Here is a 70,446-nt window from a genome sequence, read left to right as displayed (position 1 = left end):
GCTCTGCGGCTTCGTTCTTCGCCCTCGTACAAGCTACCGCTCTGTCCGGCTCCCGGAGCAGGAGAAGCGGCTGCTTCGCGCACACAAGAGCGGAGCGGCAGCCGTACGCTCCGAAGCGCAGCTTCAGCCGAAAGACGCCGGCCACCGGCGCTTGGCTTCGGACAGCTCCGGAGAGCCGGAGTGTGCGTCTGCACTAGACTGCATGATAGCGAAAAGCTTTGGCAGTGTGTCTCGCAGGGAGATAGCTTAGGAGCGCAGCGCACTTATGCCTCCCTTGTCCAGAAACACGGATTTGCTGTACTCTCCAAAAACACTGCAGTTTCCAGGACAAGATGCCAGATGCTCTCTGATGACCGTACTCTCTTCCTCCTCTTGCCCACCTTGTTTTTTTAGCGTGCACATGTCTCGGCAATCAGTGCACAGTGAAGGCAATCGCAAAAGTGCAGCAGCTGCTGACTCCCAGACACTTAGGCGCTGGCTATGTTCTTGCTTCTCGACAACTCAACGCAGCCCTTCATTTCTGCAGCTGCCATCGATGTTTCTGCATCTCGGAGCCTCAGAGGACGAGCACGAGTTTCCCAGGAGGGGCTGTATCAGGACGAACCCATAAGCAATGAAAGTTGTCCTGGACCAGCTCCAAAGAGCATGCCAGCTGTGAATTGATAGGTTAGGGAGGTGCAGCCACCTTCCTCTAGCAGCCCGTAGGCTGTGCACACAAGTCCGGTGCTCTGCGGCTTCGTTCTTCGCCCTCGTACAAGCTACCGCTCTCTCCGACTCCCGGAGCAGGAGAAGCGGCTGCTTCGCGCACACAACAGCCGTACGCTCCGAAGCGCTGCTTCAGCCGAAAGACGCCGGCGACTGGCGCTTGGCTTCGGACAGCAGCCGATAGCCGTAGTGTGCGTCTGCACTAGACTGCATGATAGCGAAAAGCTTTGGCAGTATGTCTCGCAGGGAGATAGCTTAGGAGCGCAGCGCACTTATGCCTCCCTTGTCCAGAAACACGATTTTACTGCACACTCCTAAAACACTGCTCTTTCCAGGGCAATATATAAGCTGCTTTCTGACGGCCGTGATCTTTCGGGGACTCTTGCTCAGCTCGTTGTTTTAACGTGCCCATGCCGTCGTGGCATTCAGTGCACAGTGAAGGCAATCGCAAAAGTGCAGCAGCTGCTGACTCCCAGACACTTAGGCGCTGGCTATGTTCTTGCTTCTCGACAATTCAACGCAGCCCTTCATTTCTGCAGCTGCCATCGATGTTTCTGCATCTCGGAGCCTCAGAGGACGAGCACGAGTTTTCCAGGAGGGGCTGTATCAGGACGAACCCATAAGCAATGAAAGTTGTCCTGGACCAGCTCCAAAGAGCATGCCAGCTGTGAATTGATAGGTTAGGGAGGTGCAGCCACCTTCCTCTAGCAGCCCGTAGGCTGTGCACACAAGTCCGGTGCTCTGCGGCTTCGTTCTTCGCCCTCGTACAAGCTACCGCTCTCTCCGACTCCCGGAGCAGGAGAAGCGGCTGCTTCGCGCACACAACAGCCGTACGCTCCGAAGCGCTGCTTCAGCCGAAAGACGCCGGCGACTGGCGCTTCGCTTCGGACAGCAGCCGATAGCCGTAGTGTGCGTCTGCACTAGACTGCAGGATAACGAAAAGCTTTGGCAGTGTGTCTCGCAGGGAGATAGCTTAGGAGCGCAGCGCACTTATGCCTCCCTTGTCCAGAAACACGATTTTACTGCACACTCCAAAAACAATGCTCTTTCCAGGGCAATATATAAGCTGCTTTCTGACGGCCGTGATCTTTCGGGGACTCTTGCTCAGCGCGTTGTTTTAACGTGCCCATGCCGTCGTGGCATTCAGTGCACAGTGAAGGCAATCGCAAAAGTGCAGCAGCTGCTGACTCCCAAACACAAGGCGCTGGCTATGTTCTTGCTTCTCGACAACTCAACGGAGTGCTTCATTTCTGCAGTTGCCATCGAGGTCTCTGCACTCGGAGCCTCAGAGGACGAGCACGAGTTTCCCAGGAGGGGCTGCATCAGGACGAATTCAAAACTCAGGAAAATTGTCCTGGAACACCTTCCATAAGGATGCTAGAATGGAATTGAAGACGCAGGCGAGTGTCCACCACGGTCCTCTAGCAGTCCTTAGGGTGCGCGCAGAAGCCCGGTGCTCTGCGGCTTCGTTCTTCGCCCTCGTACAAGCTACCGCTCTGTCCGGCTCCCGGAGCAGGAGAAGCGGCTGCTTCGCGCACACAACAGCGGAGCGGCAGCCGTACGCTCCGAAGCGCAGCTTCAGCCGAAAGACGCCGGCCACCGGCGCTTGGCTTCGGACAGCTCCGGAGAGCCGGAGTGTGCGTCTGCACTAGACTGCATGATAGCGAAAAGCTTTGGCAGTGTGTCTCGCAGGGAGATAGCTTAGGAGCGCAGCGCACTTATGCCTCCCTTGTCCAGAAACACGATTTTACTGCACACTCCAAAAACACTGCTCTTTCCAGGGCAATATATAAGCTGCTTTCTGACGGCCGTGATCTTTCGGGGACTCTTGCTCAGCTCGTTGTTTTAACGTGCCCATGCCGTCGTGGCATTCAGTGCACAGTGAAGGCAATCGCAAAAGTGCAGCAGCTGCTGACTCCCAGACACTTAGGCGCTGGCTATGTTCTTGCTTCTCGACAACTCAACGCAGCCCTTCATTTCTGCAGCTGCCATCGATGTTTCTGCATCTCGGAGCCTCAGAGGACGAGCACGAGTTTTCCAGGAGGGGCTGTATCAGGACGAACCCATAAGCAATGAAAGTTGTCCTGGACCAGCTCCAAAGAGCATGCCAGCTGTGAATTGATAGGTTAGGGAGGTGCAGCCACCTTCCTCTAGCAGCCCGTAGGCTGTGCACACAAGTCCGGTGCTCTGCGGCTTCGTTCTTCGCCCTCGTACAAGCTACCGCTCTGTCCGACTCCCGGAGCAGGAGAAGCGGCTGCTTCGCGCACACAACAGCCGTACGCTCCGAAGCGCTGCTTCAGCCGAAAGACGCCGGCGACTGGCGCTTGGCTTCGGACAGCAGCCGATAGCCGTAGTGTGCGTCTGCACTAGACTGCAGGATAACGAAAAGCTTTGGCAGTGTGTCTCGCAGGGAGATAGCTTAGGAGCGCAGCGCACTTATTCCTCCCTTGTCCAGAAACACGATTTTACTGCACACTCCAAAAACAATGCTCTTTCCAGGGCAATATATAAGCTGCTTTCTGACGGCCGTGATCTTTCGGGGACTCTTGCTCAGCTCGTTGTTTTAACGTGCCCATGCCGTCGTGGCATTCAGTGCACAGTGAAGGCAATCGCAAAAGTGCAGCAGCTGCTGACTCCCAAACACAAGGCGCTGGCTATGTTCTTGCTTCTCGACAACTCAACGGAGTGCTTCATTTCTGCAGTTGCCATCGAGGTCTCTGCACTCGGAGCCTCAGAGGACGAGCACGAGTTTCCCAGGAGGGGCTGCATCAGGACGAATTCAAAACTCAGGAAAATTGTCCTGGAACACCTTCCATAAGGATGCTAGAATGGAATTGAAGACGCAGGCGAGTGTCCACCACGGTCCTCTAGCAGTCCTTAGGGTGCGCGCAGAAGCCCGGTGCTCTGCGGCTTCGTTCTTCGCCCTCGTACAAGCTACCGCTCTGTCCGGCTCCCGGAGCAGGAGAAGCGGCTGCTTCGCGCACACAACAGCGGAGCGGCAGCCGTACGCTCCGAAGCGCAGCTTCAGCCGAAAGACGCCGGCCACCGGCGCTTGGCTTCGGACAGCTCCGGAGAGCCGGAGTGTGCGTCTGCACTAGACTGCATGATAGCGAAAAGCTTTGGCAGTGTGTCTCGCAGGGAGATAGCTTAGGAGCGCAGCGCACTTATGCCTCCCTTGTCCAGAAACACGATTTTACTGCACACTCCAAAAACACTGCTCTTTCCAGGGCAATATATAAGCTGCTTTCTGACGGCCGTGATCTTTCGGGGACTCTTGCTCAGCTCGTTGTTTTAACGTGCCCATGCCGTCGTGGCATTCAGTGCACAGTGAAGGCAATCGCAAAAGTGCAGCAGCTGCTGACTCCCAGACACTTAGGCGCTGGCTATGTTCTTGCTTCTCGACAATTCAACGCAGCCCTTCATTTCTGCAGCTGCCATCGATGTTTCTGCATCTCGGAGCCTCAGAGGACGAGCACGAGTTTTCCAGGAGGGGCTGTATCAGGACGAACCCATAAGCAATGAAAGTTGTCCTGGACCAGCTCCAAAGAGCATGCCAGCTGTGAATTGATAGGTTAGGGAGGTGCAGCCACCTTCCTCTAGCAGCCCGTAGGCTGTGCACACAAGTCCGGTGCTCTGCGGCTTCGTTCTTCGCCCTCGTACAAGCTACCGCTCTCTCCGACTCCCGGAGCAGGAGAAGCGGCTGCTTCGCGCACACAACAGCCGTACGCTCCGAAGCGCTGCTTCAGCCGAAAGACGCCGGCGACTGGCGCTTCGCTTCGGACAGCAGCCGATAGCCGTAGTGTGCGTCTGCACTAGACTGCATGATAGCGAAAAGCTTTGGCAGTGTGTCTCGCAGGGAGATAGCTTAGGAGCGCAGCGCACTTATGCCTCCCTTGTCCAGAAACACGATTTTACTGCACACTCCTAAAACACTGCTCTTTCCAGGGCAATATATAAGCTGCTTTCTGACGGCCGTGATCTTTCGGGGACTCTTGCTCAGCTCGTTGTTTTAACGTGCCCATGCCGTCGTGGCATTCAGTGCACAGTGAAGGCAATCGCAAAAGTCCAGCAGCTGCTGACTCCCAAACACAAGGCGCTGGCTATGTTCTTGCTTCTCGACAACTCAACGGAGTGCTTCATTTCTGCAGTTGCCATCGAGGTCTCTGCACTCGGAGCCTCAGAGGACGAGCACGAGTTTCCCAGGAGGGGCTGCATCAGGACGAATTCAAAATTCAGGAAAATTGTCCTGGAACACCTTCCATAAGGATGCTAGAATGGAATTGAAGACGCAGGCGAGTGTCCACCACGGTCCTCTAGCAGTCCTTAGGGTGCGCGCAGAAGCCCGGTGCTCTGCGGCTTCGTTCTTCGCCCTCGTACAAGCTACCGCTCTGTCCGGCTCCCGGAGCAGGAGAAGCGGCTGCTTCGCGCACACAGCAGCGGAGCGGCAGCCGTACGCTCCGAAGCGCTGCTTCAGCCGAAAGACGCCGGCGACCGGCGCTTGGCTTCGGACAGCAGCCCAGAGCCGTAGTGTGCGTCTGCACTAGACTGCAGGATAACGAAAAGCTTTGGCAGTGTGTCTCGCAGGGAGATAGCTTAGGAGCGCAGCGCACTTATGCCTCCCTTGTCCAGAAACACGATTTTACTGCACACTCCAAAAACAATGCTCTTTCCAGGGCAATATATAAGCTGCTTTCTGACGGCCGTGATCTTTCGGGGACTCTTGCTCAGCGCGTTGTTTTAACGTGCCCATGCCGTCGTGGCATTCAGTGCACAGTGAAGGTAATCGCAAAAGTGCAGCAGCTGCTGACTCCCAAACACAAGGCGCTGGCTATGTTCTTGCTTCTCGACAACTCAACGGAGTGCTTCATTTCTGCAGTTGCCATCGAGGTCTCTGCACTCGGAGCCTCAGAGGACGAGCAGGAGTTTCCCAGGAGGGGCTGCATCAGGACGAATTCAAAACTCAGGAAAATTGTCCTGGAACACCTTCCATAAGGATGCTAGAATGGAATTGAAGACGCAGGCGAGTGTCCACCACGGTCCTCTAGCAGTCCTTAGGGTGCGCGCAGAAGCCCGGTGCTCTGCGGCTTCGTTCTTCGCCCTCGTACAAGCTACCGCTCTGTCCGGCTCCCGGAGCAGGAGAAGCGGCTGCTTCGCGCACACAGCAGCGGAGCGGCAGCCGTACGCTCCGAAGCGCTGCTTCAGCCGAAAGACGCCGGCGACCGGCGCTTGGCTTCGGACAGCAGCCCAGAGCCGTAGTGTGCGTCTGCACTAGACTGCAGGATAACGAAAAGCTTTGGCAGTGTGTCTCGCAGGGAGATAGCTTAGGAGCGCAGCGCACTTATGCCTCCCTTGTCCAGAAACACGATTTTACTGCACACTCCAAAAACAATGCTCTTTCCAGGGCAATATATAAGCTGCTTTCTGACGGCCGTGATCTTTCGGGGACTCTTGCTCAGCGCGTTGTTTTAACGTGCCCATGCCGTCGTGGCATTCAGTGCACAGTGAAGGCAATCGCAAAAGTGCAGCAGCTGCTGACTCCCAAACACAAGGCGCTGGCTATGTTCTTGCTTCTCGACAACTCAACGGAGTGCTTCATTTCTGCAGTTGCCATCGAGGTCTCTGCACTCGGAGCCTCAGAGGACGAGCAGGAGTTTCCCAGGAGGGGCTGCATCAGGACGAATTCAAAACTCAGGAAAATTGTCCTGGAACACCTTCCATAAGGATGCTAGAATGGAATTGAAGACGCAGGCGAGTGTCCACCACGGTCCTCTAGCAGTCCTTAGGGTGCGCGCAGAAGCCCGGTGCTCTGCGGCTTCGTTCTTCGCCCTCGTACAAGCTACCGCTCTGTCCGGCTCCCGGAGCAGGAGAAGCGGCTGCTTCGCGCACACAACAGCGGAGCGGCAGCCGTACGCTCCGAAGCGCAGCTTCAGCCGAAAGACGCCGGCCACCGGCGCTTGGCTTCGGACAGCTCCGGAGAGCCGGAGTGTGCGTCTGCACTAGACTGCATGATAGCGAAAAGCTTTGGCAGTGTGTCTCGCAGGGAGATAGCTTAGGAGCGCAGCGCACTTATGCCTCCCTTGTCCAGAAACACGGATTTGCTGTACTCTCCAAAAACACTGCAGTTTCCAGGACAAGATGCCAGATGCTCTCTGATGACCGTACTCTCTTCCTCCTCTTGCCCACCTTGTTTTTTTAGCGTGCACATGTCTCGGCAATCAGTGCACAGTGAAGGCAATCGCAAAAGTGCAGCAGCTGCTGACTCCCAGACACTTAGGCGCTGGCTATGTTCTTGCTTCTCGACAACTCAACGCAGCCCTTCATTTCTGCAGCTGCCATCGATGTTTCTGCATCTCGGAGCCTCAGAGGACGAGCACGAGTTTCCCAGGAGGGGCTGTATCAGGACGAACCCATAAGCAATGAAAGTTGTCCTGGACCAGCTCCAAAGAGCATGCCAGCTGTGAATTGATAGGTTAGGGAGGTGCAGCCACCTTCCTCTAGCAGCCCGTAGGCTGTGCACACAAGTCCGGTGCTCTGCGGCTTCGTTCTTCGCCCTCGTACAAGCTACCGCTCTGTCCGACTCCCGGAGCAGGAGAAGCGGCTGCTTCGCGCACACAACAGCCGTACGCTCCGAAGCGCTGCTTCAGCCGAAAGACGCCGGCGACTGGCGCTTCGCTTCGGACAGCAGCCGATAGCCGTAGTGTGCGTCTGCACTAGACTGCATGATAGCGAAAAGCTTTGGCAGTATGTCTCGCAGGGAGATAGCTTAGGAGCGCAGCGCACTTATGCCTCCCTTGTCCAGAAACACGATTTTACTGCACACTCCTAAAACACTGCTCTTTCCAGGGCAATATATAAGCTGCTTTCTGACGGCCGTGATCTTTCGGGGACTCTTGCTCAGCTCGTTGTTTTAACGTGCCCATGCCGTCGTGGCATTCAGTGCACAGTGAAGGCAATCGCAAAAGTCCAGCAGCTGCTGACTCCCAAACACAAGGCGCTGGCTATGTTCCTGCTTCTCGACAACTCAACGGAGTGCTTCATTTCTGCAGTTGCCATCGAGGTCTCTGCACTCGGAGCCTCAGAGGACGAGCACGAGTTTCCCAGGAGGGGCTGCATCAGGACGAATTCAAAACTCAGGAAAATTGTCCTGGAACACCTTCCATAAGGATGCTAGAATGGAATTGAAGACGCAGGCGAGTGTCCACCACGGTCCTCTAGCAGTCCTTAGGGTGCGCGCAGAAGCCCGGTGCTCTGCGGCTTCGTTCTTCGCCCTCGTACAAGCTACCGCTCTGTCCGGCTCCCGGAGCAGGAGAAGCGGCTGCTTCGCGCACACAACAGCGGAGCGGCAGCCGTACGCTCCGAAGCGCTGCTTCAGCCGAAAGACGCCGGCGACCGGCGCTTCGCTTCGGACAGCAGCCCAGAGCCGTAGTGTGCGTCTGCACTAGACTGCAGGATAACGAAAAGCTTTGGCAGTGTGTCTCGCAGGGAGATAGCTTAGGAGCGCAGCGCACTTATGCCTCCCTTGTCCAGAAACACGATTTTACTGCACACTCCAAAAACAATGCTCTTTCCAGGGCAATATATAAGCTGCTTTCTGACGGCCGTGATCTTTCGGGGACTCTTGCTCAGCGCGTTGTTTTAACGTGCCCATGCCGTCGTGGCATTCAGTGCACAGTGAAGGCAATCGCAAAAGTGCAGCAGCTGCTGACTCCCAAACACAAGGCGCTGGCTATGTTCTTGCTTCTCGACAACTCAACGGAGTGCTTCATTTCTGCAGTTGCCATCGAGGTCTCTGCACTCGGAGCCTCAGAGGACGAGCACGAGTTTCCCAGGAGGGGCTGCATCAGGACGAATTCAAAACTCAGGAAAATTGTCCTGGAACACCTTCCATAAGGATGCTAGAATGGAATTGAAGACGCAGGCGAGTGTCCACCACGGTCCTCTAGCAGTCCTTAGGGTGCGCGCAGAAGCCCGGTGCTCTGCGGCTTCGTTCTTCGCCCTCGTACAAGCTACCGCTCTGTCCGGCTCCCGGAGCAGGAGAAGCGGCTGCTTCGCGCACACAACAGCGGAGCGGCAGCCGTACGCTCCGAAGCGCAGCTTCAGCCGAAAGACGCCGGCCACCGGCGCTTGGCTTCGGACAGCTCCGGAGAGCCGGAGTGTGCGTCTGCACTAGACTGCATGATAGCGAAAAGCTTTGGCAGTGTGTCTCGCAGGGAGATAGCTTAGGAGCGCAGCGCACTTATGCCTCCCTTGTCCAGAAACACGATTTTACTGCACACTCCAAAAACACTGCTCTTTCCAGGGCAATATATAAGCTGCTTTCTGACGGCCGTGATCTTTCGGGGACTCTTGCTCAGCTCGTTGTTTTAACGTGCCCATGCCGTCGTGGCATTCAGTGCACAGTGAAGGCAATCGCAAAAGTGCAGCAGCTGCTGACTCCCAGACACTTAGGCGCTGGCTATGTTCTTGCTTCTCGACAATTCAACGCAGCCCTTCATTTCTGCAGCTGCCATCGATGTTTCTGCATCTCGGAGCCTCAGAGGACGAGCACGAGTTTTCCAGGAGGGGCTGTATCAGGACGAACCCATAAGCAATGAAAGTTGTCCTGGACCAGCTCCAAAGAGCATGCCAGCTGTGAATTGATAGGTTAGGGAGGTGCAGCCACCTTCCTCTAGCAGCCCGTAGGCTGTGCACACAAGTCCGGTGCTCTGCGGCTTCGTTCTTCGCCCTCGTACAAGCTACCGCTCTCTCCGACTCCCGGAGCAGGAGAAGCGGCTGCTTCGCGCACACAACAGCCGTACGCTCCGAAGCGCTGCTTCAGCCGAAAGACGCCGGCGACTGGCGCTTCGCTTCGGACAGCAGCCGATAGCCGTAGTGTGCGTCTGCACTAGACTGCATGATAGCGAAAAGCTTTGGCAGTGTGTCTCGCAGGGAGATAGCTTAGGAGCGCAGCGCACTTATGCCTCCCTTGTCCAGAAACACGATTTTACTGCACACTCCTAAAACACTGCTCTTTCCAGGGCAATATATAAGCTGCTTTCTGACGGCCGTGATCTTTCGGGGACTCTTGCTCAGCTCGTTGTTTTAACGTGCCCATGCCGTCGTGGCATTCAGTGCACAGTGAAGGCAATCGCAAAAGTGCAGCAGCTGCTGACTCCCAGACACTTAGGCGCTGGCTATGTTCTTGCTTCTCGACAATTCAACGCAGCCCTTCATTTCTGCAGCTGCCATCGATGTTTCTGCATCTCGGAGCCTCAGAGGACGAGCACGAGTTTTCCAGGAGGGGCTGTATCAGGACGAACCCATAAGCAATGAAAGTTGTCCTGGACCAGCTCCAAAGAGCATGCCAGCTGTGAATTGATAGGTTAGGGAGGTGCAGCCACCTTCCTCTAGCAGCCCGTAGGCTGTGCACACAAGTCCGGTGCTCTGCGGCTTCGTTCTTCGCCCTCGTACAAGCTACCGCTCTCTCCGACTCCCGGAGCAGGAGAAGCGGCTGCTTCGCGCACACAACAGCCGTACGCTCCGAAGCGCTGCTTCAGCCGAAAGACGCCGGCGACTGGCGCTTCGCTTCGGACAGCAGCCGATAGCCGTAGTGTGCGTCTGCACTAGACTGCAGGATAACGAAAAGCTTTGGCAGTGTGTCTCGCAGGGAGATAGCTTAGGAGCGCAGCGCACTTATGCCTCCCTTGTCCAGAAACACGATTTTACTGCACACTCCAAAAACAATGCTCTTTCCAGGGCAATATATAAGCTGCTTTCTGACGGCCGTGATCTTTCGGGGACTCTTGCTCAGCGCGTTGTTTTAACGTGCCCATGCCGTCGTGGCATTCAGTGCACAGTGAAGGCAATCGCAAAAGTGCAGCAGCTGCTGACTCCCAAACACAAGGCGCTGGCTATGTTCTTGCTTCTCGACAACTCAACGGAGTGCTTCATTTCTGCAGTTGCCATCGAGGTCTCTGCACTCGGAGCCTCAGAGGACGAGCACGAGTTTCCCAGGAGGGGCTGCATCAGGACGAATTCAAAACTCAGGAAAATTGTCCTGGAACACCTTCCATAAGGATGCTAGAATGGAATTGAAGACGCAGGCGAGTGTCCACCACGGTCCTCTAGCAGTCCTTAGGGTGCGCGCAGAAGCCCGGTGCTCTGCGGCTTCGTTCTTCGCCCTCGTACAAGCTACCGCTCTGTCCGGCTCCCGGAGCAGGAGAAGCGGCTGCTTCGCGCACACAACAGCGGAGCGGCAGCCGTACGCTCCGAAGCGCAGCTTCAGCCGAAAGACGCCGGCCACCGGCGCTTGGCTTCGGACAGCTCCGGAGAGCCGGAGTGTGCGTCTGCACTAGACTGCATGATAGCGAAAAGCTTTGGCAGTATGTCTCGCAGGGAGATAGCTTAGGAGCGCAGCGCACTTATGCCTCCCTTGTCCAGAAACACGATTTTACTGCACACTCCAAAAACACTGCTCTTTCCAGGGCAATATATAAGCTGCTTTCTGACGGCCGTGATCTTTCGGGGACTCTTGCTCAGCTCGTTGTTTTAACGTGCCCATGCCGTCGTGGCATTCAGTGCACAGTGAAGGCAATCGCAAAAGTGCAGCAGCTGCTGACTCCCAGACACTTAGGCGCTGGCTATGTTCTTGCTTCTCGACAACTCAACGCAGCCCTTCATTTCTGCAGCTGCCATCGATGTTTCTGCATCTCGGAGCCTCAGAGGACGAGCACGAGTTTTCCAGGAGGGGCTGTATCAGGACGAACCCATAAGCAATGAAAGTTGTCCTGGACCAGCTCCAAAGAGCATGCCAGCTGTGAATTGATAGGTTAGGGAGGTGCAGCCACCTTCCTCTAGCAGCCCGTAGGCTGTGCACACAAGTCCGGTGCTCTGCGGCTTCGTTCTTCGCCCTCGTACAAGCTACCGCTCTCTCCGACTCCCGGAGCAGGAGAAGCGGCTGCTTCGCGCACACAACAGCCGTACGCTCCGAAGCGCTGCTTCAGCCGAAAGACGCCGGCGACTGGCGCTTCGCTTCGGACAGCAGCCGATAGCCGTAGTGTGCGTCTGCACTAGACTGCATGATAGCGAAAAGCTTTGGCAGTGTGTCTCGCAGGGAGATAGCTTAGGAGCGCAGCGCACTTATGCCTCCCTTGTCCAGAAACACGATTTTACTGCACACTCCTAAAACACTGCTCTTTCCAGGGCAATATATAAGCTGCTTTCTGACGGCCGTGATCTTTCGGGGACTCTTGCTCAGCTCGTTGTTTTAACGTGCCCATGCCGTCGTGGCATTCAGTGCACAGTGAAGGCAATCGCAAAAGTCCAGCAGCTGCTGACTCCCAAACACAAGGCGCTGGCTATGTTCTTGCTTCTCGACAACTCAACGGAGTGCTTCATTTCTGCAGTTGCCATCGAGGTCTCTGCACTCGGAGCCTCAGAGGACGAGCACGAGTTTCCCAGGAGGGGCTGCATCAGGACGAATTCAAAATTCAGGAAAATTGTCCTGGAACACCTTCCATAAGGATGCTAGAATGGAATTGAAGACGCAGGCGAGTGTCCACCACGGTCCTCTAGCAGTCCTTAGGGTGCGCGCAGAAGCCCGGTGCTCTGCGGCTTCGTTCTTCGCCCTCGTACAAGCTACCGCTCTGTCCGGCTCCCGGAGCAGGAGAAGCGGCTGCTTCGCGCACACAGCAGCGGAGCGGCAGCCGTACGCTCCGAAGCGCTGCTTCAGCCGAAAGACGCCGGCGACCGGCGCTTGGCTTCGGACAGCAGCCCAGAGCCGTAGTGTGCGTCTGCACTAGACTGCAGGATAACGAAAAGCTTTGGCAGTGTGTCTCGCAGGGAGATAGCTTAGGAGCGCAGCGCACTTATGCCTCCCTTGTCCAGAAACACGATTTTACTGCACACTCCAAAAACAATGCTCTTTCCAGGGCAATATATAAGCTGCTTTCTGACGGCCGTGATCTTTCGGGGACTCTTGCTCAGCGCGTTGTTTTAACGTGCCCATGCCGTCGTGGCATTCAGTGCACAGTGAAGGCAATCGCAAAAGTGCAGCAGCTGCTGACTCCCAAACACAAGGCGCTGGCTATGTTCTTGCTTCTCGACAACTCAACGGAGTGCTTCATTTCTGCAGTTGCCATCGAGGTCTCTGCACTCGGAGCCTCAGAGGACGAGCACGAGTTTCCCAGGAGGGGCTGCATCAGGACGAATTCAAAACTCAGGAAAATTGTCCTGGAACACCTTCCATAAGGATGCTAGAATGGAATTGAAGACGCAGGCGAGTGTCCACCACGGTCCTCTAGCAGTCCTTAGGGTGCGCGCAGAAGCCCGGTGCTCTGCGGCTTCGTTCTTCGCCCTCGTACAAGCTACCGCTCTGTCCGGCTCCCGGAGCAGGAGAAGCGGCTGCTTCGCGCACACAACAGCGGAGCGGCAGCCGTACGCTCCGAAGCGCAGCTTCAGCCGAAAGACGCCGGCCACCGGCGCTTGGCTTCGGACAGCTCCGGAGAGCCGGAGTGTGCGTCTGCACTAGACTGCATGATAGCGAAAAGCTTTGGCAGTGTGTCTCGCAGGGAGATAGCTTAGGAGCGCAGCGCACTTATGCCTCCCTTGTCCAGAAACACGGATTTGCTGTACTCTCCAAAAACACTGCAGTTTCCAGGACAAGATGCCAGATGCTCTCTGATGACCGTACTCTCTTCCTCCTCTTGCCCACCTTGTTTTTTTAGCGTGCACATGTCTCGGCAATCAGTGCACAGTGAAGGCAATCGCAAAAGTGCAGCAGCTGCTGACTCCCAGACACTTAGGCGCTGGCTATGTTCTTGCTTCTCGACAACTCAACGCAGCCCTTCATTTCTGCAGCTGCCATCGATGTTTCTGCATCTCGGAGCCTCAGAGGACGAGCACGAGTTTCCCAGGAGGGGCTGTATCAGGACGAACCCATAAGCAATGAAAGTTGTCCTGGACCAGCTCCAAAGAGCATGCCAGCTGTGAATTGATAGGTTAGGGAGGTGCAGCCACCTTCCTCTAGCAGCCCGTAGGCTGTGCACACAAGTCCGGTGCTCTGCGGCTTCGTTCTTCGCCCTCGTACAAGCTACCGCTCTCTCCGACTCCCGGAGCAGGAGAAGCGGCTGCTTCGCGCACACAACAGCCGTACGCTCCGAAGCGCTGCTTCAGCCGAAAGACGCCGGCGACTGGCGCTTGGCTTCGGACAGCAGCCGATAGCCGTAGTGTGCGTCTGCACTAGACTGCATGATAGCGAAAAGCTTTGGCAGTATGTCTCGCAGGGAGATAGCTTAGGAGCGCAGCGCACTTATGCCTCCCTTGTCCAGAAACACGATTTTACTGCACACTCCTAAAACACTGCTCTTTCCAGGGCAATATATAAGCTGCTTTCTGACGGCCGTGATCTTTCGGGGACTCTTGCTCAGCTCGTTGTTTTAACGTGCCCATGCCGTCGTGGCATTCAGTGCACAGTGAAGGCAATCGCAAAAGTCCAGCAGCTGCTGACTCCCAGACACTTAGGCGCTGGCTATGTTCTTGCTTCTCGACAATTCAACGCAGCCCTTCATTTCTGCAGCTGCCATCGATGTTTCTGCATCTCGGAGCCTCAGAGGACGAGCACGAGTTTTCCAGGAGGGGCTGTATCAGGACGAACCCATAAGCAATGAAAGTTGTCCTGGACCAGCTCCAAAGAGCATGCCAGCTGTGAATTGATAGGTTAGGGAGGTGCAGCCACCTTCCTCTAGCAGCCCGTAGGCTGTGCACACAAGTCCGGTGCTCTGCGGCTTCGTTCTTCGCCCTCGTACAAGCTACCGCTCTCTCCGACTCCCGGAGCAGGAGAAGCGGCTGCTTCGCGCACACAACAGCCGTACGCTCCGAAGCGCTGCTTCAGCCGAAAGACGCCGGCGACTGGCGCTTCGCTTCGGACAGCAGCCGATAGCCGTAGTGTGCGTCTGCACTAGACTGCAGGATAACGAAAAGCTTTGGCAGTGTGTCTCGCAGGGAGATAGCTTAGGAGCGCAGCGCACTTATGCCTCCCTTGTCCAGAAACACGATTTTACTGCACACTCCAAAAACAATGCTCTTTCCAGGGCAATATATAAGCTGCTTTCTGACGGCCGTGATCTTTCGGGGACTCTTGCTCAGCGCGTTGTTTTAACGTGCCCATGCCGTCGTGGCATTCAGTGCACAGTGAAGGCAATCGCAAAAGTGCAGCAGCTGCTGACTCCCAAACACAAGGCGCTGGCTATGTTCTTGCTTCTCGACAACTCAACGGAGTGCTTCATTTCTGCAGTTGCCATCGAGGTCTCTGCACTCGGAGCCTCAGAGGACGAGCACGAGTTTCCCAGGAGGGGCTGCATCAGGACGAATTCAAAACTCAGGAAAATTGTCCTGGAACACCTTCCATAAGGATGCTAGAATGGAATTGAAGACGCAGGCGAGTGTCCACCACGGTCCTCTAGCAGTCCTTAGGGTGCGCGCAGAAGCCCGGTGCTCTGCGGCTTCGTTCTTCGCCCTCGTACAAGCTACCGCTCTGTCCGGCTCCCGGAGCAGGAGAAGCGGCTGCTTCGCGCACACAACAGCGGAGCGGCAGCCGTACGCTCCGAAGCGCAGCTTCAGCCGAAAGACGCCGGCCACCGGCGCTTGGCTTCGGACAGCTCCGGAGAGCCGGAGTGTGCGTCTGCACTAGACTGCATGATAGCGAAAAGCTTTGGCAGTGTGTCTCGCAGGGAGATAGCTTAGGAGCGCAGCGCACTTATGCCTCCCTTGTCCAGAAACACGATTTTACTGCACACTCCAAAAACACTGCTCTTTCCAGGGCAATATATAAGCTGCTTTCTGACGGCCGTGATCTTTCGGGGACTCTTGCTCAGCTCGTTGTTTTAACGTGCCCATGCCGTCGTGGCATTCAGTGCACAGTGAAGGCAATCGCAAAAGTGCAGCAGCTGCTGACTCCCAGACACTTAGGCGCTGGCTATGTTCTTGCTTCTCGACAACTCAACGCAGCCCTTCATTTCTGCAGCTGCCATCGATGTTTCTGCATCTCGGAGCCTCAGAGGACGAGCACGAGTTTTCCAGGAGGGGCTGTATCAGGACGAACCCATAAGCAATGAAAGTTGTCCTGGACCAGCTCCAAAGAGCATGCCAGCTGTGAATTGATAGGTTAGGGAGGTGCAGCCACCTTCCTCTAGCAGCCCGTAGGCTGTGCACACAAGTCCGGTGCTCTGCGGCTTCGTTCTTCGCCCTCGTACAAGCTACCGCTCTGTCCGACTCCCGGAGCAGGAGAAGCGGCTGCTTCGCGCACACAACAGCCGTACGCTCCGAAGCGCTGCTTCAGCCGAAAGACGCCGGCGACTGGCGCTTCGCTTCGGACAGCAGCCGATAGCCGTAGTGTGCGTCTGCACTAGACTGCAGGATAACGAAAAGCTTTGGCAGTGTGTCTCGCAGGGAGATAGCTTAGGAGCGCAGCGCACTTATTCCTCCCTTGTCCAGAAACACGATTTTACTGCACACTCCAAAAACAATGCTCTTTCCAGGGCAATATATAAGCTGCTTTCTGACGGCCGTGATCTTTCGGGGACTCTTGCTCAGCGCGTTGTTTTAACGTGCCCATGCCGTCGTGGCATTCAGTGCACAGTGAAGGCAATCGCAAAAGTGCAGCAGCTGCTGACTCCCAAACACAAGGCGCTGGCTATGTTCTTGCTTCTCGACAACTCAACGGAGTGCTTCATTTCTGCAGTTGCCATCGAGGTCTCTGCACTCGGAGCCTCAGAGGACGAGCACGAGTTTCCCAGGAGGGGCTGCATCAGGACGAATTCAAAACTCAGGAAAATTGTCCTGGAACACCTTCCATAAGGATGCTAGAATGGAATTGAAGACGCAGGCGAGTGTCCACCACGGTCCTCTAGCAGTCCTTAGGGTGCGCGCAGAAGCCCGGTGCTCTGCGGCTTCGTTCTTCGCCCTCGTACAAGCTACCGCTCTGTCCGGCTCCCGGAGCAGGAGAAGCGGCTGCTTCGCGCACACAAGAGCGGAGCGGCAGCCGTACGCTCCGAAGCGCAGCTTCAGCCGAAAGACGCCGGCCACCGGCGCTTGGCTTCGGACAGCTCCGGAGAGCCGGAGTGTGCGTCTGCACTAGACTGCATGATAGCGAAAAGCTTTGGCAGTGTGTCTCGCAGGGAGATAGCTTAGGAGCGCAGCGCACTTATGCCTCCCTTGTCCAGAAACACGATTTTACTGCACACTCCAAAAACACTGCTCTTTCCAGGGCAATATATAAGCTGCTTTCTGACGGCCGTGATCTTTCGGGGACTCTTGCTCAGCTCGTTGTTTTAACGTGCCCATGCCGTCGTGGCATTCAGTGCACAGTGAAGGCAATCGCAAAAGTGCAGCAGCTGCTGACTCCCAGACACTTAGGCGCTGGCTATGTTCTTGCTTCTCGACAATTCAACGCAGCCCTTCATTTCTGCAGCTGCCATCGATGTTTCTGCATCTCGGAGCCTCAGAGGACGAGCACGAGTTTTCCAGGAGGGGCTGTATCAGGACGAACCCATAAGCAATGAAAGTTGTCCTGGACCAGCTCCAAAGAGCATGCCAGCTGTGAATTGATAGGTTAGGGAGGTGCAGCCACCTTCCTCTAGCAGCCCGTAGGCTGTGCACACAAGTCCGGTGCTCTGCGGCTTCGTTCTTCGCCCTCGTACAAGCTACCGCTCTCTCCGACTCCCGGAGCAGGAGAAGCGGCTGCTTCGCGCACACAACAGCCGTACGCTCCGAAGCGCTGCTTCAGCCGAAAGACGCCGGCGACTGGCGCTTCGCTTCGGACAGCAGCCGATAGCCGTAGTGTGCGTCTGCACTAGACTGCATGATAGCGAAAAGCTTTGGCAGTGTGTCTCGCAGGGAGATAGCTTAGGAGCGCAGCGCACTTATGCCTCCCTTGTCCAGAAACACGATTTTACTGCACACTCCTAAAACACTGCTCTTTCCAGGGCAATATATAAGCTGCTTTCTGACGGCCGTGATCTTTCGGGGACTCTTGCTCAGCTCGTTGTTTTAACGTGCCCATGCCGTCGTGGCATTCAGTGCACAGTGAAGGCAATCGCAAAAGTCCAGCAGCTGCTGACTCCCAAACACAAGGCGCTGGCTATGTTCCTGCTTCTCGACAACTCAACGGAGTGCTTCATTTCTGCAGTTGCCATCGAGGTCTCTGCACTCGGAGCCTCAGAGGACGAGCACGAGTTTCCCAGGAGGGGCTGCATCAGGACGAATTCAAAATTCAGGAAAATTGTCCTGGAACACCTTCCATAAGGATGCTAGAATGGAATTGAAGACGCAGGCGAGTGTCCACCACGGTCCTCTAGCAGTCCTTAGGGTGCGCGCAGAAGCCCGGTGCTCTGCGGCTTCGTTCTTCGCCCTCGTACAAGCTACCGCTCTGTCCGGCTCCCGGAGCAGGAGAAGCGGCTGCTTCGCGCACACAGCAGCGGAGCGGCAGCCGTACGCTCCGAAGCGCTGCTTCAGCCGAAAGACGCCGGCGACCGGCGCTTGGCTTCGGACAGCAGCCCAGAGCCGTAGTGTGCGTCTGCACTAGACTGCAGGATAACGAAAAGCTTTGGCAGTGTGTCTCGCAGGGAGATAGCTTAGGAGCGCAGCGCACTTATGCCTCCCTTGTCCAGAAACACGATTTTACTGCACACTCCAAAAACAATGCTCTTTCCAGGGCAATATATAAGCTGCTTTCTGACGGCCGTGATCTTTCGGGGACTCTTGCTCAGCGCGTTGTTTTAACGTGCCCATGCCGTCGTGGCATTCAGTGCACAGTGAAGGCAATCGCAAAAGTGCAGCAGCTGCTGACTCCCAAACACAAGGCGCTGGCTATGTTCTTGCTTCTCGACAACTCAACGGAGTGCTTCATTTCTGCAGTTGCCATCGAGGTCTCTGCACTCGGAGCCTCAGAGGACGAGCACGAGTTTCCCAGGAGGGGCTGCATCAGGACGAATTCAAAACTCAGGAAAATTGTCCTGGAACACCTTCCATAAGGATGCTAGAATGGAATTGAAGACGCAGGCGAGTGTCCACCACGGTCCTCTAGCAGTCCTTAGGGTGCGCGCAGAAGCCCGGTGCTCTGCGGCTTCGTTCTTCGCCCTCGTACAAGCTACCGCTCTGTCCGGCTCCCGGAGCAGGAGAAGCGGCTGCTTCGCGCACACAACAGCGGAGCGGCAGCCGTACGCTCCGAAGCGCAGCTTCAGCCGAAAGACGCCGGCCACCGGCGCTTGGCTTCGGACAGCTCCGGAGAGCCGGAGTGTGCGTCTGCACTAGACTGCATGATAGCGAAAAGCTTTGGCAGTGTGTCTCGCAGGGAGATAGCTTAGGAGCGCAGCGCACTTATGCCTCCCTTGTCCAGAAACACGGATTTGCTGTACTCTCCAAAAACACTGCAGTTTCCAGGACAAGATGCCAGATGCTCTCTGATGACCGTACTCTCTTCCTCCTCTTGCCCACCTTGTTTTTTTAGCGTGCACATGTCTCGGCAATCAGTGCACAGTGAAGGCAATCGCAAAAGTGCAGCAGCTGCTGACTCCCAGACACTTAGGCGCTGGCTATGTTCTTGCTTCTCGACAACTCAACGCAGCCCTTCATTTCTGCAGCTGCCATCGATGTTTCTGCATCTCGGAGCCTCAGAGGACGAGCACGAGTTTCCCAGGAGGGGCTGTATCAGGACGAACCCATAAGCAATGAAAGTTGTCCTGGACCAGCTCCAAAGAGCATGCCAGCTGTGAATTGATAGGTTAGGGAGGTGCAGCCACCTTCCTCTAGCAGCCCGTAGGCTGTGCACACAAGTCCGGTGCTCTGCGGCTTCGTTCTTCGCCCTCGTACAAGCTACCGCTCTCTCCGACTCCCGGAGCAGGAGAAGCGGCTGCTTCGCGCACACAACAGCCGTACGCTCCGAAGCGCTGCTTCAGCCGAAAGACGCCGGCGACTGGCGCTTGGCTTCGGACAGCAGCCGATAGCCGTAGTGTGCGTCTGCACTAGACTGCATGATAGCGAAAAGCTTTGGCAGTATGTCTCGCAGGGAGATAGCTTAGGAGCGCAGCGCACTTATGCCTCCCTTGTCCAGAAACACGATTTTACTGCACACTCCTAAAACACTGCTCTTTCCAGGGCAATATATAAGCTGCTTTCTGACGGCCGTGATCTTTCGGGGACTCTTGCTCAGCTCGTTGTTTTAACGTGCCCATGCCGTCGTGGCATTCAGTGCACAGTGAAGGCAATCGCAAAAGTGCAGCAGCTGCTGACTCCCAGACACTTAGGCGCTGGCTATGTTCTTGCTTCTCGACAATTCAACGCAGCCCTTCATTTCTGCAGCTGCCATCGATGTTTCTGCATCTCGGAGCCTCAGAGGACGAGCACGAGTTTTCCAGGAGGGGCTGTATCAGGACGAACCCATAAGCAATGAAAGTTGTCCTGGACCAGCTCCAAAGAGCATGCCAGCTGTGAATTGATAGGTTAGGGAGGTGCAGCCACCTTCCTCTAGCAGCCCGTAGGCTGTGCACACAAGTCCGGTGCTCTGCGGCTTCGTTCTTCGCCCTCGTACAAGCTACCGCTCTCTCCGACTCCCGGAGCAGGAGAAGCGGCTGCTTCGCGCACACAACAGCCGTACGCTCCGAAGCGCTGCTTCAGCCGAAAGACGCCGGCGACTGGCGCTTCGCTTCGGACAGCAGCCGATAGCCGTAGTGTGCGTCTGCACTAGACTGCAGGATAACGAAAAGCTTTGGCAGTGTGTCTCGCAGGGAGATAGCTTAGGAGCGCAGCGCACTTATGCCTCCCTTGTCCAGAAACACGATTTTACTGCACACTCCAAAAACAATGCTCTTTCCAGGGCAATATATAAGCTGCTTTCTGACGGCCGTGATCTTTCGGGGACTCTTGCTCAGCGCGTTGTTTTAACGTGCCCATGCCGTCGTGGCATTCAGTGCACAGTGAAGGCAATCGCAAAAGTGCAGCAGCTGCTGACTCCCAAACACAAGGCGCTGGCTATGTTCTTGCTTCTCGACAACTCAACGGAGTGCTTCATTTCTGCAGTTGCCATCGAGGTCTCTGCACTCGGAGCCTCAGAGGACGAGCACGAGTTTCCCAGGAGGGGCTGCATCAGGACGAATTCAAAACTCAGGAAAATTGTCCTGGAACACCTTCCATAAGGATGCTACAATGGAATTGAAGACGCAGGCGAGTGTCCACCACGGTCCTCTAGCAGTCCTTAGGGTGCGCGCAGAAGCCCGGTGCTCTGCGGCTTCGTTCTTCGCCCTCGTACAAGCTACCGCTCTGTCCGGCTCCCGGAGCAGGAGAAGCGGCTGCTTCGCGCACACAACAGCGGAGCGGCAGCCGTACGCTCCGAAGCGCAGCTTCAGCCGAAAGACGCCGGCCACCGGCGCTTGGCTTCGGACAGCTCCGGAGAGCCGGAGTGTGCGTCTGCACTAGACTGCATGATAGCGAAAAGCTTTGGCAGTGTGTCTCGCAGGGAGATAGCTTAGGAGCGCAGCGCACTTATGCCTCCCTTGTCCAGAAACACGATTTTACTGCACACTCCAAAAACACTGCTCTTTCCAGGGCAATATATAAGCTGCTTTCTGACGGCCGTGATCTTTCGGGGACTCTTGCTCAGCTCGTTGTTTTAACGTGCCCATGCCGTCGTGGCATTCAGTGCACAGTGAAGGCAATCGCAAAAGTGCAGCAGCTGCTGACTCCCAGACACTTAGGCGCTGGCTATGTTCTTGCTTCTCGACAACTCAACGCAGCCCTTCATTTCTGCAGCTGCCATCGATGTTTCTGCATCTCGGAGCCTCAGAGGACGAGCACGAGTTTTCCAGGAGGGGCTGTATCAGGACGAACCCATAAGCAATGAAAGTTGTCCTGGACCAGCTCCAAAGAGCATGCCAGCTGTGAATTGATAGGTTAGGGAGGTGCAGCCACCTTCCTCTAGCAGCCCGTAGGCTGTGCACACAAGTCCGGTGCTCTGCGGCTTCGTTCTTCGCCCTCGTACAAGCTACCGCTCTGTCCGACTCCCGGAGCAGGAGAAGCGGCTGCTTCGCGCACACAACAGCCGTACGCTCCGAAGCGCTGCTTCAGCCGAAAGACGCCGGCGACTGGCGCTTCGCTTCGGACAGCAGCCGATAGCCGTAGTGTGCGTCTGCACTAGACTGCAGGATAACGAAAAGCTTTGGCAGTGTGTCTCGCAGGGAGATAGCTTAGGAGCGCAGCGCACTTATTCCTCCCTTGTCCAGAAACACGATTTTACTGCACACTCCAAAAACAATGCTCTGTCCAGGGCAATATATAAGCTGCTTTCTGACGGCCGTGATCTTTCGGGGACTCTTGCTCAGCTCGTTGTTTTAACGTGCCCATGCCGTCGTGGCATTCAGTGCACAGTGAAGGCAATCGCAAAAGTGCAGCAGCTGCTGACTCCCAAACACAAGGCGCTGGCTATGTTCTTGCTTCTCGACAACTCAACGGAGTGCTTCATTTCTGCAGTTGCCATCGAGGTCTCTGCACTCGGAGCCTCAGAGGACGAGCACGAGTTTCCCAGGAGGGGCTGCATCAGGACGAATTCAAAACTCAGGAAAATTGTCCTGGAACACCTTCCATAAGGATGCTAGAATGGAATTGAAGACGCAGGCGAGTGTCCACCACGGTCCTCTAGCAGTCCTTAGGGTGCGCGCAGAAGCCCGGTGCTCTGCGGCTTCGTTCTTCGCCCTCGTACAAGCTACCGCTCTGTCCGGCTCCCGGAGCAGGAGAAGCGGCTGCTTCGCGCACACAACAGCGGAGCGGCAGCCGTACGCTCCGAAGCGCAGCTTCAGCCGAAAGACGCCGGCCACCGGCGCTTGGCTTCGGACAGCTCCGGAGAGCCGGAGTGTGCGTCTGCACTAGACTGCATGATAGCGAAAAGCTTTGGCAGTGTGTCTCGCAGGGAGATAGCTTAGGAGCGCAGCGCACTTATGCCTCCCTTGTCCAGAAACACGATTTTACTGCACACTCCAAAAACACTGCTCTTTCCAGGGCAATATATAAGCTGCTTTCTGACGGCCGTGATCTTTCGGGGACTCTTGCTCAGCTCGTTGTTTTAACGTGCCCATGCCGTCGTGGCATTCAGTGCACAGTGAAGGCAATCGCAAAAGTGCAGCAGCTGCTGACTCCCAGACACTTAGGCGCTGGCTATGTTCTTGCTTCTCGACAATTCAACGCAGCCCTTCATTTCTGCAGCTGCCATCGATGTTTCTGCATCTCGGAGCCTCAGAGGACGAGCACGAGTTTTCCAGGAGGGGCTGTATCAGGACGAACCCATAAGCAATGAAAGTTGTCCTGGACCAGCTCCAAAGAGCATGCCAGCTGTGAATTGATAGGTTAGGGAGGTGCAGCCACCTTCCTTTAGCAGCCCGTAGGCTGTGCACACAAGTCCGGTGCTCTGCGGCTTCGTTCTTCGCCCTCGTACAAGCTACCGCTCTCTCCGACTCCCGGAGCAGGAGAAGCGGCTGCTTCGCGCACACAACAGCCGTACGCTCCGAAGCGCTGCTTCAGCCGAAAGACGCCGGCGACTGGCGCTTCGCTTCGGACAGCAGCCGATAGCCGTAGTGTGCGTCTGCACTAGACTGCAGGATAGCGAAAAGCTTTGGCAGTGTGTCTCGCAGGGAGATAGCTTAGGAGCGCAGCGCACTTATGCCTCCCTTGTCCAGAAACACGATTTTACTGCACACTCCTAAAACACTGCTCTTTCCAGGGCAATATATAAGCTGCTTTCTGACGGCCGTGATCTTTCGGGGACTCTTGCTCAGCTCGTTGTTTTAACGTGCCCATGCCGTCGTGGCATTCAGTGCACAGTGAAGGCAATCGCAAAAGTCCAGCAGCTGCTGACTCCCAAACACAAGGCGCTGGCTATGTTCTTGCTTCTCGACAACTCAACGGAGTGCTTCATTTCTGCAGTTGCCATCGAGGTCTCTGCACTCGGAGCCTCAGAGGACGAGCAGGAGTTTCCCAGGAGGGGCTGCATCAGGACGAATTCAAAATTCAGGAAAATTGTCCTGGAACACCTTCCATAAGGATGCTAGAATGGAATTGAAGACGCAGGCGAGTGTCCACCACGGTCCTCTAGCAGTCCTTAGGGTGCGCGCAGAAGCCCGGTGCTCTGCGGCTTCGTTCTTCGCCCTCGTACAAGCTACCGCTCTGTCCGGCTCCCGGAGCAGGAGAAGCGGCTGCTTCGCGCACACAGCAGCGGAGCGGCAGCCGTACGCTCCGAAGCGCTGCTTCAGCCGAAAGACGCCGGCGACCGGCGCTTGGCTTCGGACAGCAGCCCAGAGCCGTAGTGTGCGTCTGCACTAGACTGCAGGATAACGAAAAGCTTTGGCAGTGTGTCTCGCAGGGAGATAGCTTAGGAGCGCAGCGCACTTATGCCTCCCTTGTCCAGAAACACGATTTTACTGCACACTCCAAAAACAATGCTCTTTCCAGGGCAATATATAAGCTGCTTTCTGACGGCCGTGATCTTTCGGGGACTCTTGCTCAGCGCGTTGTTTTAACGTGCCCATGCCGTCGTGGCATTCAGTGCACAGTGAAGGCAATCGCAAAAGTGCAGCAGCTGCTGACTCCCAAACACAAGGCGCTGGCTATGTTCTTGCTTCTCGACAACTCAACGGAGTGCTTCATTTCTGCAGTTGCCATCGAGGTCTCTGCACTCGGAGCCTCAGAGGACGAGCAGGAGTTTCCCAGGAGGGGCTGCATCAGGACGAATTCAAAACTCAGGAAAATTGTCCTGGAACACCTTCCATAAGGATGCTAGAATGGAATTGAAGACGCAGGCGAGTGTCCACCACGGTCCTCTAGCAGTCCTTAGGGTGCGCGCAGAAGCCCGGTGCTCTGCGGCTTCGTTCTTCGCCCTCGTACAAGCTACCGCTCTGTCCGGCTCCCGGAGCAGGAGAAGCGGCTGCTTCGCGCACACAACAGCGGAGCGGCAGCCGTACGCTCCGAAGCGCAGCTTCAGCCGAAAGACGCCGGCCACCGGCGCTTGGCTTCGGACAGCTCCGGAGAGCCGGAGTGTGCGTCTGCACTAGACTGCATGATAGCGAAAAGCTTTGGCAGTGTGTCTCGCAGGGAGATAGCTTAGGAGCGCAGCGCACTTATGCCTCCCTTGTCCAGAAACACGGATTTGCTGTACTCTCCAAAAACACTGCAGTTTCCAGGACAAGATGCCAGATGCTCTCTGATGACCGTACTCTCTTCCTCCTCTTGCCCACCTTGTTTTTTTAGCGTGCACATGTCTCGGCAATCAGTGCACAGTGAAGGCAATCGCAAAAGTGCAGCAGCTGCTGACTCCCAGACACTTAGGCGCTGGCTATGTTCTTGCTTCTCGACAACTCAACGCAGCCCTTCATTTCTGCAGCTGCCATCGATGTTTCTGCATCTCGGAGCCTCAGAGGACGAGCACGAGTTTCCCAGGAGGGGCTGTATCAGGACGAACCCATAAGCAATGAAAGTTGTCCTGGACCAGCTCCAAAGAGCATGCCAGCTGTGAATTGATAGGTTAGGGAGGTGCAGCCACCTTCCTCTAGCAGCCCGTAGGCTGTGCACACAAGTCCGGTGCTCTGCGGCTTCGTTCTTCGCCCTCGTACAAGCTACCGCTCTCTCCGACTCCCGGAGCAGGAGAAGCGGCTGCTTCGCGCACACAACAGCCGTACGCTCCGAAGCGCTGCTTCAGCCGAAAGACGCCGGCGACTGGCGCTTCGCTTCGGACAGCAGCCGATAGCCGTAGTGTGCGTCTGCACTAGACTGCATGATAGCGAAAAGCTTTGGCAGTATGTCTCGCAGGGAGATAGCTTAGGAGCGCAGCGCACTTATGCCTCCCTTGTCCAGAAACACGATTTTACTGCACACTCCTAAAACACTGCTCTTTCCAGGGCAATATATAAGCTGCTTTCTGACGGCCGTGATCTTTCGGGGACTCTTGCTCAGCTCGTTGTTTTAACGTGCCCATGCCGTCGTGGCATTCAGTGCACAGTGAAGGCAATCGCAAAAGTCCAGCAGCTGCTGACTCCCAAACACAAGGCGCTGGCTATGTTCCTGCTTCTCGACAACTCAACGGAGTGCTTCATTTCTGCAGTTGCCATCGAGGTCTCTGCACTCGGAGCCTCAGAGGACGAGCACGAGTTTCCCAGGAGGGGCTGCATCAGGACGAATTCAAAACTCAGGAAAATTGTCCTGGAACACCTTCCATAAGGATGCTAGAATGGAATTGAAGACGCAGGCGAGTGTCCACCACGGTCCTCTAGCAGTCCTTAGGGTGCGCGCAGAAGCCCGGTGCTCTGCGGCTTCGTTCTTCGCCCTCGTACAAGCTACCGCTCTGTCCGGCTCCCGGAGCAGGAGAAGCGGCTGCTTCGCGCACACAGCAGCGGAGCGGCAGCCGTACGCTCCGAAGCGCTGCTTCAGCCGAAAGACGCCGGCGACCGGCGCTTGGCTTCGGACAGCAGCCCAGAGCCGTAGTGTGCGTCTGCACTAGACTGCAGGATAACGAAAAGCTTTGGCAGTGTGTCTCGCAGGGAGATAGCTTAGGAGCGCAGCGCACTTATGCCTCCCTTGTCCAGAAACACGATTTTACTGCACACTCCAAAAACAATGCTCTTTCCAGGGCAATATATAAGCTGCTTTCTGACGGCCGTGATCTTTCGGGGACTCTTGCTCAGCGCGTTGTTTTAACGTGCCCATGCCGTCGTGGCATTCAGTGCACAGTGAAGGCAATCGCAAAAGTGCAGCAGCTGCTGACTCCCAAACACAAGGCGCTGGCTATGTTCTTGCTTCTCGACAACTCAACGGAGTGCTTCATTTCTGCAGTTGCCATCGAGGTCTCTGCACTCGGAGCCTCAGAGGACGAGCAGGAGTTTCCCAGGAGGGGCTGCATCAGGACGAATTCAAAACTCAGGAAAATTGTCCTGGAACACCTTCCATAAGGATGCTAGAATGGAATTGAAGACGCAGGCGAGTGTCCACCACGGTCCTCTAGCAGTCCTTAGGGTGCGCGCAGAAGCCCGGTGCTCTGCGGCTTCGTTCTTCGCCCTCGTACAAGCTACCGCTCTGTCCGGCTCCCGGAGCAGGAGAAGCGGCTGCTTCGCGCACACAACAGCGGAGCGGCAGCCGTACGCTCCGAAGCGCAGCTTCAGCCGAAAGACGCCGGCCACCGGCGCTTGGCTTCGGACAGCTCCGGAGAGCCGGAGTGTGCGTCTGCACTAGACTGCATGATAGCGAAAAGCTTTGGCAGTGTGTCTCGCAGGGAGATAGCTTAGGAGCGCAGCGCACTTATGCCTCCCTTGTCCAGAAACACGGATTTGCTGTACTCTCCAAAAACACTGCAGTTTCCAGGACAAGATGCCAGATGCTCTCTGATGACCGTACTCTCTTCCTCCTCTTGCCCACCTTGTTTTTTTAGCGTGCACATGTCTCGGCAATCAGTGCACAGTGAAGGCAATCGCAAAAGTGCAGCAGCTGCTGACTCCCAGACACTTAGGCGCTGGCTATGTTCTTGCTTCTCGACAACTCAACGCAGCCCTTCATTTCTGCAGCTGCCATCGATGTTTCTGCATCTCGGAGCCTCAGAGGACGAGCACGAGTTTCCCAGGAGGGGCTGTATCAGGACGAACCCATAAGCAATGAAAGTTGTCCTGGACCAGCTCCAAAGAGCATGCCAGCTGTGAATTGATAGGTTAGGGAGGTGCAGCCACCTTCCTCTAGCAGCCCGTAGGCTGTGCACACAAGTCCGGTGCTCTGCGGCTTCGTTCTTCGCCCTCGTACAAGCTACCGCTCTCTCCGACTCCCGGAGCAGGAGAAGCGGCTGCTTCGCGCACACAACAGCCGTACGCTCCGAAGCGCTGCTTCAGCCGAAAGACGCCGGCGACTGGCGCTTCGCTTCGGACAGCAGCCGATAGCCGTAGTGTGCGTCTGCACTAGACTGCATGATAGCGAAAAGCTTTGGCAGTGTGTCTCGCAGGGAGATAGCTTAGGAGCGCAGCGCACTTATGCCTCCCTTGTCCAGAAACACGATTTTACTGCACACTCCAAAAACACTGCTCTTTCCAGGGCAATATATAAGCTGCTTTCTGACGGCCGTGATCTTTCGGGGACTCTTGCTCAGCTCGTTGTTTTAACGTGCCCATGCCGTCGTGGCATTCAGTGCACAGTGAAGGCAATCGCAAAAGTCCAGCAGCTGCTGACTCCCAAACACAAGGCGCTGGCTATGTTCCTGCTTCTCGACAACTCAACGGAGTGCTTCATTTCTGCAGTTGCCATCGAGGTCTCTGCACTCGGAGCCTCAGAGGACGAGCACGAGTTTCCCAGGAGGGGCTGCATCAGGACGAATTCAAAACTCAGGAAAATTGTCCTGGAACACCTTCCATAAGGATGCTAGAATGGAATTGAAGACGCAGGCGAGTGTCCACCACGGTCCTCTAGCAGTCCTTAGGGTGCGCGCAGAAGCCCGGTGCTCTGCGGCTTCGTTCTTCGCCCTCGTACAAGCTACCGCTCTGTCCGGCTCCCGGAGCAGGAGAAGCGGCTGCTTCGCGCACACAACAGCGGAGCGGCAGCCGTACGCTCCGAAGCGCAGCTTCAGCCGAAAGACGCCGGCCACCGGCGCTTGGCTTCGGACAGCTCCGGAGAGCCGGAGTGTGCGTCTGCACTAGACTGCATGATAGCGAAAAGCTTTGGCAGTGTGTCTCGCAGGGAGATAGCTTAGGAGCGCAGCGCACTTATGCCTCCCTTGTCCAGAAACACGATTTTACTGCACACTCCAAAAACACTGCTCTTTCCAGGGCAATATATAAGCTGCTTTCTGACGGCCGTGATCTTTCGGGGACTCTTGCTCAGCTCGTTGTTTTAACGTGCCCATGCCGTCGTGGCATTCAGTGCACAGTGAAGGCAATCGCAAAAGTGCAGCAGCTGCTGACTCCCAGACACTTAGGCGCTGGCTATGTTCTTGCTTCTCGACAATTCAACGCAGCCCTTCATTTCTGCAGCTGCCATCGATGTTTCTGCATCTCGGAGCCTCAGAGGACGAGCACGAGTTTTCCAGGAGGGGCTGTATCAGGACGAACCCATAAGCAATGAAAGTTGTCCTGGACCAGCTCCAAAGAGCATGCCAGCTGTGAATTGATAGGTTAGGGAGGTGCAGCCACCTTCCTCTAGCAGCCCGTAGGCTGTGCACACAAGTCCGGTGCTCTGCGGCTTCGTTCTTCGCCCTCGTACAAGCTACCGCTCTCTCCGACTCCCGGAGCAGGAGAAGCGGCTGCTTCGCGCACACAACAGCCGTACGCTCCGAAGCGCTGCTTCAGCCGAAAGACGCCGGCGACTGGCGCTTCGCTTCGGACAGCAGCCGATAGCCGTAGTGTGCGTCTGCACTAGACTGCATGATAGCGAAAAGCTTTGGCAGTGTGTCTCGCAGGGAGATAGCTTAGGAGCGCAGCGCACTTATGCCTCCCTTGTCCAGAAACACGATTTTACTGCACACTCCTAAAACACTGCTCTTTCCAGGGCAATATATAAGCTGCTTTCTGACGGCCGTGATCTTTCGGGGACTCTTGCTCAGCTCGTTGTTTTAACGTGCCCATGCCGTCGTGGCATTCAGTGCACAGTGAAGGCAATCGCAAAAGTCCAGCAGCTGCTGACTCCCAAACACAAGGCGCTGGCTATGTTCTTGCTTCTCGACAACTCAACGGAGTGCTTCATTTCTGCAGTTGCCATCGAGGTCTCTGCACTCGGAGCCTCAGAGGACGAGCACGAGTTTCCCAGGAGGGGCTGCATCAGGACGAATTCAAAATTCAGGAAAATTGTCCTGGAACACCTTCCATAAGGATGCTAGAATGGAATTGAAGACGCAGGCGAGTGTCCACCACGGTCCTCTAGCAGTCCTTAGGGTGCGCGCAGAAGCCCGGTGCTCTGCGGCTTCGTTCTTCGCCCTCGTACAAGCTACCGCTCTGTCCGGCTCCCGGAGCAGGAGAAGCGGCTGCTTCGCGCACACAGCAGCGGAGCGGCAGCCGTACGCTCCGAAGCGCTGCTTCAGCCGAAAGACGCCGGCGACCGGCGCTTGGCTTCGGACAGCAGCCCAGAGCCGTAGTGTGCGTCTGCACTAGACTGCAGGATAACGAAAAGCTTTGGCAGTGTGTCTCGCAGGGAGATAGCTTAGGAGCGCAGCGCACTTATGCCTCCCTTGTCCAGAAACACGATTTTACTGCACACTCCAAAAACAATGCTCTTTCCAGGGCAATATATAAGCTGCTTTCTGACGGCCGTGATCTTTCGGGGACTCTTGCTCAGCGCGTTGTTTTAACGTGCCCATGCCGTCGTGGCATTCAGTGCACAGTGAAGGCAATCGCAAAAGTGCAGCAGCTGCTGACTCCCAAACACAAGGCGCTGGCTATGTTCTTGCTTCTCGACAACTCAACGGAGTGCTTCATTTCTGCAGTTGCCATCGAGGTCTCTGCACTCGGAGCCTCAGAGGACGAGCAGGAGTTTCCCAGGAGGGGCTGCATCAGGACGAATTCAAAACTCAGGAAAATTGTCCTGGAACACCTTCCATAAGGATGCTAGAATGGAATTGAAGACGCAGGCGAGTGTCCACCACGGTCCTCTAGCAGTCCTTAGGGTGCGCGCAGAAGCCCGGTGCTCTGCGGCTTCGTTCTTCGCCCTCGTACAAGCTACCGCTCTGTCCGGCTCCCGGAGCAGGAGAAGCGGCTGCTTCGCGCACACAACAGCGGAGCGGCAGCCGTACGCTCCGAAGCGCAGCTTCAGCCGAAAGACGCCGGCCACCGGCGCTTGGCTTCGGACAGCTCCGGAGAGCCGGAGTGTGCGTCTGCACTAGACTGCATGATAGCGAAAAGCTTTGGCAGTGTGTCTCGCAGGGAGATAGCTTAGGAGCGCAGCGCACTTATGCCTCCCTTGTCCAGAAACACGGATTTGCTGTACTCTCCAAAAACACTGCAGTTTCCAGGACAAGATGCCAGATGCTCTCTGATGACCGTACTCTCTTCCTCCTCTTGCCCACCTTGTTTTTTTAGCGTGCACATGTCTCGGCAATCAGTGCACAGTGAAGGCAATCGCAAAAGTGCAGCAGCTGCTGACTCCCAGACACTTAGGCGCTGGCTATGTTCTTGCTTCTCGACAACTCAACGCAGCCCTTCATTTCTGCAGCTGCCATCGATGTTTCTGCATCTCGGAGCCTCAGAGGACGAGCACGAGTTTCCCAGGAGGGGCTGTATCAGGACGAACCCATAAGCAATGAAAGTTGTCCTGGACCAGCTCCAAAGAGCATGCCAGCTGTGAATTGATAGGTTAGGGAGGTGCAGCCACCTTCCTCTAGCAGCCCGTAGGCTGTGCACACAAGTCCGGTGCTCTGCGGCTTCGTTCTTCGCCCTCGTACAAGCTACCGCTCTGTCCGACTCCCGGAGCAGGAGAAGCGGCTGCTTCGCGCACACAACAGCCGTACGCTCCGAAGCGCTGCTTCAGCCGAAAGACGCCGGCGACTGGCGCTTCGCTTCGGACAGCAGCCGATAGCCGTAGTGTGCGTCTGCACTAGACTGCATGATAGCGAAAAGCTTTGGCAGTATGTCTCGCAGGGAGATAGCTTAGGAGCGCAGCGCACTTATGCCTCCCTTGTCCAGAAACACGATTTTACTGCACACTCCTAAAACACTGCTCTTTCCAGGGCAATATATAAGCTGCTTTCTGACGGCCGTGATCTTTCGGGGACTCTTGCTCAGCTCGTTGTTTTAACGTGCCCATGCCGTCGTGGCATTCAGTGCACAGTGAAGGCAATCGCAAAAGTCCAGCAGCTGCTGACTCCCAAACACAAGGCGCTGGCTATGTTCCTGCTTCTCGACAACTCAACGGAGTGCTTCATTTCTGCAGTTGCCATCGAGGTCTCTGCACTCGGAGCCTCAGAGGACGAGCACGAGTTTCCCAGGAGGGGCTGCATCAGGACGAATTCAAAACTCAGGAAAATTGTCCTGGAACACCTTCCATAAGGATGCTAGAATGGAATTGAAGACGCAGGCGAGTGTCCACCACGGTCCTCTAGCAGTCCTTAGGGTGCGCGCAGAAGCCCGGTGCTCTGCGGCTTCGTTCTTCGCCCTCGTACAAGCTACCGCTCTGTCCGGCTCCCGGAGCAGGAGAAGCGGCTGCTTCGCGCACACAACAGCGGAGCGGCAGCCGTACGCTCCGAAGCGCTGCTTCAGCCGAAAGACGCCGGCGACCGGCGCTTGGCTTCGGACAGCAGCCCAGAGCCGTAGTGTGCGTCTGCACTAGACTGCAGGATAACGAAAAGCTTTGGCAGTGTGTCTCGCAGGGAGATAGCTTAGGAGCGCAGCGCACTTATGCCTCCCTTGTCCAGAAACACGATTTTACTGCACACTCCAAAAACAATGCTCTTTCCAGGGCAATATATAAGCTGCTTTCTGACGGCCGTGATCTTTCGGGGACTCTTGCTCAGCGCGTTGTTTTAACGTGCCCATGCCGTCGTGGCATTCAGTGCACAGTGAAGGCAATCGCAAAAGTGCAGCAGCTGCTGACTCCCAAACACAAGGCGCTGGCTATGTTCTTGCTTCTCGACAACTCAACGGAGTGCTTCATTTCTGCAGTTGCCATCGAGGTCTCTGCACTCGGAGCCTCAGAGGACGAGCACGAGTTTCCCAGGAGGGGCTGCATCAGGACGAATTCAAAACTCAGGAAAATTGTCCTGGAACACCTTCCATAAGGATGCTAGAATGGAATTGAAGACGCAGGCGAGTGTCCACCACGGTCCTCTAGCAGTCCTTAGGGTGCGCGCAGAAGCCCGGTGCTCTGCGGCTTCGTTCTTCGCCCTCGTACAAGCTACCGCTCTGTCCGGCTCCCGGAGCAGGAGAAGCGGCTGCTTCGCGCACACAACAGCGGAGCGGCAGCCGTACGCTCCGAAGCGCAGCTTCAGCCGAAAGACGCCGGCCACCGGCGCTTGGCTTCGGACAGCTCCGGAGAGCCGGAGTGTGCGTCTGCACTAGACTGCATGATAGCGAAAAGCTTTGGCAGTGTGTCTCGCAGGGAGATAGCTTAGGAGCGCAGCGCACTTATGCCTCCCTTGTCCAGAAACACGATTTTACTGCACACTCCAAAAACACTGCTCTTTCCAGGGCAATATATAAGCTGCTTTCTGACGGCCGTGATCTTTCGGGGACTCTTGCTCAGCTCGTTGTTTTAACGTGCCCATGCCGTCGTGGCATTCAGTGCACAGTGAAGGCAATCGCAAAAGTGCAGCAGCTGCTGACTCCCAGACACTTAGGCGCTGGCTATGTTCTTGCTTCTCGACAATTCAACGCAGCCCTTCATTTCTGCAGCTGCCATCGATGTTTCTGCATCTCGGAGCCTCAGAGGACGAGCACGAGTTTTCCAGGAGGGGCTGTATCAGGACGAACCCATAAGCAATGAAAGTTGTCCTGGACCAGCTCCAAAGAGCATGCCAGCTGTGAATTGATAGGTTAGGGAGGTGCAGCCACCTTCCTCTAGCAGCCCGTAGGCTGTGCACACAAGTCCGGTGCTCTGCGGCTTCGTTCTTCGCCCTCGTACAAGCTACCGCTCTCTCCGACTCCCGGAGCAGGAGAAGCGGCTGCTTCGCGCACACAACAGCCGTACGCTCCGAAGCGCTGCTTCAGCCGAAAGACGCCGGCGACTGGCGCTTCGCTTCGGACAGCAGCCGATAGCCGTAGTGTGCGTCTGCACTAGACTGCATGATAGCGAAAAGCTTTGGCAGTGTGTCTCGCAGGGAGATAGCTTAGGAGCGCAGCGCACTTATGCCTCCCTTGTCCAGAAACACGATTTTACTGCACACTCCTAAAACACTGCTCTTTCCAGGGCAATATATAAGCTGCTTTCTGACGGCCGTGATCTTTCGGGGACTCTTGCTCAGCTCGTTGTTTTAACGTGCCCATGCCGTCGTGGCATTCAGTGCACAGTGAAGGCAATCGCAAAAGTGCAGCAGCTGCTGACTCCCAGACACTTAGGCGCTGGCTATGTTCTTGCTTCTCGACAATTCAACGCAGCCCTTCATTTCTGCAGCTGCCATCGATGTTTCTGCATCTCGGAGCCTCAGAGGACGAGCACGAGTTTTCCAGGAGGGGCTGTATCAGGACGAACCCATAAGCAATGAAAGTTGTCCTGGACCAGCTCCAAAGAGCATGCCAGCTGTGAATTGATAGGTTAGGGAGGTGCAGCCACCTTCCTCTAGCAGCCCGTAGGCTGTGCACACAAGTCCGGTGCTCTGCGGCTTCGTTCTTCGCCCTCGTACAAGCTACCGCTCTCTCCGACTCCCGGAGCAGGAGAAGCGGCTGCTTCGCGCACACAACAGCCGTACGCTCCGAAGCGCTGCTTCAGCCGAAAGACGCCGGCGACTGGCGCTTCGCTTCGGACAGCAGCCGATAGCCGTAGTGTGCGTCTGCACTAGACTGCAGGATAACGAAAAGCTTTGGCAGTGTGTCTCGCAGGGAGATAGCTTAGGAGCGCAGCGCACTTATGCCTCCCTTGTCCAGAAACACGATTTTACTGCACACTCCAAAAACAATGCTCTTTCCAGGGCAATATATAAGCTGCTTTCTGACGGCCGTGATCTTTCGGGGACTCTTGCTCAGCGCGTTGTTTTAACGTGCCCATGCCGTCGTGGCATTCAGTGCACAGTGAAGGCAATCGCAAAAGTGCAGCAGCTGCTGACTCCCAAACACAAGGCGCTGGCTATGTTCTTGCTTCTCGACAACTCAACGGAGTGCTTCATTTCTGCAGTTGCCATCGAGGTCTCTGCACTCGGAGCCTCAGAGGACGAGCACGAGTTTCCCAGGAGGGGCTGCATCAGGACGAATTCAAAACTCAGGAAAATTGTCCTGGAACACCTTCCATAAGGATGCTAGAATGGAATTGAAGACGCAGGCGAGTGTCCACCACGGTCCTCTAGCAGTCCTTAGGGTGCGCGCAGAAGCCCGGTGCTCTGCGGCTTCGTTCTTCGCCCTCGTACAAGCTACCGCTCTGTCCGGCTCCCGGAGCAGGAGAAGCGGCTGCTTCGCGCACACAACAGCGGAGCGGCAGCCGTACGCTCCGAAGCGCAGCTTCAGCCGAAAGACGCCGGCCACCGGCGCTTGGCTTCGGACAGCTCCGGAGAGCCGGAGTGTGCGTCTGCACTAGACTGCATGATAGCGAAAAGCTTTGGCAGTATGTCTCGCAGGGAGATAGCTTAGGAGCGCAGCGCACTTATGCCTCCCTTGTCCAGAAACACGATTTTACTGCACACTCCAAAAACACTGCTCTTTCCAGGGCAATATATAAGCTGCTTTCTGACGGCCGTGATCTTTCGGGGACTCTTGCTCAGCTCGTTGTTTTAACGTGCCCATGCCGTCGTGGCATTCAGTGCACAGTGAAGGCAATCGCAAAAGTGCAGCAGCTGCTGACTCCCAGACACTTAGGCGCTGGCTATGTTCTTGCTTCTCGACAACTCAACGCAGCCCTTCATTTCTGCAGCTGCCATCGATGTTTCTGCATCTCGGAGCCTCAGAGGACGAGCACGAGTTTTCCAGGAGGGGCTGTATCAGGACGAACCCATAAGCAATGAAAGTTGTCCTGGACCAGCTCCAAAGAGCATGCCAGCTGTGAATTGATAGGTTAGGGAGGTGCAGCCACCTTCCTCTAGCAGCCCGTAGGCTGTGCACACAAGTCCGGTGCTCTGCGGCTTCGTTCTTCGCCCTCGTACAAGCTACCGCTCTCTCCGACTCCCGGAGCAGGAGAAGCGGCTGCTTCGCGCACACAACAGCCGTACGCTCCGAAGCGCTGCTTCAGCCGAAAGACGCCGGCGACTGGCGCTTCGCTTCGGACAGCAGCCGATAGCCGTAGTGTGCGTCTGCACTAGACTGCATGATAGCGAAAAGCTTTGGCAGTGTGTCTCGCAGGGAGATAGCTTAGGAGCGCAGCGCACTTATGCCTCCCTTGTCCAGAAACACGATTTTACTGCACACTCCTAAAACACTGCTCTTTCCAGGGCAATATATAAGCTGCTTTCTGACGGCCGTGATCTTTCGGGGACTCTTGCTCAGCTCGTTGTTTTAACGTGCCCATGCCGTCGTGGCATTCAGTGCACAGTGAAGGCAATCGCAAAAGTCCAGCAGCTGCTGACTCCCAAACACAAGGCGCTGGCTATGTTCTTGCTTCTCGACAACTCAACGGAGTGCTTCATTTCTGCAGTTGCCATCGAGGTCTCTGCACTCGGAGCCTCAGAGGACGAGCACGAGTTTCCCAGGAGGGGCTGCATCAGGACGAATTCAAAATTCAGGAAAATTGTCCTGGAACACCTTCCATAAGGATGCTAGAATGGAATTGAAGACGCAGGCGAGTGTCCACCACGGTCCTCTAGCAGTCCTTAGGGTGCGCGCAGAAGCCCGGTGCTCTGCGGCTTCGTTCTTCGCCCTCGTACAAGCTACCGCTCTGTCCGGCTCCCGGAGCAGGAGAAGCGGCTGCTTCGCGCACACAGCAGCGGAGCGGCAGCCGTACGCTCCGAAGCGCTGCTTCAGCCGAAAGACGCCGGCGACCGGCGCTTGGCTTCGGACAGCAGCCCAGAGCCGTAGTGTGCGTCTGCACTAGACTGCAGGATAACGAAAAGCTTTGGCAGTGTGTCTCGCAGGGAGATAGCTTAGGAGCGCAGCGCACTTATGCCTCCCTTGTCCAGAAACACGATTTTACTGCACACTCCAAAAACAATGCTCTTTCCAGGGCAATATATAAGCTGCTTTCTGACGGCCGTGATCTTTCGGGGACTCTTGCTCAGCGCGTTGTTTTAACGTGCCCATGCCGTCGTGGCATTCAGTGCACAGTGAAGGCAATCGCAAAAGTGCAGCAGCTGCTGACTCCCAAACACAAGGCGCTGGCTATGTTCTTGCTTCTCGACAACTCAACGGAGTGCTTCATTTCTGCAGTTGCCATCGAGGTCTCTGCACTCGGAGCCTCAGAGGACGAGCACGAGTTTCCCAGGAGGGGCTGCATCAGGACGAATTCAAAACTCAGGAAAATTGTCCTGGAACACCTTCCATAAGGATGCTAGAATGGAATTGAAGACGCAGGCGAGTGTCCACCACGGTCCTCTAGCAGTCCTTAGGGTGCGCGCAGAAGCCCGGTGCTCTGCGGCTTCGTTCTTCGCCCTCGTACAAGCTACCGCTCTGTCCGGCTCCCGGAGCAGGAGAAGCGGCTGCTTCGCGCACACAACAGCGGAGCGGCAGCCGTACGCTCCGAAGCGCAGCTTCAGCCGAAAGACGCCGGCCACCGGCGCTTGGCTTCGGACAGCTCCGGAGAGCCGGAGTGTGCGTCTGCACTAGACTGCATGATAGCGAAAAGCTTTGGCAGTGTGTCTCGCAGGGAGATAGCTTAGGAGCGCAGCGCACTTATGCCTCCCTTGTCCAGAAACACGGATTTGCTGTACTCTCCAAAAACACTGCAGTTTCCAGGACAAGATGCCAGATGCTCTCTGATGACCGTACTCTCTTCCTCCTCTTGCCCACCTTGTTTTTTTAGCGTGCACATGTCTCGGCAATCAGTGCACAGTGAAGGCAATCGCAAAAGTGCAGCAGCTGCTGACTCCCAGACACTTAGGCGCTGGCTATGTTCTTGCTTCTCGACAACTCAACGCAGCCCTTCATTTCTGCAGCTGCCATCGATGTTTCTGCATCTCGGAGCCTCAGAGGACGAGCACGAGTTTCCCAGGAGGGGCTGTATCAGGACGAACCCATAAGCAATGAAAGTTGTCCTGGACCAGCTCCAAAGAGCATGCCAGCTGTGAATTGATAGGTTAGGGAGGTGCAGCCACCTTCCTCTAGCAGCCCGTAGGCTGTGCACACAAGTCCGGTGCTCTGCGGCTTCGTTCTTCGCCCTCGTACAAGCTACCGCTCTCTCCGACTCCCGGAGCAGGAGAAGCGGCTGCTTCGCGCACACAACAGCCGTACGCTCCGAAGCGCTGCTTCAGCCGAAAGACGCCGGCGACTGGCGCTTGGCTTCGGACAGCAGCCGATAGCCGTAGTGTGCGTCTGCACTAGACTGCATGATAGCGAAAAGCTTTGGCAGTATGTCTCGCAGGGAGATAGCTTAGGAGCGCAGCGCACTTATGCCTCCCTTGTCCAGAAACACGATTTTACTGCACACTCCTAAAACACTGCTCTTTCCAGGGCAATATATAAGCTGCTTTCTGACGGCCGTGATCTTTCGGGGACTCTTGCTCAGCTCGTTGTTTTAACGTGCCCATGCCGTCGTGGCATTCAGTGCACAGTGAAGGCAATCGCAAAAGTGCAGCAGCTGCTGACTCCCAGACACTTAGGCGCTGGCTATGTTCTTGCTTCTCGACAATTCAACGCAGCCCTTCATTTCTGCAGCTGCCATCGATGTTTCTGCATCTCGGAGCCTCAGAGGACGAGCACGAGTTTTCCAGGAGGGGCTGTATCAGGACGAACCCATAAGCAATGAAAGTTGTCCTGGACCAGCTCCAAAGAGCATGCCAGCTGTGAATTGATAGGTTAGGGAGGTGCAGCCACCTTCCTCTAGCAGCCCGTAGGCTGTGCACACAAGTCCGGTGCTCTGCGGCTTCGTTCTTCGCCCTCGTACAAGCTACCGCTCTCTCCGACTCCCGGAGCAGGAGAAGCGGCTGCTTCGCGCACACAACAGCCGTACGCTCCGAAGCGCTGCTTCAGCCGAAAGACGCCGGCGACTGGCGCTTCGCTTCGGACAGCAGCCGATAGCCGTAGTGTGCGTCTGCACTAGACTGCAGGATAACGAAAAGCTTTGGCAGTGTGTCTCGCAGGGAGATAGCTTAGGAGCGCAGCGCACTTATGCCTCCCTTGTCCAGAAACACGATTTTACTGCACACTCCAAAAACAATGCTCTTTCCAGGGCAATATATAAGCTGCTTTCTGACGGCCGTGATCTTTCGGGGACTCTTGCTCAGCGCGTTGTTTTAACGTGCCCATGCCGTCGTGGCATTCAGTGCACAGTGAAGGCAATCGCAAAAGTGCAGCAGCTGCTGACTCCCAAACACAAGGCGCTGGCTATGTTCTTGCTTCTCGACAACTCAACGGAGTGCTTCATTTCTGCAGTTGCCATCGAGGTCTCTGCACTCGGAGCCTCAGAGGACGAGCACGAGTTTCCCAGGAGGGGCTGCATCAGGACGAATTCAAAACTCAGGAAAATTGTCCTGGAACACCTTCCATAAGGATGCTAGAATGGAATTGAAGACGCAGGCGAGTGTCCACCACGGTCCTCTAGCAGTCCTTAGGGTGCGCGCAGAAGCCCGGTGCTCTGCGGCTTCGTTCTTCGCCCTCGTACAAGCTACCGCTCTGTCCGGCTCCCGGAGCAGGAGAAGCGGCTGCTTCGCGCACACAACAGCGGAGCGGCAGCCGTACGCTCCGAAGCGCAGCTTCAGCCGAAAGACGCCGGCCACCGGCGCTTGGCTTCGGACAGCTCCGGAGAGCCGGAGTGTGCGTCTGCACTAGACTGCATGATAGCGAAAAGCTTTGGCAGTGTGTCTCGCAGGGAGATAGCTTAGGAGCGCAGCGCACTTATGCCTCCCTTGTCCAGAAACACGATTTTACTGCACACTCCAAAAACACTGCTCTTTCCAGGGCAATATATAAGCTGCTTTCTGACGGCCGTGATCTTTCGGGGACTCTTGCTCAGCTCGTTGTTTTAACGTGCCCATGCCGTCGTGGCATTCAGTGCACAGTGAAGGCAATCGCAAAAGTGCAGCAGCTGCTGACTCCCAGACACTTAGGCGCTGGCTATGTTCTTGCTTCTCGACAACTCAACGCAGCCCTTCATTTCTGCAGCTGCCATCGATGTTTCTGCATCTCGGAGCCTCAGAGGACGAGCACGAGTTTTCCAGGAGGGGCTGTATCAGGACGAACCCATAAGCAATGAAAGTTGTCCTGGACCAGCTCCAAAGAGCATGCCAGCTGTGAATTGATAGGTTAGGGAGGTGCAGCCACCTTCCTCTAGCAGCCCGTAGGCTGTGCACACAAGTCCGGTGCTCTGCGGCTTCGTTCTTCGCCCTCGTACAAGCTACCGCTCTGTCCGACTCCCGGAGCAGGAGAAGCGGCTGCTTCGCGCACACAACAGCCGTACGCTCCGAAGCGCTGCTTCAGCCGAAAGACGCCGGCGACTGGCGCTTCGCTTCGGACAGCAGCCGATAGCCGTAGTGTGCGTCTGCACTAGACTGCAGGATAACGAAAAGCTTTGGCAGTGTGTCTCGCAGGGAGATAGCTTAGGAGCGCAGCGCACTTATTCCTCCCTTGTCCAGAAACACGATTTTACTGCACACTCCAAAAACAATGCTCTTTCCAGGGCAATATATAAGCTGCTTTCTGACGGCCGTGATCTTTCGGGGACTCTTGCTCAGCGCGTTGTTTTAACGTGCCCATGCCGTCGTGGCATTCAGTGCACAGTGAAGGCAATCGCAAAAGTGCAGCAGCTGCTGACTCCCAAACACAAGGCGCTGGCTATGTTCTTGCTTCTCGACAACTCAACGGAGTGCTTCATTTCTGCAGTTGCCATCGAGGTCTCTGCACTCGGAGCCTCAGAGGACGAGCACGAGTTTCCCAGGAGGGGCTGCATCAGGACGAATTCAAAACTCAGGAAAATTGTCCTGGAACACCTTCCATAAGGATGCTAGAATGGAATTGAAGACGCAGGCGAGTGTCCACCACGGTCCTCTAGCAGTCCTTAGGGTGCGCGCAGAAGCCCGGTGCTCTGCGGCTTCGTTCTTCGCCCTCGTACAAGCTACCGCTCTGTCCGGCTCCCGGAGCAGGAGAAGCGGCTGCTTCGCGCACACAAGAGCGGAGCGGCAGCCGTACGCTCCGAAGCGCAGCTTCAGCCGAAAGACGCCGGCCACCGGCGCTTGGCTTCGGACAGCTCCGGAGAGCCGGAGTGTGCGTCTGCACTAGACTGCATGATAGCGAAAAGCTTTGGCAGTGTGTCTCGCAGGGAGATAGCTTAGGAGCGCAGCGCACTTATGCCTCCCTTGTCCAGAAACACGATTTTACTGCACACTCCAAAAACACTGCTCTTTCCAGGGCAATATATAAGCTGCTTTCTGACGGCCGTGATCTTTCGGGGACTCTTGCTCAGCTCGTTGTTTTAACGTGCCCATGCCGTCGTGGCATTCAGTGCACAGTGAAGGCAATCGCAAAAGTGCAGCAGCTGCTGACTCCCAGACACTTAGGCGCTGGCTATGTTCTTGCTTCTCGACAATTCAACGCAGCCCTTCATTTCTGCAGCTGCCATCGATGTTTCTGCATCTCGGAGCCTCAGAGGACGAGCACGAGTTTTCCAGGAGGGGCTGTATCAGGACGAACCCATAAGCAATGAAAGTTGTCCTGGACCAGCTCCAAAGAGCATGCCAGCTGTGAATTGATAGGTTAGGGAGGTGCAGCCACCTTCCTCTAGCAGCCCGTAGGCTGTGCACACAAGTCCGGTGCTCTGCGGCTTCGTTCTTCGCCCTCGTACAAGCTACCGCTCTCTCCGACTCCCGGAGCAGGAGAAGCGGCTGCTTCGCGCACACAACAGCCGTACGCTCCGAAGCGCTGCTTCAGCCGAAAGACGCCGGCGACTGGCGCTTCGCTTCGGACAGCAGCCGATAGCCGTAGTGTGCGTCTGCACTAGACTGCATGATAGCGAAAAGCTTTGGCAGTGTGTCTCGCAGGGAGATAGCTTAGGAGCGCAGCGCACTTATGCCTCCCTTGTCCAGAAACACGATTTTACTGCACACTCCTAAAACACTGCTCTTTCCAGGGCAATATATAAGCTGCTTTCTGACGGCCGTGATCTTTCGGGGACTCTTGCTCAGCTCGTTGTTTTAACGTGCCCATGCCGTCGTGGCATTCAGTGCACAGTGAAGGCAATCGCAAAAGTCCAGCAGCTGCTGACTCCCAAACACAAGGCGCTGGCTATGTTCCTGCTTCTCGACAACTCAACGGAGTGCTTCATTTCTGCAGTTGCCATCGAGGTCTCTGCACTCGGAGCCTCAGAGGACGAGCACGAGTTTCCCAGGAGGGGCTGCATCAGGACGAATTCAAAATTCAGGAAAATTGTCCTGGAACACCTTCCATAAGGATGCTAGAATGGAATTGAAGACGCAGGCGAGTGTCCACCACGGTCCTCTAGCAGTCCTTAGGGTGCGCGCAGAAGCCCGGTGCTCTGCGGCTTCGTTCTTCGCCCTCGTACAAGCTACCGCTCTGTCCGGCTCCCGGAGCAGGAGAAGCGGCTGCTTCGCGCACACAGCAGCGGAGCGGCAGCCGTACGCTCCGAAGCGCTGCTTCAGCCGAAAGACGCCGGCGACCGGCGCTTGGCTTCGGACAGCAGCCCAGAGCCGTAGTGTGCGTCTGCACTAGACTGCAGGATAACGAAAAGCTTTGGCAGTGTGTCTCGCAGGGAGATAGCTTAGGAGCGCAGCGCACTTATGCCTCCCTTGTCCAGAAACACGATTTTACTGCACACTCCAAAAACAATGCTCTTTCCAGGGCAATATATAAGCTGCTTTCTGACGGCCGTGATCTTTCGGGGACTCTTGCTCAGCGCGTTGTTTTAACGTGCCCATGCCGTCGTGGCATTCAGTGCACAGTGAAGGCAATCGCAAAAGTGCAGCAGCTGCTGACTCCCAAACACAAGGCGCTGGCTATGTTCTTGCTTCTCGACAACTCAACGGAGTGCTTCATTTCTGCAGTTGCCATCGAGGTCTCTGCACTCGGAGCCTCAGAGGACGAGCACGAGTTTCCCAGGAGGGGCTGCATCAGGACGAATTCAAAACTCAGGAAAATTGTCCTGGAACACCTTCCATAAGGATGCTAGAATGGAATTGAAGACGCAGGCGAGTGTCCACCACGGTCCTCTAGCAGTCCTTAGGGTGCGCGCAGAAGCCCGGTGCTCTGCGGCTTCGTTCTTCGCCCTCGTACAAGCTACCGCTCTGTCCGGCTCCCGGAGCAGGAGAAGCGGCTGCTTCGCGCACACAACAGCGGAGCGGCAGCCGTACGCTCCGAAGCGCAGCTTCAGCCGAAAGACGCCGGCCACCGGCGCTTGGCTTCGGACAGCTCCGGAGAGCCGGAGTGTGCGTCTGCACTAGACTGCATGATAGCGAAAAGCTTTGGCAGTGTGTCTCGCAGGGAGATAGCTTAGGAGCGCAGCGCACTTATGCCTCCCTTGTCCAGAAACACGGATTTGCTGTACTCTCCAAAAACACTGCAGTTTCCAGGACAAGATGCCAGATGCTCTCTGATGACCGTACTCTCTTCCTCCTCTTGCCCACCTTGTTTTTTTAGCGTGCACATGTCTCGGCAATCAGTGCACAGTGAAGGCAATCGCAAAAGTGCAGCAGCTGCTGACTCCCAGACACTTAGGCGCTGGCTATGTTCTTGCTTCTCGACAACTCAACGCAGCCCTTCATTTCTGCAGCTGCCATCGATGTTTCTGCATCTCGGAGCCTCAGAGGACGAGCACGAGTTTCCCAGGAGGGGCTGTATCAGGACGAACCCATAAGCAATGAAAGTTGTCCTGGACCAGCTCCAAAGAGCATGCCAGCTGTGAATTGATAGGTTAGGGAGGTGCAGCCACCTTCCTCTAGCAGCCCGTAGGCTGTGCACACAAGTCCGGTGCTCTGCGGCTTCGTTCTTCGCCCTCGTACAAGCTACCGCTCTCTCCGACTCCCGGAGCAGGAGAAGCGGCTGCTTCGCGCACACAACAGCCGTACGCTCCGAAGCGCTGCTTCAGCCGAAAGACGCCGGCGACTGGCGCTTGGCTTCGGACAGCAGCCGATAGCCGTAGTGTGCGTCTGCACTAGACTGCATGATAGCGAAAAGCTTTGGCAGTATGTCTCGCAGGGAGATAGCTTAGGAGCGCAGCGCACTTATGCCTCCCTTGTCCAGAAACACGATTTTACTGCACACTCCTAAAACACTGCTCTTTCCAGGGCAATATATAAGCTGCTTTCTGACGGCCGTGATCTTTCGGGGACTCTTGCTCAGCTCGTTGTTTTAACGTGCCCATGCCGTCGTGGCATTCAGTGCACAGTGAAGGCAATCGCAAAAGTGCAGCAGCTGCTGACTCCCAGACACTTAGGCGCTGGCTATGTTCTTGCTTCTCGACAATTCAACGCAGCCCTTCATTTCTGCAGCTGCCATCGATGTTTCTGCATCTCGGAGCCTCAGAGGACGAGCACGAGTTTTCCAGGAGGGGCTGTATCAGGACGAACCCATAAGCAATGAAAGTTGTCCTGGACCAGCTCCAAAGAGCATGCCAGCTGTGAATTGATAGGTTAGGGAGGTGCAGCCACCTTCCTCTAGCAGCCCGTAGGCTGTGCACACAAGTCCGGTGCTCTGCGGCTTCGTTCTTCGCCCTCGTACAAGCTACCGCTCTCTCCGACTCCCGGAGCAGGAGAAGCGGCTGCTTCGCGCACACAACAGCCGTACGCTCCGAAGCGCTGCTTCAGCCGAAAGACGCCGGCGACTGGCGCTTCGCTTCGGACAGCAGCCGATAGCCGTAGTGTGCGTCTGCACTAGACTGCAGGATAACGAAAAGCTTTGGCAGTGTGTCTCGCAGGGAGATAGCTTAGGAGCGCAGCGCACTTATGCCTCCCTTGTCCAGAAACACGATTTTACTGCACACTCCAAAAACAATGCTCTTTCCAGGGCAATATATAAGCTGCTTTCTGACGGCCGTGATCTTTCGGGGACTCTTGCTCAGCGCGTTGTTTTAACGTGCCCATGCCGTCGTGGCATTCAGTGCACAGTGAAGGCAATCGCAAAAGTGCAGCAGCTGCTGACTCCCAAACACAAGGCGCTGGCTATGTTCTTGCTTCTCGACAACTCAACGGAGTGCTTCATTTCTGCAGTTGCCATCGAGGTCTCTGCACTCGGAGCCTCAGAGGACGAGCACGAGTTTCCCAGGAGGGGCTGCATCAGGACGAATTCAAAACTCAGGAAAATTGTCCTGGAACACCTTCCATAAGGATGCTACAATGGAATTGAAGACGCAGGCGAGTGTCCACCACGGTCCTCTAGCAGTCCTTAGGGTGCGCGCAGAAGCCCGGTGCTCTGCGGCTTCGTTCTTCGCCCTCGTACAAGCTACCGCTCTGTCCGGCTCCCGGAGCAGGAGAAGCGGCTGCTTCGCGCACACAACAGCGGAGCGGCAGCCGTACGCTCCGAAGCGCAGCTTCAGCCGAAAGACGCCGGCCACCGGCGCTTGGCTTCGGACAGCTCCGGAGAGCCGGAGTGTGCGTCTGCACTAGACTGCATGATAGCGAAAAGCTTTGGCAGTGTGTCTCGCAGGGAGATAGCTTAGGAGCGCAGCGCACTTATGCCTCCCTTGTCCAGAAACACGATTTTACTGCACACTCCAAAAACACTGCTCTTTCCAGGGCAATATATAAGCTGCTTTCTGACGGCCGTGATCTTTCGGGGACTCTTGCTCAGCTCGTTGTTTTAACGTGCCCATGCCGTCGTGGCATTCAGTGCACAGTGAAGGCAATCGCAAAAGTGCAGCAGCTGCTGACTCCCAGACACTTAGGCGCTGGCTATGTTCTTGCTTCTCGACAACTCAACGCAGCCCTTCATTTCTGCAGCTGCCATCGATGTTTCTGCATCTCGGAGCCTCAGAGGACGAGCACGAGTTTTCCAGGAGGGGCTGTATCAGGACGAACCCATAAGCAATGAAAGTTGTCCTGGACCAGCTCCAAAGAGCATGCCAGCTGTGAATTGATAGGTTAGGGAGGTGCAGCCACCTTCCTCTAGCAGCCCGTAGGCTGTGCACACAAGTCCGGTGCTCTGCGGCTTCGTTCTTCGCCCTCGTACAAGCTACCGCTCTGTCCGACTCCCGGAGCAGGAGAAGCGGCTGCTTCGCGCACACAACAGCCGTACGCTCCGAAGCGCTGCTTCAGCCGAAAGACGCCGGCGACTGGCGCTTCGCTTCGGACAGCAGCCGATAGCCGTAGTGTGCGTCTGCACTAGACTGCAGGATAACGAAAAGCTTTGGCAGTGTGTCTCGCAGGGAGATAGCTTAGGAGCGCAGCGCACTTATTCCTCCCTTGTCCAGAAACATGATTTTACTGCACACTCCAAAAACAATGCTCTTTCCAGGGCAATATATAAGCTGCTTTCTGACGGCCGTGATCTTTCGGGGACTCTTGCTCAGCTCGTTGTTTTAACGTGCCCATGCCGTCGTGGCATTCAGTGCACAGTGAAGGCAATCGCAAAAGTGCAGCAGCTGCTGACTCCCAAACACAAGGCGCTGGCTATGTTCTTGCTTCTCGACAACTCAACGGAGTGCTTCATTTCTGCAGTTGCCATCGAGGTCTCTGCACTCGGAGCCTCAGAGGACGAGCACGAGTTTCCCAGGAGGGGCTGCATCAGGACGAATTCAAAACTCAGGAAAATTGTCCTGGAACACCTTCCATAAGGATGCTAGAATGGAATTGAAGACGCAGGCGAGTGTCCACCACGGTCCTCTAGCAGTCCTTAGGGTGCGCGCAGAAGCCCGGTGCTCTGCGGCTTCGTTCTTCGCCCTCGTACAAGCTACCGCTCTGTCCGGCTCCCGGAGCAGGAGAAGCGGCTGCTTCGCGCACACAACAGCGGAGCGGCAGCCGTACGCTCCGAAGCGCAGCTTCAGCCGAAAGACGCCGGCCACCGGCGCTTGGCTTCGGACAGCTCCGGAGAGCCGGAGTGTGCGTCTGCACTAGACTGCATGATAGCGAAAAGCTTTGGCAGTGTGTCTCGCAGGGAGATAGCTTAGGAGCACAGCGCACTTATGCCTCCCTTGTCCAGAAACACGATTTTACTGCACACTCCAAAAACACTGCTCTTTCCAGGGCAATATATAAGCTGCTTTCTGACGGCCGTGATCTTTCGGGGACTCTTGCTCAGCTCGTTGTTTTAACGTGCCCATGCCGTCGTGGCATTCAGTGCACAGTGAAGGCAATCGCAAAAGTGCAGCAGCTGCTGACTCCCAGACACTTAGGCGCTGGCTATGTTCTTGCTTCTCGACAATTCAACGCAGCCCTTCATTTCTGCAGCTGCCATCGATGTTTCTGCATCTCGGAGCCTCAGAGGACGAGCACGAGTTTTCCAGGAGGGGCTGTATCAGGACGAACCCATAAGCAATGAAAGTTGTCCTGGACCAGCTCCAAAGAGCATGCCAGCTGTGAATTGATAGGTTAGGGAGGTGCAGCCACCTTCTTCTAGCAGCCCGTAGGCTGTGCACACAAGTCCGGTGCTCTGCGGCTTCGTTCTTCGCCCTCGTACAAGCTACCGCTCTCTCCGACTCCCGGAGCAGGAGAAGCGGCTGCTTCGCGCACACAACAGCCGTACGCTCCGAAGCGCTGCTTCAGCCGAAAGACGCCGGCGACTGGCGCTTCGCTTCGGACAGCAGCCGATAGCCGTAGTGTGCGTCTGCACTAGACTGCATGATAGCGAAAAGCTTTGGCAGTGTGTCTCGCAGGGAGATAGCTTAGGAGCGCAGCGCACTTATGCCTCCCTTGTCCAGAAACACGATTTTACTGCACACTCCTAAAACACTGCTCTTTCCAGGGCAATATATAAGCTGCTTTCTGACGGCCGTGATCTTTCGGGGACTCTTGCTCAGCTCGTTGTTTTAACGTGCCCATGCCGTCGTGGCATTCAGTGCACAGTGAAGGCAATCGCAAAAGTCCAGCAGCTGCTGACTCCCAAACACAAGGCGCTGGCTATGTTCTTGCTTCTCGACAACTCAACGGAGTGCTTCATTTCTGCAGTTGCCATCGAGGTCTCTGCACTCGGAGCCTCAGAGGACGAGCACGAGTTTCCCAGGAGGGGCTGCATCAGGACGAATTCAAAATTCAGGAAAATTGTCCTGGAACACCTTCCATAAGGATGCTAGAATGGAATTGAAGACGCAGGCGAGTGTCCACCACGGTCCTCTAGCAGTCCTTAGGGTGCGCGCAGAAGCCCGGTGCTCTGCGGCTTCGTTCTTCGCCCTCGTACAAGCTACCGCTCTGTCCGGCTCCCGGAGCAGGAGAAGCGGCTGCTTCGCGCACACAGCAGCGGAGCGGCAGCCGTACGCTCCGAAGCGCTGCTTCAGCCGAAAGACGCCGGCGACCGGCGCTTGGCTTCGGACAGCAGCCCAGAGCCGTAGTGTGCGTCTGCACTAGACTGCAGGATAACGAAAAGCTTTGGCAGTGTGTCTCGCAGGGAGATAGCTTAGGAGCGCAGCGCACTTATGCCTCCCTTGTCCAGAAACACGATTTTACTGCACACTCCAAAAACAATGCTCTTTCCAGGGCAATATATAAGCTGCTTTCTGACGGCCGTGATCTTTCGGGGACTCTTGCTCAGCGCGTTGTTTTAACGTGCCCATGCCGTCGTGGCATTCAGTGCACAGTGAAGGCAATCGCAAAAGTGCAGCAGCTGCTGACTCCCAAACACAAGGCGCTGGCTATGTTCTTGCTTCTCGACAACTCAACGGAGTGCTTCATTTCTGCAGTTGCCATCGAGGTCTCTGCACTCGGAGCCTCAGAGGACGAGCAGGAGTTTCCCAGGAGGGGCTGCATCAGGACGAATTCAAAACTCAGGAAAATTGTCCTGGAACACCTTCCATAAGGATGCTAGAATGGAATTGAAGACGCAGGCGAGTGTCCACCACGGTCCTCTAGCAGTCCTTAGGGTGCGCGCAGAAGCCCGGTGCTCTGCGGCTTCGTTCTTCGCCCTCGTACAAGCTACCGCTCTGTCCGGCTCCCGGAGCAGGAGAAGCGGCTGCTTCGCGCACACAACAGCGGAGCGGCAGCCGTACGCTCCGAAGCGCAGCTTCAGCCGAAAGACGCCGGCCACCGGCGCTTGGCTTCGGACAGCTCCGGAGAGCCGGAGTGTGCGTCTGCACTAGACTGCATGATAGCGAAAAGCTTTGGCAGTGTGTCTCGCAGGGAGATAGCTTAGGAGCGCAGCGCACTTATGCCTCCCTTGTCCAGAAACACGGATTTGCTGTACTCTCCAAAAACACTGCAGTTTCCAGGACAAGATGCCAGATGCTCTCTGATGACCGTACTCTCTTCCTCCTCTTGCCCACCTTGTTTTTTTAGCGTGCACATGTCTCGGCAATCAGTGCACAGTGAAGGCAATCGCAAAAGTGCAGCAGCTGCTGACTCCCAGACACTTAGGCGCTGGCTATGTTCTTGCTTCTCGACAACTCAACGCAGCCCTTCATTTCTGCAGCTGCCATCGATGTTTCTGCATCTCGGAGCCTCAGAGGACGAGCACGAGTTTCCCAGGAGGGGCTGTATCAGGACGAACCCATAAGCAATGAAAGTTGTCCTGGACCAGCTCCAAAGAGCATGCCAGCTGTGAATTGATAGGTTAGGGAGGTGCAGCCACCTTCCTCTAGCAGCCCGTAGGCTGTGCACACAAGTCCGGTGCTCTGCGGCTTCGTTCTTCGCCCTCGTACAAGCTACCGCTCTCTCCGACTCCCGGAGCAGGAGAAGCGGCTGCTTCGCGCACACAACAGCCGTACGCTCCGAAGCGCTGCTTCAGCCGAAAGACGCCGGCGACTGGCGCTTCGCTTCGGACAGCAGCCGATAGCCGTAGTGTGCGTCTGCACTAGACTGCATGATAGCGAAAAGCTTTGGCAGTATGTCTCGCAGGGAGATAGCTTAGGAGCGCAGCGCACTTATGCCTCCCTTGTCCAGAAACACGATTTTACTGCACACTCCTAAAACACTGCTCTTTCCAGGGCAATATATAAGCTGCTTTCTGACGGCCGTGATCTTTCGGGGACTCTTGCTCAGCTCGTTGTTTTAACGTGCCCATGCCGTCGTGGCATTCAGTGCACAGTGAAGGCAATCGCAAAAGTCCAGCAGCTGCTGACTCCCAAACACAAGGCGCTGGCTATGTTCCTGCTTCTCGACAACTCAACGGAGTGCTTCATTTCTGCAGTTGCCATCGAGGTCTCTGCACTCGGAGCCTCAGAGGACGAGCACGAGTTTCCCAGGAGGGGCTGCATCAGGACGAATTCAAAACTCAGGAAAATTGTCCTGGAACACCTTCCATAAGGATGCTAGAATGGAATTGAAGACGCAGGCGAGTGTCCACCACGGTCCTCTAGCAGTCCTTAGGGTGCGCGCAGAAGCCCGGTGCTCTGCGGCTTCGTTCTTCGCCCTCGTACAAGCTACCGCTCTGTCCGGCTCCCGGAGCAGGAGAAGCGGCTGCTTCGCGCACACAGCAGCGGAGCGGCAGCCGTACGCTCCGAAGCGCTGCTTCAGCCGAAAGACGCCGGCGACCGGCGCTTGGCTTCGGACAGCAGCCCAGAGCCGTAGTGTGCGTCTGCACTAGACTGCAGGATAACGAAAAGCTTTGGCAGTGTGTCTCGCAGGGAGATAGCTTAGGAGCGCAGCGCACTTATGCCTCCCTTGTCCAGAAACACGATTTTACTGCACACTCCAAAAACAATGCTCTTTCCAGGGCAATATATAAGCTGCTTTCTGACGGCCGTGATCTTTCGGGGACTCTTGCTCAGCGCGTTGTTTTAACGTGCCCATGCCGTCGTGGCATTCAGTGCACAGTGAAGGCAATCGCAAAAGTGCAGCAGCTGCTGACTCCCAAACACAAGGCGCTGGCTATGTTCTTGCTTCTCGACAACTCAACGGAGTGCTTCATTTCTGCAGTTGCCATCGAGGTCTCTGCACTCGGAGCCTCAGAGGACGAGCAGGAGTTTCCCAGGAGGGGCTGCATCAGGACGAATTCAAAACTCAGGAAAATTGTCCTGGAACACCTTCCATAAGGATGCTAGAATGGAATTGAAGACGCAGGCGAGTGTCCACCACGGTCCTCTAGCAGTCCTTAGGGTGCGCGCAGAAGCCCGGTGCTCTGCGGCTTCGTTCTTCGCCCTCGTACAAGCTACCGCTCTGTCCGGCTCCCGGAGCAGGAGAAGCGGCTGCTTCGCGCACACAACAGCGGAGCGGCAGCCGTACGCTCCGAAGCGCAGCTTCAGCCGAAAGACGCCGGCCACCGGCGCTTGGCTTCGGACAGCTCCGGAGAGCCGGAGTGTGCGTCTGCACTAGACTGCATGATAGCGAAAAGCTTTGGCAGTGTGTCTCGCAGGGAGATAGCTTAGGAGCGCAGCGCACTTATGCCTCCCTTGTCCAGAAACACGGATTTGCTGTACTCTCCAAAAACACTGCAGTTTCCAGGACAAGATGCCAGATGCTCTCTGATGACCGTACTCTCTTCCTCCTCTTGCCCACCTTGTTTTTTTAGCGTGCACATGTCTCGGCAATCAGTGCACAGTGAAGGCAATCGCAAAAGTGCAGCAGCTGCTGACTCCCAGACACTTAGGCGCTGGCTATGTTCTTGCTTCTCGACAACTCAACGCAGCCCTTCATTTCTGCAGCTGCCATCGATGTTTCTGCATCTCGGAGCCTCAGAGGACGAGCACGAGTTTCCCAGGAGGGGCTGTATCAGGACGAACCCATAAGCAATGAAAGTTGTCCTGGACCAGCTCCAAAGAGCATGCCAGCTGTGAATTGATAGGTTAGGGAGGTGCAGCCACCTTCCTCTAGCAGCCCGTAGGCTGTGCACACAAGTCCGGTGCTCTGCGGCTTCGTTCTTCGCCCTCGTACAAGCTACCGCTCTCTCCGACTCCCGGAGCAGGAGAAGCGGCTGCTTCGCGCACACAACAGCCGTACGCTCCGAAGCGCTGCTTCAGCCGAAAGACGCCGGCGACTGGCGCTTCGCTTCGGACAGCAGCCGATAGCCGTAGTGTGCGTCTGCACTAGACTGCATGATAGCGAAAAGCTTTGGCAGTGTGTCTCGCAGGGAGATAGCTTAGGAGCGCAGCGCACTTATGCCTCCCTTGTCCAGAAACACGATTTTACTGCACACTCCAAAAACACTGCTCTTTCCAGGGCAATATATAAGCTGCTTTCTGACGGCCGTGATCTTTCGGGGACTCTTGCTCAGCTCGTTGTTTTAACGTGCCCATGCCGTCGTGGCATTCAGTGCACAGTGAAGGCAATCGCAAAAGTCCAGCAGCTGCTGACTCCCAAACACAAGGCGCTGGCTATGTTCCTGCTTCTCGACAACTCAACGGAGTGCTTCATTTCTGCAGTTGCCATCGAGGTCTCTGCACTCGGAGCCTCAGAGGACGAGCACGAGTTTCCCAGGAGGGGCTGCATCAGGACGAATTCAAAACTCAGGAAAATTGTCCTGGAACACCTTCCATAAGGATGCTAGAATGGAATTGAAGACGCAGGCGAGTGTCCACCACGGTCCTCTAGCAGTCCTTAGGGTGCGCGCAGAAGCCCGGTGCTCTGCGGCTTCGTTCTTCGCCCTCGTACAAGCTACCGCTCTGTCCGGCTCCCGGAGCAGGAGAAGCGGCTGCTTCGCGCACACAGCAGCGGAGCGGCAGCCGTACGCTCCGAAGCGCTGCTTCAGCCGAAAGACGCCGGCGACCGGCGCTTGGCTTCGGACAGCAGCCCAGAGCCGTAGTGTGCGTCTGCACTAGACTGCAGGATAACGAAAAGCTTTGGCAGTGTGTCTCGCAGGGAGATAGCTTAGGAGCGCAGCGCACTTATGCCTCCCTTGTCCAGAAACACGATTTTACTGCACACTCCAAAAACAATGCTCTTTCCAGGGCAATATATAAGCTGCTTTCTGACGGCCGTGATCTTTCGGGGACTCTTGCTCAGCGCGTTGTTTTAACGTGCCCATGCCGTCGTGGCATTCAGTGCACAGTGAAGGCAATCGCAAAAGTCCAGCAGCTGCTGACTCCCAAACACAAGGCGCTGGCTATGTTCTTGCTTCTCGACAACTCAACGGAGTGCTTCATTTCTGCAGTTGCCATCGAGGTCTCTGCACTCGGAGCCTCAGAGGACGAGCAGGAGTTTCCCAGGAGGGGCTGCATCAGGACGAATTCAAAACTCAGGAAAATTGTCCTGGAACACCTTCCATAAGGATGCTAGAATGGAATTGAAGACGCAGGCGAGTGTCCACCACGGTCCTCTAGCAGTCCTTAGGGTGCGCGCAGAAGCCCGGTGCTCTGCGGCTTCGTTCTTCGCCCTCGTACAAGCTACCGCTCTGTCCGGCTCCCGGAGCAGGAGAAGCGGCTGCTTCGCGCACACAACAGCGGAGCGGCAGCCGTACGCTCCGAAGCGCAGCTTCAGCCGAAAGACGCCGGCCACCGGCGCTTGGCTTCGGACAGCTCCGGAGAGCCGGAGTGTGCGTCTGCACTAGACTGCATGATAGCGAAAAGCTTTGGCAGTGTGTCTCGCAGGGAGATAGCTTAGGAGCGCAGCGCACTTATGCCTCCCTTGTCCAGAAACACGGATTTGCTGTACTCTCCAAAAACACTGCAGTTTCCAGGACAAGATGCCAGATGCTCTCTGATGCCCGTACTCTCTTCCTCCTCTTGCCCACCTTGTTTTTTTAGCGTGCACATGTCTCGGCAATCAGTGCACAGTGAAGGCAATCGCAAAAGTGCAGCAGCTGCTGACTCCCAGACACTTAGGCGCTGGCTATGTTCTTGCTTCTCGACAACTCAACGCAGCCCTTCATTTCTGCAGCTGCCATCGATGTTTCTGCATCTCGGAGCCTCAGAGGACGAGCACGAGTTTCCCAGGAGGGGCTGTATCAGGACGAACCCATAAGCAATGAAAGTTGTCCTGGACCAGCTCCAAAGAGCATGCCAGCTGTGAATTGATAGGTTAGGGAGGTGCAGCCACCTTCCTCTAGCAGCCCGTAGGCTGTGCACACAAGTCCGGTGCTCTGCGGCTTCGTTCTTCGCCCTCGTACAAGCTACCGCTCTCTCCGACTCCCGGAGCAGGAGAAGCGGCTGCTTCGCGCACACAACAGCCGTACGCTCCGAAGCGCTGCTTCAGCCGAAAGACGCCGGCGACTGGCGCTTCGCTTCGGACAGCAGCCGATAGCCGTAGTGTGCGTCTGCACTAGACTGCATGATAGCGAAAAGCTTTGGCAGTGTGTCTCGCAGGGAGATAGCTTAGGAGCGCAGCGCACTTATGCCTCCCTTGTCCAGAAACACGGATTTGCTGTACTCTCCAAAAACACTGCAGTTTCCAGGACAAGATGCCAGATGCTCTCTGATGACCGTACTCTCTTCCTCCTCTTGCCCACCTTGTTTTTTTAGCGTGCACATGTCTCGGCAATCAGTGCACAGTGAAGGCAATCGCAAAAGTGCAGCAGCTGCTGACTCCCAAACACAAGGCGCTGGCTATGTTCCTGCTTCTCGACAACTCAACGGAGTGCTTCATTTCTGCAGTTGCCATCGAGGTCTCTGCACTCGGAGCCTCAGAGGACGAGCAGGAGTTTCCCAGGAGGGGCTGCATCAGGACGAATTCAAAACTCAGGAAAATTGTCCTGGAACACCTTCCATAAGGATGCTAGAATGGAATTGAAGACGCAGGCGAGTGTCCACCACGGTCCTCTAGCAGTCCTTAGGGTGCGCGCAGAAGCCCGGTGCTCTGCGGCTTCGTTCTTCGCCCTCGTACAAGCTACCGCTCTGTCCGGCTCCCGGAGCAGGAGAAGCGGCTGCTTCGCGCACACAGCAGCGGAGCGGCAGCCGTACGCTCCGAAGCGCTGCTTCAGCCGAAAGACGCCGGCGACCGGCGCTTGGCTTCGGACAGCAGCCGATAGCCGTAGTGTGCGTCTGCACTAGACTGCAGGATAACGAAAAGCTTTGGCAGTGTGTCTCGCAGGGAGATAGCTTAGGAGCGCAGCGCACTTATGCCTCCCTTGTCCAGAAACACGATTTTACTGCACACTCCTAAAACACTGCTCTTTCCAGGGCAATATATAAGCTGCTTTCTGACGGCCGTGATCTTTCGGGGACTCTTGCTCAGCGCGTTGTTTTAACGTGCCCATGCCGTCGTGGCATTCAGTGCACAGTGAAGGCAATCGCAAAAGTCCAGCAGCTGCTGACTCCCAAACACAAGGCGCTGGCTATGTTCTTGCTTCTCGACAACTCAACGGAGTGCTTCATTTCTGCAGTTGCCATCGAGGTCTCTGCACTCGGAGCCTCAGAGGACGAGCACGAGTTTCCCAGGAGGGGCTGCATCAGGACGAATTCAAAATTCAGGAAAATTGTCCTGGAACACCTTCCATAAGGATGCTAGAAGGGAATTGAAGAGGCAGGCGAGTGTCCACCACGGTCCTCTAGCAGTCCTTAGGGTGCGCGCAGAAGCCCGGTGCTCTGCGGCTTCGTTCTTCGCCCTCGTACAAGCTACCGCTCTGTCCGGCTCCCGGAGCAGGAGAAGCGGCTGCTTCGCGCACACAACAGCGGAGCGGCAGCCGTACGCTCCGAAGCGCAGCTTCAGCCGAAAGACGCCGGCGACCGGCGCTTGGCTTCGGACAGCTCCGGAGAGCCGGAGTGTGCGTCTGCACTAGACTGCATGATAGCGAAAAGCTTTGGCAGTGTGTCTCGCAGGGAGATAGCTTAGGAGCGCAGCGCACTTATGCCTCCCTTGTCCAGAAACACGATTTTACTGCACACTCCTAAAACACTGCTCTTTCCAGGGCAATATATAAGCTGCTTTCTGACGGCCGTGATCTTTCGGGGACTCTTGCTCAGCTCGTTGTTTTAACGTGCCCATGCCGTCGTGGCATTCAGTGCACAGTGAAGGCAATCGCAAAAGTCCAGCAGCTGCTGACTCCCAAACACAAGGCGCTGGCTATGTTCCTGCTTCTCGACAACTCAACGGAGTGCTTCATTTCTGCAGTTGCCATCGAGGTCTCTGCACTCGGAGCCTCAGAGGACGAGCACGAGTTTCCCAGGAGGGGCTGCATCAGGACGAATTCAAAATTCAGGAAAATTGTCCTGGAACACCTTCCATAAGGATGCTAGAATGGAATTGAAGACGCAGGCGAGTGTCCACCACGGTCCTCTAGCAGTCCTTAGGGTGCGCGCAGAAGCCCGGTGCTCTGCGGCTTCGTTCTTCGCCCTCGTACAAGCTACCGCTCTGTCCGGCTCCCGGAGCAGGAGAAGCGGCTGCTTCGCGCACACAGCAGCGGAGCGGCAGCCGTACGCTCCGAAGCGCTGCTTCAGCCGAAAGACGCCGGCGACCGGCGCTTGGCTTCGGACAGCAGCCCAGAGCCGTAGTGTGCGTCTGCACTAGACTGCAGGATAACGAAAAGCTTTGGCAGTGTGTCTCGCAGGGAGATAGCTTAGGAGCGCAGCGCACTTATGCCTCCCTTGTCCAGAAACACGGATTTGCTGTACTCTCCAAAAACACTGCAGTTTCCAGGACAAGATGCCAGATGCTCTCTGATGCCCGTACTCTCTTCCTCCTCTTGCCCACCTTGTTTTTTTAGCGTGCACATGTCTCGGCAATCAGTGCACAGTGAAGGCAATCGCAAAAGTGCAGCAGCTGCTGACTCCCAGACACTTAGGCGCTGGCTATGTTCTTGCTTCTCGACAACTCAACGCAGCCCTTCATTTCTGCAGCTGCCATCGATGTTTCTGCATCTCGGAGCCTCAGGGGACGAGCACGAGTTTTCCAGGAGGGGCTGTATCAGGACGAACCCATAAGCAATGAAAGTTGTCCTGGACCAGCTCCAAAGAGCATGCCAGCTGTGAATTGATAGGTTAGGGAGGTGCAGCCACCTTCCTCTAGCAGCCCGTAGGCTGTGCACACAAGTCCGGTGCTCTGCGGCTTCGTTCTTCGCCCTCGTACAAGCTACCGCTCTCTCCGACTCCCGGAGCAGGAGAAGCGGCTGCTTCGCGCACACAACAGCCGTACGCTCCGAAGCGCTGCTTCAGCCGAAAGACGCCGGCGACTGGCGCTTCGCTTCGGACAGCAGCCGATAGCCGTAGTGTGCGTCTGCACTAGACTGCATGATAGCGAAAAGCTTTGGCAGTGTGTCTCGCAGGGAGATAGCTTAGGAGCGCAGCGCACTTATGCCTCCCTTGTCCAGAAACACGATTTTACTGCACACTCCTAAAACACTGCTCTTTCCAGGGCAATATATAAGCTGCTTTCTGACGGCCGTGATCTTTCGGGGACTCTTGCTCAGCTCGTTGTTTTAACGTGCCCATGCCGTCGTGGCATTCAGTGCACAGTGAAGGCAATCGCAAAAGTGCAGCAGCTGCTGACTCCCAGACACTTAGGCGCTGGCTATGTTCTTGCTTCTCGACAATTCAACGCAGCCCTTCATTTCTGCAGCTGCCATCGATGTTTCTGCATCTCGGAGCCTCAGAGGACGAGCACGAGTTTTCCAGGAGGGGCTGCATCAGGACGAATTCAAAACTCAGGAAAATTGTCCTGGAACACCTTCCATAAGGATGCTAGAATGGAATTGAAGACGCAGGCGAGTGTCCACCACGGTCCTCTAGCAGTCCTTAGGGTGCGCGCAGAAGCCCGGTGCTCTGCGGCTTCGTTCTTCGCCCTCGTACAAGCTACCGCTCTGTCCGGCTCCCGGAGCAGGAGAAGCGGCTGCTTCGCGCACACAACAGCGGAGCGGCAGCCGTACGCTCCGAAGCGCTGCTTCAGCCGAAAGACGCCGGCGACCGGCGCTTCGCTTCGGACAGCAGCCCAGAGCCGTAGTGTGCGTCTGCACTAGACTGCAGGATAACGAAAAGCTTTGGCAGTGTGTCTCGCAGGGAGATAGCTTAGGAGCGCAGCGCACTTATGCCTCCCTTGTCCAGAAACACGGATTTGCTGTACTCTCCAAAAACACTGCAGTTTCCAGGACAAGATGCCAGATGCTCTCTTGTTGCAGAGGATAGATAGATACGATTGTTATTTTAGCTAGCCGGATGTCACTTCTACCCTTGGATGAATCCTGGAGTGAAATGGACTGTTCCTCCCACCCTGCAAAAGATTGTGGTTCATCCCGCACCTCTGTACCTGCCCCTAAAACAGAGTCTGTAACCCCATTGGCCCATGCCTTGTCCCAGCCCACCTAGGAACCCCTGAAAAGGGGGCTCCGAGCGGCCATGCGGCCTCTTGGCCCTCTCCTCTCTTGGCCCTCTCCTCTCTTGGACTTCCTCCCTCTCTTGGACTCCCTTCCTCCCTGGGGCTTCCCCTCTCCTAAACCCTCCGTTTCTCTCTCCCCTCCCCCGTCCTCCTAAGCCCAGCCACGTGCTACGCCTGAGAGCACGAGGCTTGGGCATTCCTGAATTCTCCAATAAATCTCTTCCCCCAAGAGCAAGCTTCAGAGATCTCTGCCTCCCAACACCCCCAACCGTGCAGAGGAGCCTACTCTTCCCTCAACTGGCGCCCAACGTGAAAGAAAAAGGAATCCACGAATTTCGACACCTCCATGCACGGTAATTACCTGTGATAGCCTCCTCTTCGCTCTGAGCACAGGCTGTCGTTGCTAAGCAACGTAGAAGCCTTATCTCTTTAAAGTTTGCCGAGGCAATTTACCCTCGAGCACCATCGCCTGTAAATAGCCGGCTTTTGGAGCTCTTGGGACTGCCCGAGCAAGGAACCGCTGCGGAGCTGCAGCAAACCCGAGCTGTGAGCTGGTGGCACGTGGCCACGTTAAGAGAGCGCACCGAGCACTGCCTAGCACTGCCTGCGCAGGAAGCCCCGAGGGGGGAGGTCTGAAGGTCCCGAGCACGGAAAAGCCGTCCGGAGAGGCGCCGGAGCTCTGAGGGGACCTGTGCAGAGTCCTGAGGAGAGGATCTCTGCTTTTGCGAATTTGAGGTGAGCTACACAGGTCTAAAATATGGGACAATCCCACTCTACCCAAGATAGAGATCTCTACAAACAATTGAACCATCTTTTACGTAGTTATAACAGTAGTTTGCCTAAGAAAGAGTTAAAATCCCTTTTGGAATGGGTCCTGCCCCACTTCCCTCATGCGGATCGATCAGCCGCCTTTACCAAAGAATTCTGGGACTCAGTAGGTGATAAGCTTTTTATTGAGATTTCCAGGAGAGACGCCGTTGCTTGCAGGTTACTCCCAGCTTTTAGAGCTGTGGCCGAATTGTTCGTTCCGCGAAAGCCGGCCCCGGCCATGTGGCCGGCCCGCGCGGCTGCTGACGGCCCCGCCGCGATCCCCTTCCGCCCCGCCCCTCCCCCTCCCGCCGCGGCCCTGGCCGCAACCGCCGCGGCCGCGACCCCTCCCCCTCCCGCCGCGGCCGCCCCCCTGAGTGACGCGGTGCCCGCCGCCCCCGCCCCGGCCCCTGCGACCCCCCACCCAACCCCCGCGCCGCGCCGCCGGCCGCCGGCCCCCGCGGCCGCTTCCACCCCTGCCGCTTTTACCGCGACCGCGAGCCCACCCCCAACCGCCGCGGCTGCGCCGGCCCCCGCGACCACCCCCCGCACCCCCCCGATCCCCGCGCCGCGCCGCCTGCCGCCGGGCTCGGCGGCCCCCGCCGCGGCCGCCCCCGCCCCTCCCGCCCCCGCCGCGATCAGCCCCGGCCCCGCCCCACCCCCCGCGGCCGCCGCTCCTGTCCCGGCCCCCGCGGCCGCCCCGCCCCCCCCACTGGCCGCGGGGCTCGTGCCCGCCCCGGCTCCCCCCGAAACCCCCCTAGCAGCGGCTGTTGCTACTTTCGTTGGCTCCTTACAAAGCGCCTTCGCCGCGTTTCTACAAACGCTCGATCCGGCGATCACCGCCGCCGCTGCCTTGCCGCCGCTGCCCGCGCCGGGAGGGCGCTTGGCCACGCCCCCAATCCCGGACGTGCGACAGGAAGCACCGGGAAGCCCGGTGCGCCCACCCCAGCCCGAGCCCCGGCCGTGGGGGGACACCCCGGGTCCCCGCGCCGCGACCCCGCCACCCCCCGCCCCCCGCCAAACCCCCCGCGATGCGAGCCCGACCCCGGAGAGCTCCGGCGGGGCGGCAGACGCGGCCGCCATCTTGGTTCGGCCGGCGGACCACGTGGTGCGCCCCGCACATGCGCAGTTCGCAGTGCCCCCGGTCCGGCCGGTCCCCGTCGCCTCTGCCGCGCCGCCTGCCACTCCCGCCGCGCCCCGTGCCGAGACCCCACCACCCCCCGCCTCCCGGCAAACCCCCCGCGGTGCGGCCCCAACCCCAGAGAGCTCCGGCGGGGCGGCAGACGCGGCCGCCATCTTGGTTCGGCCGGTGGACCACGTGACGCCCTCCCCGCATGCGCGGTTCGCGGTGCCCCCGGTCCGGCCAGATCCTGCCGCCTCTGCCCCGCCGCCGATGGAGCCTGCTGATCCCCACGCCGCCCGTGCCGCGATGTGCGATCAGCCAGAACCCCCGAGCTCAGCAGCGGCGCCGGCAGGACCCCCGGAGCCGCCAGAAGGAGTTCCACCGCCGCTGCCGGGGAATTTCGAGTCGCTTCCGGGTTTGCCGCTAAAGCCCTCCGTGCCGGGTGCCCGCCCGGAACTCCGGCCAGCCGCGCAACAAGTTCTCGTCACCCCACCGCCGCCCCTACAGCCCCTGGATGCCCCCACTTCCTCTCCTAGGCTGCATCCACATTCCACAGCTGCAGCCTCAGCTTGGAGAGAGCCCTCCACATCCTCAAGTTTCTCCCATGAGCCTTTGCTGACAGTCTCCACTCCTGCCCCTCTGCCCCAGCTGTTGGCAGCTACTGCATCTAATTCACAGCTTAGCATGCAGCCAGGGAAAGAGGAACAGCACCTGGCAGCTGCTTTGACGAGTACAGGATCCACAAAGAACTGTGCTAGCCCTACCAGTACCACCCCTGCTGCCTCAGTTTCCCAAGATGCTCAGGGGATCATTGATGGCCTCCAACTGATGGACAGGCATATATCCAAGCCTCATGGTCCCAGAGAGTGGACGGCTGTCCCATCTCTGGACAAGAGAGAATTCCTAGTAGCGGCAGGAGATAGTAGCTTCCATTTCTCCTATTGTTACCAGCTGTTAGGGGGTACCATAGAAAAGACATCTGAGGCCCTAGAAAGCAGCTTATTAAAACAGAAGAGGGGAATATATAAGGCCACACCCCAAAATAGGTTCAGCAAAGCCCCATACGCATACAATTTTTCAAATTGCTGTATAGGACAGCCTGACATCCCCATTTACAGACACTTCCTGAACAACAAAAAAGTAAAAATAAAAGTCTTGATCAAGACCTCAGTCACAGGACAAATAGAAAGCCCATGCAACCTTGTAACGTGGGAGAGAGGGTTTGCTTGTGTCTCTACAGGCGAAGGACTCAGATGGACCCCGGCAAAGAATGTAAGGCCATACACCGAAATCTGGCAGTGCCCTCACCAGTGGCAGTGACTTTGCAGGTGCAAACCAAGAAGCAAGTGCTCAGATTTGAACTGTGCTAAGACGAGATGAAAACTACCTGCCAGAAACAATTCAAGACTATGGACATTTATTTTCACATACATGTTAATTTTGTACCCTTGTTACATTTGTTCTCTTATTTCAAATTTTTGTATTGAAGTTTCACCTATAGGTTAACCAAAGACAAATGCCTGGGTAACTCTGGCCAAGACTGCAAGCTCTGATACCATATCTCTAACTGATACAAAGCTCTAATAGACTTTTTCAACGTAGTCAATTATAGAACCTTCCCCAAAAAGTTTTTATAACACTACCTCAGTTAAATTCTTCCATTAGACTAAAGTATTCAAATGGTTAAAATGCTCAATCAGTAAAGAAATAAACGCCACCTTGATTACAATTAATAATCTAACTAAACAGTTTAACTGAAGGTTTGAGCTCTGCATCTTGGCTGAAGGAACTCTGTAAAGTAAGCTTGATTGTTTTTAGAGTAATAAGTGTAGTTTCATTAGCAATATGTTATGTACCCCAAGTTGTGCAAAAATAGTAATTAAGTCTGTATTTACCTTTTCAAAAGTTTAACGAAAAGGGGCAATTGTTGCAGAGGATAGATAGATACGATTGTTATTTTAGCTAGCCGGATGTCACTTCTACCCTTGGATGAATCCTGGAGTGAAATGGACTGTTCCTCCCACCCTGCAAAAGATTGTGGTTCATCCCGCACCTCTGTACCTGCCCCTAAAACAGAGTCTGTAACCCCATTGGCCCATGCCTTGTCCCAGCCCACCTAGGAACCCCTGAAAAGGGGGCTCCGAGCGGCCATGCGGCCTCTTGGCCCTCTCCTCTCTTGGCCCTCTCCTCTCTTGGACTTCCTCCCTCTCTTGGACTCCCTTCCTCCCTGGGGCTTCCCCTCTCCTAAACCCTCCGTTTCTCTCTCCCCTCCCCCGTCCTCCTAAGCCCAGCCACGTGCTACGCCTGAGAGCACGAGGCTTGGGCATTCCTGAATTCTCCAATAAATCTCTTCCCCCAAGAGCAAGCTTCAGAGATCTCTGCCTCCCAACACCCCCAACCGTGCAGAGGAGCCTACTCTTCCCTCACTCTCTGATGACCGTACTCTCTTCCTCCTCTTGCCCACCTTGTTTTTTTAGCGTGCACATGTCTCGGCAATCAGTGCACAGTGAAGGCAATCGCAAAAGTGCAGCAGCTGCTGACTCCCAGACACTTAGGCGCTGGCTATGTTCTTGCTTCTCGACAACTCAACGCAGCCCTTCATTTCTGCAGCTGCCATCGATGTTTCTGCATCTCGGAGCCTCAGAGGACGAGCACGAGTTTCCCAGGAGGGGCTGTATCAGGACGAACCCATAAGCAATGAAAGTTGTCCTGGACCAGCTCCAAAGAGCATGCCAGCTGTGAATTGATAGGTTAGGGAGGTGCAGCCACCTTCCTCTAGCAGCCCGTAGGCTGTGCACACAAGTCCGGTGCTCTGCGGCTTCGTTCTTCGCCCTCGTACAAGCTACCGCTCTCTCCGACTCCCGGAGCAGGAGAAGCGGCTGCTTCGCGCACACAACAGCCGTACGCTCCGAAGCGCTGCTTCAGCCGAAAGACGCCGGCGACTGGCGCTTCGCTTCGGACAGCAGCCGATAGCCGTAGTGTGCGTCTGCACTAGACTGCATGATAGCGAAAAGCTTTGGCAGTGTGTCTCGCAGGGAGATAGCTTAGGAGCGCAGCGCACTTATGCCTCCCTTGTCCAGAAACACGGATTTGCTGTACTCTCCAAAAACACTGCAGTTTCCAGGACAAGATGCCAGATGCTCTCTGATGACCGTACTCTCTTCCTCCTCTTGCCCACCTTGTTTTTTTAGCGTGCACATGTCTCGGCAATCAGTGCACAGTGAAGGCAATCGCAAAAGTGCAGCAGCTGCTGACTCCCAGACACTTAGGCGCTGGCTATGTTCTTGCTTCTCGACAACTCAACGCAGCCCTTCATTTCTGCAGCTGCCATCGATGTTTCTGCATCTCGGAGCCTCAGAGGACGAGCACGAGTTTTCCAGGAGGGGCTGTATCAGGACGAACCCATAAGCAATGAAAGTTGTCCTGGACCAGCTCCAAAGAGCATGCCAGCTGTGAATTGATAGGTTAGGGAGGTGCAGCCACCTTCCTCTAGCAGCCCGTAGGCTGTGCACACAAGTCCGGTGCTCTGCGGCTTCGTTCTTCGCCCTCGTACAAGCTACCGCTCTGTCCGGCTCCCGGAGCAGGAGAAGCGGCTGCTTCGCGCACACAACAGCCGTACGCTCCGAAGCGCTGCTTCAGCCGAAAGACGCCGGCGACCGGCGCTTCGCTTCGGACAGCAGCCGATAGCCGTAGTGTGCGTCTGCACTAGACTGCATGATAGCGAAAAGCTTTGGCAGTGTGTCTCGCAGGGAGATAGCTTAGCAGCGCAGCGCACTTATTCCTCCCTTGTCCAGAAACACGATTTTACTGCACACTCCTAAAACACTGCTCTTTCCAGGGCAATATATAAGCTGCTTTCTGACGGCCGTGATCTTTCGGGGACTCTTGCTCAGCTCGTTGTTTTAACGTGCCCATGCGGTCGTGGCATTCAGTGCACAGTGAAGGCAATCGCAAAAGTCCAGCAGCTGCTGACTCCCAAACACAAGGCGCTGGCTATGTTCTTGCTTCTCGACAACTCAACGGAGTGCTTCATTTCTGCAGTTGCCATCGAGGTCTCTGCACTCGGAGCCTCAGAGGACGAGCACGAGTTTCCCAGGAGGGGCTGCATCAGGACGAATTCAAAACTCAGGAAAATTGTCCTGGAACACCTTCCATAAGGATGCTAGAATGGAATTGAAGACGCAGGCGAGTGTCCACCACGGTCCTCTAGCAGTCCTTAGGGTGCGCGCAGAAGCCCGGTGCTCTGCGGCTTCGTTCTTCGCCCTCGTACAAGCTACCGCTCTGTCCGGCTCCCGGAGCAGGAGAAGCGGCTGCTTCGCGCACACAGCAGCGGAGCGGCAGCCGTACGCTCCGAAGCGCTGCTTCAGCCGAAAGACGCCGGCGACCGGCGCTTGGCTTCGGACAGCAGCCCAGAGCCGTAGTGTGCGTCTGCACTAGACTGCAGGATAACGAAAAGCTTTGGCAGTGTGTCTCGCAGGGAGATAGCTTAGGAGCGCAGCGCACTTATGCCTCCCTTGTCCAGAAACACGATTTTACTGCACACTCCAAAAACAATGCTCTTTCCAGGGCAATATATAAGCTGCTTTCTGACGGCCGTGATCTTTCGGGGACTCTTGCTCAGCGCGTTGTTTTAACGTGCCCATGCGGTCGTGGCATTCAGTGCACAGTGAAGGCAATCGCAAAAGTCCAGCAGCTGCTGACTCCCAAACACAAGGCGCTGGCTATGTTCTTGCTTCTCGACAACTCAACGGAGTGCTTCATTTCTGCAGTTGCCATCGAGGTCTCTGCACTCGGAGCCTCAGAGGACGAGCACGAGTTTCCCAGGAGGGGCTGCATCAGGACGAATTCAAAACTCAGGAAAATTGTCCTGGAACACCTTCCATAAGGATGCTACAATGGAATTGAAGACGCAGGCGAGTGTCCACCACGGTCCTCTAGCAGTCCTTAGGGTGCGCGCAGAAGCCCGGTGCTCTGCGGCTTCGTTCTTCGCCCTCGTACAAGCTACCGCTCTGTCCGGCTCCCGGAGCAGGAGAAGCGGCTGCTTCGCGCACACAACAGCGGAGCGGCAGCCGTACGCTCCGAAGCGCAGCTTCAGCCGAAAGACGCCGGCCACCGGCGCTTGGCTTCGGACAGCTCCGGAGAGCCGGAGTGTGCGTCTGCACTAGACTGCATGATAGCGAAAAGCTTTGGCAGTGTGTCTCGCAGGGAGATAGCTTAGGAGCGCAGCGCACTTATGCCTCCCTTGTCCAGAAACACGGATTTGCTGTACTCTCCAAAAACACTGCAGTTTCCAGGACAAGATGCCAGATGCTCTCTGATGACCGTACTCTCTTCCTCCTCTTGCCCACCTTGTTTTTTTAGCGTGCACATGTCTCGGCAATCAGTGCACAGTGAAGGCAATCGCAAAAGTGCAGCAGCTGCTGACTCCCAGACACTTAGGCGCTGGCTATGTTCTTGCTTCTCGACAACTCAACGCAGCCCTTCATTTCTGCAGCTGCCATCGATGTTTCTGCATCTCGGAGCCTCAGAGGACGAGCACGAGTTTCCCAGGAGGGGCTGTATCAGGACGAACCCATAAGCAATGAAAGTTGTCCTGGACCAGCTCCAAAGAGCATGCCAGCTGTGAATTGATAGGTTAGGGAGGTGCAGCCACCTTCCTCTAGCAGCCCGTAGGCTGTGCACACAAGTCCGGTGCTCTGCGGCTTCGTTCTTCGCCCTCGTACAAGCTACCGCTCTCTCCGACTCCCGGAGCAGGAGAAGCGGCTGCTTCGCGCACACAACAGCCGTACGCTCCGAAGCGCTGCTTCAGCCGAAAGACGCCGGCGACTGGCGCTTCGCTTCGGACAGCAGCCGATAGCCGTAGTGTGCGTCTGCACTAGACTGCATGATAGCGAAAAGCTTTGGCAGTATGTCTCGCAGGGAGATAGCTTAGGAGCGCAGCGCACTTATGCCTCCCTTGTCCAGAAACACGATTTTACTGCACACTCCTAAAACACTGCTCTTTCCAGGGCAATATATAAGCTGCTTTCTGACGGCCGTGATCTTTCGGGGACTCTTGCTCAGCTCGTTGTTTTAACGTGCCCATGCCGTCGTGGCATTCAGTGCACAGTGAAGGCAATCGCAAAAGTGCAGCAGCTGCTGACTCCCAGACACTTAGGCGCTGGCTATGTTCTTGCTTCTCGACAATTCAACGCAGCCCTTCATTTCTGCAGCTGCCATCGATGTTTCTGCATCTCGGAGCCTCAGAGGACGAGCACGAGTTTTCCAGGAGGGGCTGTATCAGGACGAACCCATAAGCAATGAAAGTTGTCCTGGACCAGCTCCAAAGAGCATGCCAGCTGTGAATTGATAGGTTAGGGAGGTGCAGCCACCTTCCTCTAGCAGCCCGTAGGCTGTGCACACAAGTCCGGTGCTCTGCGGCTTCGTTCTTCGCCCTCGTACAAGCTACCGCTCTCTCCGACTCCCGGAGCAGGAGAAGCGGCTGCTTCGCGCACACAACAGCCGTACGCTCCGAAGCGCTGCTTCAGCCGAAAGACGCCGGCGACTGGCGCTTCGCTTCGGACAGCAGCCGATAGCCGTAGTGTGCGTCTGCACTAGACTGCAGGATAACGAAAAGCTTTGGCAGTGTGTCTCGCAGGGAGATAGCTTAGGAGCGCAGCGCACTTATGCCTCCCTTGTCCAGAAACACGATTTTACTGCACACTCCAAAAACAATGCTCTTTCCAGGGCAATATATAAGCTGCTTTCTGACGGCCGTGATCTTTCGGGGACTCTTGCTCAGCGCGTTGTTTTAACGTGCCCATGCCGTCGTGGCATTCAGTGCACAGTGAAGGCAATCGCAAAAGTGCAGCAGCTGCTGACTCCCAAACACAAGGCGCTGGCTATGTTCTTGCTTCTCGACAACTCAACGGAGTGCTTCATTTCTGCAGTTGCCATCGAGGTCTCTGCACTCGGAGCCTCAGAGGACGAGCACGAGTTTCCCAGGAGGGGCTGCATCAGGACGAATTCAAAACTCAGGAAAATTGTCCTGGAACACCTTCCATAAGGATGCTAGAATGGAATTGAAGACGCAGGCGAGTGTCCACCACGGTCCTCTAGCAGTCCTTAGGGTGCGCGCAGAAGCCCGGTGCTCTGCGGCTTCGTTCTTCGCCCTCGTACAAGCTACCGCTCTGTCCGGCTCCCGGAGCAGGAGAAGCGGCTGCTTCGCGCACACAACAGCGGAGCGGCAGCCGTACGCTCCGAAGCGCAGCTTCAGCCGAAAGACGCCGGCCACCGGCGCTTGGCTTCGGACAGCTCCGGAGAGCCGGAGTGTGCGTCTGCACTAGACTGCATGATAGCGAAAAGCTTTGGCAGTGTGTCTCGCAGGGAGATAGCTTAGGAGCGCAGCGCACTTATGCCTCCCTTGTCCAGAAACACGATTTTACTGCACACTCCAAAAACACTGCTCTTTCCAGGGCAATATATAAGCTGCTTTCTGACGGCCGTGATCTTTCGGGGACTCTTGCTCAGCTCGTTGTTTTAACGTGCCCATGCCGTCGTGGCATTCAGTGCACAGTGAAGGCAATCGCAAAAGTGCAGCAGCTGCTGACTCCCAGACACTTAGGCGCTGGCTATGTTCTTGCTTCTCGACAATTCAACGCAGCCCTTCATTTCTGCAGCTGCCATCGATGTTTCTGCATCTCGGAGCCTCAGAGGACGAGCACGAGTTTTCCAGGAGGGGCTGTATCAGGACGAACCCATAAGCAATGAAAGTTGTCCTGGACCAGCTCCAAAGAGCATGCCAGCTGTGAATTGATAGGTTAGGGAGGTGCAGCCACCTTCCTCTAGCAGCCCGTAGGCTGTGCACACAAGTCCGGTGCTCTGCGGCTTCGTTCTTCGCCCTCGTACAAGCTACCGCTCTCTCCGACTCCCGGAGCAGGAGAAGCGGCTGCTTCGCGCACACAACAGCCGTACGCTCCGAAGCGCTGCTTCAGCCGAAAGACGCCGGCGACTGGCGCTTCGCTTCGGACAGCAGCCGATAGCCGTAGTGTGCGTCTGCACTAGACTGCATGATAGCGAAAAGCTTTGGCAGTGTGTCTCGCAGGGAGATAGCTTAGGAGCGCAGCGCACTTATGCCTCCCTTGTCCAGAAACACGATTTTACTGCACACTCCTAAAACACTGCTCTTTCCAGGGCAATATATAAGCTGCTTTCTGACGGCCGTGATCTTTCGGGGACTCTTGCTCAGCTCGTTGTTTTAACGTGCCCATGCCGTCGTGGCATTCAGTGCACAGTGAAGGCAATCGCAAAAGTCCAGCAGCTGCTGACTCCCAGACACTTAGGCGCTGGCTATGTTCTTGCTTCTCGACAATTCAACGCAGCCCTTCATTTCTGCAGCTGCCATCGATGTTTCTGCATCTCGGAGCCTCAGAGGACGAGCACGAGTTTTCCAGGAGGGGCTGTATCAGGACGAACCCATAAGCAATGAAAGTTGTCCTGGACCAGCTCCAAAGAGCATGCCAGCTGTGAATTGATAGGTTAGGGAGGTGCAGCCACCTTCCTCTAGCAGCCCGTAGGCTGTGCACACAAGTCCGGTGCTCTGCGGCTTCGTTCTTCGCCCTCGTACAAGCTACCGCTCTCTCCGACTCCCGGAGCAGGAGAAGCGGCTGCTTCGCGCACACAACAGCCGTACGCTCCGAAGCGCTGCTTCAGCCGAAAGACGCCGGCGACTGGCGCTTCGCTTCGGACAGCAGCCGATAGCCGTAGTGTGCGTCTGCACTAGACTGCAGGATAACGAAAAGCTTTGGCAGTGTGTCTCGCAGGGAGATAGCTTAGGAGCGCAGCGCACTTATGCCTCCCTTGTCCAGAAACACGATTTTACTGCACACTCCAAAAACAATGCTCTTTCCAGGGCAATATATAAGCTGCTTTCTGACGGCCGTGATCTTTCGGGGACTCTTGCTCAGCGCGTTGTTTTAACGTGCCCATGCCGTCGTGGCATTCAGTGCACAGTGAAGGCAATCGCAAAAGTGCAGCAGCTGCTGACTCCCAAACACAAGGCGCTGGCTATGTTCTTGCTTCTCGACAACTCAACGGAGTGCTTCATTTCTGCAGTTGCCATCGAGGTCTCTGCACTCGGAGCCTCAGAGGACGAGCACGAGTTTCCCAGGAGGGGCTGCATCAGGACGAATTCAAAACTCAGGAAAATTGTCCTGGAACACCTTCCATAAGGATGCTAGAATGGAATTGAAGACGCAGGCGAGTGTCCACCACGGTCCTCTAGCAGTCCTTAGGGTGCGCGCAGAAGCCCGGTGCTCTGCGGCTTCGTTCTTCGCCCTCGTACAAGCTACCGCTCTGTCCGGCTCCCGGAGCAGGAGAAGCGGCTGCTTCGCGCACACAACAGCGGAGCGGCAGCCGTACGCTCCGAAGCGCAGCTTCAGCCGAAAGACGCCGGCCACCGGCGCTTGGCTTCGGACAGCTCCGGAGAGCCGGAGTGTGCGTCTGCACTAGACTGCATGATAGCGAAAAGCTTTGGCAGTATGTCTCGCAGGGAGATAGCTTAGGAGCGCAGCGCACTTATGCCTCCCTTGTCCAGAAACACGATTTTACTGCACACTCCAAAAACACTGCTCTTTCCAGGGCAATATATAAGCTGCTTTCTGACGGCCGTGATCTTTCGGGGACTCTTGCTCAGCTCGTTGTTTTAACGTGCCCATGCCGTCGTGGCATTCAGTGCACAGTGAAGGCAATCGCAAAAGTGCAGCAGCTGCTGACTCCCAGACACTTAGGCGCTGGCTATGTTCTTGCTTCTCGACAACTCAACGCAGCCCTTCATTTCTGCAGCTGCCATCGATGTTTCTGCATCTCGGAGCCTCAGAGGACGAGCACGAGTTTTCCAGGAGGGGCTGTATCAGGACGAACCCATAAGCAATGAAAGTTGTCCTGGACCAGCTCCAAAGAGCATGCCAGCTGTGAATTGATAGGTTAGGGAGGTGCAGCCACCTTCCTCTAGCAGCCCGTAGGCTGTGCACACAAGTCCGGTGCTCTGCGGCTTCGTTCTTCGCCCTCGTACAAGCTACCGCTCTCTCCGACTCCCGGAGCAGGAGAAGCGGCTGCTTCGCGCACACAACAGCCGTACGCTCCGAAGCGCTGCTTCAGCCGAAAGACGCCGGCGACTGGCGCTTCGCTTCGGACAGCAGCCGATAGCCGTAGTGTGCGTCTGCACTAGACTGCATGATAGCGAAAAGCTTTGGCAGTGTGTCTCGCAGGGAGATAGCTTAGGAGCGCAGCGCACTTATGCCTCCCTTGTCCAGAAACACGATTTTACTGCACACTCCTAAAACACTGCTCTTTCCAGGGCAATATATAAGCTGCTTTCTGACGGCCGTGATCTTTCGGGGACTCTTGCTCAGCTCGTTGTTTTAACGTGCCCATGCCGTCGTGGCATTCAGTGCACAGTGAAGGCAATCGCAAAAGTCCAGCAGCTGCTGACTCCCAAACACAAGGCGCTGGCTATGTTCCTGCTTCTCGACAACTCAACGGAGTGCTTCATTTCTGCAGTTGCCATCGAGGTCTCTGCACTCGGAGCCTCAGAGGACGAGCACGAGTTTCCCAGGAGGGGCTGCATCAGGACGAATTCAAAATTCAGGAAAATTGTCCTGGAACACCTTCCATAAGGATGCTAGAATGGAATTGAAGACGCAGGCGAGTGTCCACCACGGTCCTCTAGCAGTCCTTAGGGTGCGCGCAGAAGCCCGGTGCTCTGCGGCTTCGTTCTTCGCCCTCGTACAAGCTACCGCTCTGTCCGGCTCCCGGAGCAGGAGAAGCGGCTGCTTCGCGCACACAGCAGCGGAGCGGCAGCCGTACGCTCCGAAGC

The sequence above is a fragment of the Lonchura striata genome, chromosome 28, assembly GCF_046129695.1.
Source record: "Lonchura striata isolate bLonStr1 chromosome 28, bLonStr1.mat, whole genome shotgun sequence".
In the NCBI taxonomy this organism is placed as follows: Eukaryota; Metazoa; Chordata; class Aves; order Passeriformes; family Estrildidae; genus Lonchura; species Lonchura striata.
Note: the sequence above shows the minus strand (reverse complement) of the source record.